Genomic DNA, 72,089 nt, shown 5'->3' with positions numbered 1-72,089 from the left:
CAGTCATAAGGTCAACAAGAACACACCAATGAAACAACTCAAGTGTACATAATTGGAAAAAAATTGCTTCACCTGACTGCAACACATACTTTTTCAGGAACAAAGATCAGCGTCAGAATTGCAAGAATTCTCGCGTCATCTGCAGCCTGAAGTATATGAAAAATTGCAAACTTTTTTTGTGACGAGAGTTGTGCGGACGTTGACTCAATTTAGAATTGCTGCAACTCTGACAAAGAGGAATTTGTACCTTGAGAGTAAGATCTAAGCAACGAAGCAGAACAACAGAAAGGCACAATATTTTTGACTACTTGAAATATACTTTCATACACCTTGTTGTATTTAACACAATGCAGTATACTGCCAATCAGGTGCCATCCACCAGTGTTGATAAACTTAATCTACTTATTTGCCCAATTGCTCCAACGTTATAAGTATTCATTCCAACTACGCTACGTGCTGTTATTATTGACAGCGTTGGAATTTCGCATCTATCTACCATCTACATCCCCACCTGCCTCTCCAACACATCTACATACGTTTCTACAACATAAACCAACCTGCAACCAGGCCAGTTTAAATTGCAGGTCGCAACACGGTCCCAGATTAGATGTGAACGCCGGAGCAATTTAAAGGAAGAAGCTTGGAGAGCAAAATATGAATGACTGAAGAAATTGTGTGAGTTGGTAAATTGATGGAATGCAAGGTGAAAGTTCTTTGAAATAAACTGTATGGATGGACTGCAAAACTAAGTTTTTGACTGTATCACAGTACATGTGACAATAATAAGCAATTTAGAATTCCAAAAACAATTGTGCAAAAGGGCGACTAGAGAATTAGTTTGAAGGAAATGTGACGAAATGGGATATCCTCGGCAGTAATTCTTCTGAATTCTAAAAGCCGGACATAAATATATAACTGCAAGGAAATTTCATTATGATGACAATAAAGCATCTCTGGCTGCACAGTCAGTGCCGCTGCTATCTCTTTGATGGCATCAACACGAACAGGATGAACATGGAGCTGGATTGTAAATAATTAGGTCAGTATATTGCTTCACTTGGCAAGTGACTCGGACTGTTCCAGGTACTGGGTGCACTGAGAAGAGCACAAGAACTGTTGATTTATGTGCAGACAACAGAGAAGGGAAGACACATATTGATACTGAAAAATGTGGTAAATGCGAAGTATATTGAAATCATGAGAACATGCTCTCTTAGAGGAAGTTCGTTAGCTCAGCTCAGAGCTGCTGGAGCTCAGAGAAATGGGAACCTAACCCTTGCGGGTAAAGTGTATACAACCAAGCACAGAAACTGACGCGTAGGTATTAGATAAGTCAGTAAATTTGAGGCAGAGGGCCATGCGAGCAAGTTTTACACATTCTCAATTTTAAGACACTTAAGATACATATTTCAACAGTTTCACCCAAATGGGAACTGATAGAATATTCCGTATTTCCCCACATTTTTCCGCCTTTGATCTCCACCCACTGTGTTGATGATGTCTCATTGATGGAGTCGACTCGAGAACACTGCAGAAAAATGTGGAATCCATATGAGTAGAAAGAAATGTTGTCTCATGCGACCGATGGCCAGTATATTACCTGGCCCTGAAATCACGTCAGAACCAGAAGAACCCTTGTGTCATCGAAAAGGACCTGAGAACAGAATACCAGTCCAAAAGAGTGCGAAGATGAAAGATGTAAAGTCGTTAATAGGCCTGAGAGTAAGTACTTCAGACAGACAGACCGGCAGATAGATAGATGCATAGATGGATGGATAGATGCATGTGATTATGCCCATTGAATTGATTATTTTCGCAGAACTGCAGTAGGTCTGAAACGTGCAGTCAGAATCATAGATATCTATCTTTCTGTCTGTCTGTCTCTGTCTGTCTGTCTGCCTGCCTGCCTGCCTGCCTGTCTGTCTGTCTGTCTGTCTGTCTGTCTGTCTGTCTGTCTGTCTGTCTGTCTGTCTGTCTGTCTGTCTGTCTGTCTGTCTGTCTGTCTATCTATCTATCTATCTATCTATCTATCTATCTATCTATCTATCTATCTATCTATCTATCTATCTATCTATCTATCTATCTATCTATCTATCTATCTATCTATCTATCTATCTATCTATCTATCTATCTACCTATCTATCTACCTACCTACCTACCTACCTACCTGCCTGCCTGCCTGCCTGCCTGCCTGTCTGACTGTCTGTCTGTCTGTCTGTCTGTCTGTCTGTCTGTCTGTCTGTCTGTCTGTCTATCTATCTATCTATCTATCTATCTATCTATCTATCTATCTATCTATCTATCTATCTATCTATCTATCTATCTATCTATCTATCTATCTATCTATCTATCTATCTATCTATCTATCTATCTATCTGTCTGTCTGTCTGTCTGTCTGTCTGTCTGTCTGTCTGTCTATCTATCTATCTATCTATCGATCTATCTGTCTGTCTATGTATGTATGTATGTATGTATCTATCTGTCTGTCTATGTATGTCTGTCTGCCTGTCTATCTATCTATCTATCTATCTATCTATCTATCTATCTATCTATCTATCTATCTATCTATCTATCTATCTATCTATCTATCTATCTATCTATCTATCTATCTATCTATCTATCTATCTATCTATCTATCTATCTATCTGTCTGTCTGTCTGTCTGTCTGTCTGTCTGTCTGTCTGTCTGTCTGTCTGTCTGTCTGTCTCTCTACTTATCCATCCATCGGTCTATCTGCTGCAGTTGCCGAGTTGGCGTTCGGGCATGGAATGGGCAACGATAATCAGCTGGAATGGCGACTGAAGCATTTTCACTTTTCAATTAAACTGCGAAATAAGGAGCTCAGTTGGCTGGTGCTGCACTTTGTATCCCGAAGATCTCCGCCCACTCTGCAGATCTATGTCTCACTGATATGATTTTGCAGACACTGGGAGGCTGTGAACATGAGATAGATTTTCACAACACTACACTTTATCTTTTTATCTTGCACAACGCTTTATTTTTGGACATCCTCCACAGGTGCTACAATTTATCACGGACACTTTGTAATGAAAATGGAAGAAAAGAATGGAATAAAAATGAAAGCACAGAGAATATGAACTCAGACTCTTTCCAACTGCCTTGTTGAAACAGGGAGTTATGAAAACGGAAATCAGTGGTTTTAACTCAGACAACTGTAATACAAAGAATAAGACTGCTCCCCAGAACAGAGAATTCACAGTAAAATGACCAAAAACATTTCCAGTGAAGGTCCACTCAAATCGATTTTAAATGTTTTTTTCTAGACTAATGTCACCCCTTCCAGTTATGTCAGAGCTATATTTAATACACGAAATAAAATTGGGCTATGTTTTAACTTTTCAGATGAACCATAAGAAAAGTTTGCGTTTAGCGACTTCATTTTGACAGAATAAGACTGCTGGGTGATGCATAGGGCGGAATGAAAACTTGGAAGAGAAAACCAACTGCACTAGAGCAAGTTTAAATGAAGCGATATGATTGTTTTGGATTAACTTGTTGATCGGAAACAATGTCGAAGCCACAGGATTTTTTAATATATGTTCGGAACACCGGGAATGAAATGATAATCCGGTCATGAGCAGTATGCACTGAACCACGGATGTTCCTGCTTCGTGTGGAGGGGACGACATTTTAAAATTCAGTCCCACATTACCGTCTAAATTTAACCGTGACAGAAATATACATTACACCAATGGATATTAGTTGTCCAGGAAAACTAAAAAATTCCACGGCTAATCAAAACACAATAGACTCAGAAAAAGGGGCGTGAAAGACAATTCTGCCTCCAGGGTGTGCTGTGCTATCCAGCAGTAAATTAGTGGACATTTTACTCAAATTTGCTGCCAGCTTCCCCTTTCCTTTGACTGCTTTAAGTTTTCGCTCATCCATCGACAGAGAGCAAGCTGGCATATTTGCAAGGGAACGTCAACCTCTGCCAGTTCTCCAGAAGTACTCTGAACTTACCACAAATTTCATTTGAGTAACTTGTAAAGACTGCAGAGAAAGAGGAAACAAAGAAATAAAAAAACCCACAAGATCTGATTAATTCCCTTGCAAAGTTCATGCAGATTGGTGTGATAACGGAGGCAGCGGGTTTAACTCAGACAATTGTTAATGCAAAGAAAAATACTGGGGCCCAGCACAATAACTTCACAGAAGAGAACGGCCAAAACATTTTAGAGAATGCTCAGTGCCTCGAACAGTTGATTTGTGCACATCACTTGCTCTGAAAGAAACATGCAGAAAACATGGGACAGGAGTATACAGAAAGGAATGTTGGTATAAAGGCAGCAGTTGATTCGTGTGTTGCAAGATCTTTGCTTCTAAACTGAGCTGTGACAAGAAAGGCCTTAAACGGAAACGTGGTTTTAGCTCAGAGGCATATCACCAGTGATGGACAGGAGCAGGAGCATGTTTCACACACTGACTGCAAAAAAAAAACAAATGTGCACATTTTGAATTTTTAACTGAAGATTTTTGGAGCAATGTCACTCCTTACAGATATGGTAGAAGTAGATCTAAAACACAAATTAAAACACAAGGGTGTGTTTTATCATTTCTGATGAAGAATAAGTGAAGTTTGCGTTCATGGACAGCAGGCTCACAGAATAATAGTTATGGGGGATGCCAAAGGCGGAAAGAGCATTTTAACGAGCAAGGGAGCAAGTTTTAATGAAGCTAAGTGATTGCTTTTAGTGAATGTGTAGATCAGAAGCTATGCCGAGGTCGAAGGAAAATGTTTTGTTTATTCCAAGCGCAGGGAATGTAATTGAATGGAGGACTGTGTACCAAACTACGGATGTCCCGACATCGTGTGGAGGAGACCAGATTTTAAATTTCAATGCCACACAACAGACTGATTTTATCCGTGACAGAGATAGACATTGCACCAATGGATACTGATTTGCTCTGAAAACGAGTATTTTCCATTAAATTTCCATAACTCTTCAGAACATAATATAATAAGAAATAGGCGTGTGAAAAGATTATTCTGTCTCCAGGGACTGCTTTGCTATTCAGCAGTAAATTAGTGGATATTCTACTCAACATTGCTGCCATATTCCCCTATCCTTTGACTTATTTAATGTTTTGTTCATCGATCGGCCGAGAGGATGTTGACTTCATCACTCAATATTACATGCATATTTTCAAGGAAACATTAACCTTGGCAAAGTCTGAACTTCTCACAAATTTAATTTGTGTAAAATGCAATGACAGCAGAGAAGTAAGAGGAACCAGCTATAAATACAACAAAAGCTGATGAATTCTGTTGCAAAGCGCATGCAGAGATGTGTGATAATGGAAGGCAGAGGTTTCAACCAAGACAAATGTTAATACAGAGAAGAAGACTGTGCCCCAGCACAAAGACTTCACAGAGTAAAGAAACAACCAAAAATATCCAGAGAATGTCCACAATGCCTCCACTGTCTCTTAGTTTCTGCATAAAAACTTTGGACATGTTTCCAATGGGGGGGGGGGTGTGGGTGATGGCGTGGGTGGTTGCCCGCATGGTCACTGTCTTCCTGTTACCAATGCTTATTGTTTACAATTGGACATAAATTCGGAAAGAGAAAGTGATATATTCCCGGAAATTTCCAGTAGCTTCCACATTTCAGTCATGGTTATTGCAGCGCTAATTAATAGTGGGATGACCCAACAGTGTGCGAAGGAAACAAGGTTTTAAATTCCGGTGCCAAATGACAGACTGAATTCAATCGCGACAGAAATTTACATTGAATCATGGATAATGGTTAATGGATAATGATTTACCCGGAAAAAAGAGTATTTTCCATTAAATTTCAATAATTATTCAGGAATTAATAGAACAAGAAACTGGAACGTGAATGGATTATTCAGTCTCTCGGGCATGCTGTTTTATTCAGCAGCAAATTAGCGGATATTCTGCTCAAAGTTGTTGTTCTCTCCCCCTCTACTTTGACTCCTTTGCCGTTTTGCTTATCTATCGACAGAGGGGAAGTTGCCTCAATAACTCAACATCACATGTATATTTTCAGTGAAACATCAACTTTTGCAAAGTCTCCACAAATTCTCTGAACATATCACAAACTGAATTTGAGTCATATAGAAACACAGCAGAGAACAGAGGAGACAAAAATAAGTAATGAACTCCACTGCAGGGTGTTTGCAGAGAGGTGTGACAACGGAAGGCAGCGGTTTGTGCTTGCACAAGCGCCATCTCAGAGCAGGTGCGTTTGGCAATGGCAGAAAGAACTGACAGAACCAAACAAACATAAAATATGTACATCAAGAGAAAAGACACTGGTAATTTCCAGCAGTCCTCCAAATCTGCTGAAAATTCTTATAGGCCGAGGTATTGACGGGAGAGATATTGGCCGCAGTGGCCGTTATCTTTCTTTTGCGAAATCTCACACTTCAGCATTCAGTAAAACATTTCGAATGCATTGAATGATTGAGCCATCCCTGCAGTCTGGCGTTAACACTCCAAAGATTCACCGTGGCTGAGTAACGACATTTCCCAAATTACCCACCTCTTTTATGGCGACCCATTGTTTTAAAATCTAGACACAGAAGGAGCAACCGCCCCGTTATTACTTTTCCCAGACCTGTAAATAATATGCATGCTTTTTCTTTGATAACATAAACAATGATGACAACTTACGCGGCCTATTCGATATCTCCCTGTATACAATGTGAAGACGAGGTTGGAAAATCGCAACAGGTGACGCATTGTCCCGCTAATTATGAATGGGACCATAGGGTTCAGAAAGTAGAATCAGGTTGGGTGCAAGGATAAAGGCAGGACATATTGGCAGGAATTGCTGTACAGTTCGGGACAGTACCAGTAATGTAGGACACAGTGGAAATATGTTAATTAGAGATGTATGCAAGGTGCAATCGGATGGCGATTGTAACCTGCGTGCAGGCAGGGAACCCAAAAGTGCAGGAGTCCCATTTCAAAGGAAGTCATGGAGTATGAAGGACATGCATTACTTGCTCAGAGTGTTGTCCAAGTGAAAAATGAAGGGCTTACTTTAGAACCAGATTGGTCTAATGACCAAAGTCCTGACTGGTGTGCTGCCAGATCAAATGTCCAGTGTGATCACAATATAATAGAGGGTTATGTGAATAACGTGGCTCATTCAGTTGCATGTAAATCAGGGACTGAAATGTGAAGGAAGGTTGAGGGGATGCTATAGATTGTATAAGTTGACATGGCAACAGGATGAGGAACTGAGAGGAGAATCAGGAGGGATAGAAAAAAAGCTGGAAATCAATGTTGGAAATTCACTACTTGATATGTGTCCGAGAACACTAACGCAGGCAACTGGGCATGTCAGAGTATAAATAAAATAGAATTAGCAGCTCCATGTTACATATATAATATGTACGTGCGGGCCGGAAAGTTGATGAAACATGTGAACGTGAAGACAGTTGAGTTCGAAGAGACAGGTCACTCAACAATTTGAGACCGGTCGGCCATTTTGTAAGATTCTGAATGCTCGCTCCATCAACTCGACAATCATGAACAAGTGATGTTTGCTTCCATCAACTACAGATTTGATAAGGACTTTGAATAACTGATGGCCAAGCACTTGTCGCAGTCTGAAAATCGGACATGGGCCTGTTTGTTGCAACTATTCAGTTTTTTAAAATCTCATTTCTCAGATATTTACTCCACTGGTCACACTAAAGTACTCGAAAAGCATGATTGTTCATGAACAGGTCCCTGATGACTCTCACCAAACCTTAAGGCACATAAAGTGTCCATTTTGTGCCCTTGGAAATATGCTCAGGATAGGCAAAAGGAGGTGTCCTGTTCCAGTTCCTTTTCAATTTGTGCACGTTGACAGAAATCGGCCTGCTCCTATCCTCAGAATCTGATTTGCTTTGTCAGTATTGGGTCTTGAAATGAATGGGACGTTTACGGCGGGTAATGTGACAGTAAAACCTGTGTTAAAGTGCTGAGTGAAGAGCAGAATTGTCAGCTGCCGCACAGTGTTTCATGAAGGACAATTTTCTCCGCCCACCTCGATCTCAGTGTCGTGTTCAACAGCAGAAAGCAGGACAAGTGGACTTAGTTTCTCAGGAAGCAATGCTGCCTGAATAGTATCAGTGGAAAGGTTTAGGTCTGGAAATATTACAAGCGTCCGGTCACGGCGACAAGGAAGAAGCTTAACTTGAAATGGTACAAAGAACAAACATGAAGAAAATATAAAAGAAAACCGATTATGTCTGACTCCAACGTTCAAACAATCTGTCAAAAGGCACTCTTTTGAGTGGGAGGAGCTAACTTGAAGAAAGCAGAAATTTGATCACAATGCAAATATCTATCTGAGACAAAATAATCGAAAGCATTATACTCACAGTCTGTCTTAATCATTGCTTTGCCTACCCAGTATTTCTACAGCTCTATGTTTAAAGAAATGCGAACATCAGGAGTAACCTTGTCCCACGCTACTACCCAATGTCCAAGTGCAGTTGATGAACAGGGCTGAGTAGGGCTATTTAGTTCCTTAAAGAAATTGACTGCCACGTGTGCTGTGTGTGTTCTGTTTGCTGTGTCAATACACGGCGCATGTTCCTTACTCACAATATGCCAGGACTTCTGACAGGCAGAAAGTGGGAGAGCGAGAGGGAGTAGGGAAGAGAGAGAGAGAGTGAGAGAGAGAGAGAGAGAGAGAGAGAGAGAGAGAGAGAGAGAGAGAGAGAGAGAGAGAGAGAGAGAGAGAGAGAGAGAGAGAGAGAGAGAGAGAGAGAGGGAGAGAGAGAGAGAGAGTGAGAGAGAGAGAGAGAGAGAGAATTATCAGGAGATATAGAGACAGAAAGGGAGCGAGAAAGGAGAGATAGTGAGGGAAGAACGGACGGGGACAGATATAGAAAAGAGTGAGGGAGAAAGAGAGAGGGGAGGGGCTGCTGTGAATCATAAAGCAAGGCACAGGTTTGCCTCTCTGCTGCGACTTCCTTATCTCATACGTGACCCTAGACAGCAAGATCTCTCAGCGGAACATTGTTTCAGCTCAGAGGCACCCCTCCACTGATGTGGAGACTTTTCACCCAGTGCTTGTCGACTTTGTGGGGAGAGTAGAGACTGTGGGTGGATTGAAAAACCGTCTCACAACGGTGCTCGAGGAGACCACTCAGATTCGGAAGATGAATGTCCTAGTTTGGGAAACAGCATGGGTGAGGGGATGGGTCCTGTTCATTTCAGTCACGCGTGGGTCCAAATTGTTGTCCTGTCGGGTTCTCTGGGTAAAGCCAGGACCTCTGTCTGGCGAGGAGATTAAACACGAATGACAAGATTCCATTTATTTCCTTTCACCTCCGTCTCAGTGATAAAGGATGGTGATGTAGATCCTGCTGAATGATTATGCAATGTTCTGGTCTAAATTTGAAGGAGAAACAGAAATTTAAACATTTCCGGATTTGGCAGGTCGTGCATCGTCAAAAAGCTAAATTTCCAAATGTGGTCTAAAGATGTGTGTGAGAGAATAGCATTCCACTCATGATAAACAGGCACTGATAATTGGGAAAGTTGGGACTGCTCCATTGGGACGAGATTCAGTTGATTCAGAAAGCAAAATAAAATTCAGGTAATTTCCGGAAATACAAACTGAAAACAATCTGAAGAGAAAAGTAAGGAAGTCCGCAAACGTGAAGCATTTGAAGCAGTATCAGGGTTTCCTTATTCGCAGATATGTTTTTTGGGTCACATTCCATTAACTGCAAACCTTTCCCATATTCTCGCACTCCCTGCCACACTGGATCCAATTTACACACACTAATTGACATATCAGCCCTCAACTCTTTGGCAGCAAATCAGACCTTATTGTGAAGTACAGGAGGTCACAAAGAGAAGGGTCAAACTCCACACAGACTGCACCAGAGGTCAGAACTGAACGCTGGACAAAGTAGCCGTGAGGCTGCACCTCTACCAGCTGGGCCACTGTGTGTTCCCAGCCTTCTGATTTCTCCGCTGTCCTGCTGGATTCAGTTCCAAGTTGAATCAAACAGCTGCAAAAGGTGGTTAAACTTTGCAAAACAGAAAGGCATCAGAATGTGGACAGGGAAGGTGCGTCTAATGTCAAACAAGTCTTCAGATGTGCTGAAAAGCAGCAAAGGTCTATTTCGCGCACGCGCAAAACCGTCATGGAAGGGACATGTGCAGCTTGCTCTCTGCGTGTTTTTTTCTGACATTGAGCATGGTTACAGGAATGCCTCTGCTTCTTAAACAGGAAGCAAAATTGGAGTTCCTGCGAATGAATGACAGGAATTGCGTCTATAATACGTTTGGGTTGAAGATTAAAATAACGAATACAAATTGCAAATATTTCACTGGCTTGACAAAAGGACTCCAGTCTCCTCCCACTCTTCAGATTTATCTCAGTGATGTGCTCAACTGCAGCAGAGAGAAAATGAGGAAGTACTCTCAAAAGACATCCTCATCTCTCAGTGTTGCCTGAAGATTTTCAGCAAAAAGTTTTTCGTTGTAGAGGTATTTTGTGCTCATTCACCTCTATCATAATGTTCAGTTTAAATGCAAGAGCCGTCAGTAAATACGAAAGAAACCAACATAAAAGTGGAAACTGACTACTTCTGAAAGGACGTTGAAGCAGCTGCGTGTCACAAAGGAAAGGTGCGGTTTCTACCAAGATGAGCGTTAATTCAGAGAAAGAGGAACTTCTCCCCACAAGGCACGAATTCAAACAGAACAAAACAGCTAAAAATAGAGGTAAGCTCTCCACGGACCGTGGGAAACATTTTCTCCCCTTAGTATTGTGTGCTGTGTGAGCTCAACACGTGCATATTTTCTGACATGAAAATGTACTGGATAATACATAGTGTGGAGAATTTTCACAGTGTAATGTGAACCAAGAAAATGACTATTGATTTTCTTTTCGCCACAAAAGAATCCTTAGTAATTTAAGTTGTTGTGATAAGCAGTAATTTCCATTCAGTTCAGTAACTTAAAGAAAGAAAAAAAATCAACACATGCATGACTAACAGAAGCTATTACTAAAGTAACTAAATCTTTCTGTATTGCAGAATATCTGCAGACAGATTGACAATATCCCTCGACGAAGCAGCAGATGCACAGTTTCATAAATTCCATATTTCGATCACTGATCAATCTATTGTTTGCCTCTTTGCGCTGAATTATGATCTATATCACGGAGAACTCCGTCCCACTCACGCTGACGAGTGCGGTGAGTTGCACGAACTAAATAATTGAAATTTAAAATTATCTCACGACTCACCAAATAGCAGAAACAAAGCGGCCGTATTCATGTTTTACTGCGTGCTGCTTGGGCACATCACTGGTCTGTGGGGAAGAGCAACTAAGGCTGCTGTTCTAACCAGGAAGTTTTAAGAGAACGATTGCAAAAGGGGAGGGCGAAATGTCACGTGACTCTGCCACACATGCTACGGTACTGAGGTTATGATAAGATATGTTCAGCCGGTGTGCGCTTCAGTTGGTGAATCTTTGAACACTAAAAACGATTACCAAAGAAGGAGATTGAAACAACCACAACACTGTCAATAGTTACAGATCCATTGTCTCTGAGACTCACGTCAGGGTGAGGAACGGCAGAGCTGGGAAATATTCCTGTTTGTACATTGTAGGCACTGAGTTTTACAGGAAAACTTTCAAGTTCAATGTGCTGCACTACAAGACATTTTAGCGACGGTGTGCAATGCAATCCTCAGGAAAGGCCTCAATGCTTGATTAGTCATTTATCTACCTCGAAAATAAATTAGTCATTTCACCTCGTGAGTGTAATGGATTTAACTGTCAAAAAGCCATCCCTTACAGAGAGAGTCTGGCAATAGAGCTGAGGACATCCAGACGTCCAAGATATTTATGCATGGACAAAACGTTTCATTGGTGTTAATAAAAATATAAAATTAAGTAACGTTGATGTTTGATAGACAGAAGTCCGGTCTGATGCTGGCGATTTGAGGAATGATCTGTAAATCCTTCAGTTCTTGTACAATTTTTACCAAAGAACATAGAATATACAAGTCCATCCCTTTCCGTCCGCTGTAAATAACACAGTGCCACAAGGTCGATCCGAACAAATACCTTTATTAGCAGTGCACCGCTAGGAGAATTCTCTTCAGCACTCACTAAGAGTCGCTTCCCGAGTTCTCTCCGTACAAAGGGCAGACAGACATTTATACAGGAATTGTCACGCACATCCCTTGCAAACGGCGCCGCGAGTCTCGGTCAAGCTATAGAGATCCCGAGACAGCTATTGTCTTAGTATAATTGAGTTATAATCAAGGTTTTCAAAGGCAGGTATCACCCTTCATTGTTCAGACCAAGTCTTCACGTCGATGTTAATTACACTCAGTATCGCCACCGTCTGACATATCGGAATGGTTGGTTACCCGAAACAAAGGCATTTAACATACTTAACATTCTAACCTAACCAGTGGGTCAGCAGCTTGCTAGTCCTTGCTAAAGAAATATAAATGCATATATATATATATATATATATATATATATATATATATATATATATATATATATATATATATATATATATATATATATATATATATATATATATATATATATATATATGTGTGTGTGTGTGTGTGTGTATAAATATATATATATCTTTATATAAGCTGCTGACCCACTGGTTAGGTTAGAATGTTAAGTATGTTAAATGCCTTTGTTTCGGGTAACCAACCATTCCGATATGTCAGACGGTGGCGATACTGAGTGTAATTAACATCGACGTTTGCCAGTTATAGGTATGGTTGCAATTCTTAACCCTTCACTTCCTCAAGAGCATAGAGGAAAGAGCAAAGGATATTGGTCAAATCACACAAGGACTTAGAACACAGAACAGTAGAGCCCAGGAGCTGGCGATTCGGTCCACTATGGCTCTATGCCAATCTAAACAAATCCAATTTGCCTTCATAAGGTCCATCTTCCTACATTCTCTACCTGTTCACATGTTTGACCAAATGTTCCTCAAACGTTGCTGTCGTATCTGCGACCATACTTCCTGGCAGCCGTTTCCATTCAACGACAATTTTCACTCTCTCTCTCTCCTTATCTCGTTCTGTTCTCTGTAAATCTCATTTAAACTCTCCCTCACCTGACCCTTACACCCAACACCATTGCGATTGAGGGTCAACGACTCAGTCCATCTCACCTATCTATGCCGCTTAAAATTTGCACCTTCCAATAATGGGTCGTCTCTCAGTCTCCTACACTCCAGCGAATACAATCCAAATGTGGCAAACATCTAATTAATAGCTACACTCTGGAGCAAAGACACTGTCCTGTTGAAACTCGTCTGCCCCTTCTCCAAAGCCTCCACCGCTTCCAGTAATGCGGTGACCATAACTGCACGCAATACTCCAAGTCAGACCAAAACAACATTTTATCCAGCAACAAGATGATATGGCAACTCTTATACTCAATGTCCCGCACGCTGAAGGCAAGCATAACGTACACCTTCTTTCCCACCCGATTCACTTGTTTTGCCAGTGTCAGGAAGCGAGAGAGTTGCACCCGAAATCGCTCGGTACATCACGGCTCCTGAAGTTCCTTTTACTGTATTGTTTCTTCTTGCATTGGACCGCCCGAAACGCACCAATTCATACTTGCACGAATTCTATGCCCTCTGCCATTCCTCCGCCCAAATGTCCAACTGCTCGCTATCCTGCCGTATCCTGACTCATAGTAGAGTCAGAGTAATCGAGCATGGAGACATTCCCTTCGGTCAAACTCGTCCATGCGGACGAGATCCACATCTCAGCCGGACCCACTTGCCCGCATTTGACAGATTTCCCGCGGTGCCGTTCATATCCATGGGCCTGTTCAAGTGTTCTTTAAATGTTGTTATTGGGCATGACCCAAACACTTCCGCTGGCATCTCGTTCCATCCATGCAGCGACCTCCGCGTGAAGAAGTTGACGCGTTTAAATCTTTCCCCGCTCACATTAAATTATATAATCTAGGTTTTTTTATTCCCTTTCTCTGGGGAGCAAAAAGACTGCGCATTCTCCCTAACAATCGTGACTTTAAACACCACAATACGGTCATCTCCCAGTCTCCTACGCTCAAAGAAATAAACTCCCAGCCTGCCCAACCTCTCCCGATAACTCAGGCCGTCGATGCGATTCCATCTTCCTACCAGACGAGCCTTCTATTCCGGGCTTCTCCAAGGCCTTGCTGAAGTCCATCCAGACAACATCCTCAGCCCCTTATCAATCCTCTTGCTTTTCTCTTTAACGTCTCCAACATATTTGTCAGACTCGGCTTTCCACGCAGAAAGCCCCGTTGACTATTCCTTATCAGGCTTTGTCCACGGAAATGCTGGTAGATACTGTCCTTCAGAATCCCCTTCATTAACTTATATCAGCCTCTGCTAACTACAGATTCTTCGCTTGTCCTCGCTGCCCTTCCTGAATAACACAAGAGCGTTAGCAACCCTGCAAACTTCCGGAACCTCATCCGGGGCTAAACGGTGCAAATATCTTTGCACAGACCTCGGCAATTTCCGACCAAGATTCCCACAGGGTCCAGGGATGCATTTCGTCAGGCCCTTGGGATTTAATCACGTTATTGTACTTTAGGACTGCGAAAAGCTCGTCTGTGGTAATTCGTATGTGCTCCAATATTTCACAACTCGTTTGCCTCGATTCCTTTTTACCGGGATCTTAGAAAACACTGATGAGATTTATTCTTTTCTTGGACACATTTAACAAATTCCACCCTGCCCAATCCCTTTGCACTTCGGGTGACCCAGTCAACATCAGGGAAATTAAACTCTCCCACTGCTACCATTCTATTATGTTTACAGCACTCTGAGATCTCCCTTCATATCTGTTCCTCGATTTCCCAATGACGAATCCAGGCCTACAATGAAGCCCCTTGGAAGTCATCATCCACTTCCTGTTTCTATGTTCTTTTCAATTATCCTCACCGAAGATAACCCAAGAATATCCTCCCTTTGCATTGTTGCTTTGTCCTTGTTCATCAAAATGCCAACCACCCTTTCTTACCTGTACCTCTGTCACGCCTGTAGCATCTGTGCTCTGGAATACTGAGCTACTAGCTCTGTTCTTCTCTCAGCCATTTTTCACTGATGGTGATAATGTCTCAGTCCCCTGAGATAATCCACTCTCTGAGTTCTTCCGACTTAACTGTTAAGCCTGTTGCACTGAAATAAATGCGGTGTAAACCATCGGTCTTTCCTCTCTCGTTACCGGGCTCCTGGCTGTCCTGTCCACTAACCTTGCCCTCATTGCCAACAGTGTTTGCTCCCAAATTCTCAAGTGCCTCAACCTTGTTAACCAGCAAATCGCCCTCCGAGGATATTGGTCCCCAGTCCAGTTCGGGTGCAAATCGTCCTTCCTGTGCCGATCACCCTTGACCCAGAATAGATTCCAATTATCCGAAAACCCAAATCCCTGCTCGCTGCGCCAGCTCCTCGGCCACGCATTGGTCTGGCTTGTGCTTCTATTTCTTCCCTCAGTAACCCGTGGCAGTGGGAGTAATCTACAGATAACGGCCCTTCAGTTCCTGCTCGTTGACCTCTTCCTTCACTCCCTTTCCTCACTCTGCAGGACCACATTCTTTTTCCAACCCATGTCGTTGTTAACCTAATATCGAGTCTCCTCTCACTCTTGCTTTGTCTGAATCTACCCTTCCCGGCTGAGCTTTCGAGCTGATCGCGGTGCCACAGACCTGACTGCTGCTGCTCGGCTCTGGAAGGTTATCCCTCCAGAATTTTCCAAAGGGCTCGGCCTTTTTCCGAGGCAATGGCCACAGGGGAACACTGCGTGCTCTGGCAACTGCCTTTTCCTTTTTCTGGTGGACATCCACGTACATGTAGCCTGCACCACAGCTGCCGACCTCAGTATAAGACAGATCTAGGATGATCGCACAACCCAGATGGTCCTGCGTGGCGTCCAATTCCAGCTCCAGTTCGTTGAGGCGGTAATTTAGGAGATGCAGCTGAGCCCACATCCCACCTGTCCAATCACAAGGGAAACAGGAAGGTTTTCTGATCTCCCACATCCTGCAGGAGCGCACACTACAGTCCTCACTGCCATATAGCTTCATTTTTATTGGGTGGGGCACGTCACAATTAGCCAATCAGAAATGCCGTGCTCCGAAAAAAAAGCTGGACTTTCCCCACTGCTGCTCCTGTCTGCTCAGCTTCCTGGTTGGAATGTAACCACAAAGAAACGAACAGCACCTTACCTGGCTGTAAGAAAACAGCTTCAAGAATGTTGGGGTATCGCTTATGACTATCAATGCGAGTGCAGATATTCTTCAATATGTGGAACTCTGGAAATTTTGGAGGTCGTAAGCTGAGCTCTGAGAAGCTCCAGCACTGTGAATGTGAGGCACTTCCTTGTGACCCGCTGTGCTGATGAAAATACCACCCCTCAGCCATCAAAATAAAGTTCAATATCCGTGGATATTTCATTTCAATGTGATTTGTATTTGTCCAGGATATGTAAGAACTCTCATGATTTGAAGAATACGCCTGTTGTCCATTGGGAACAGTGAAGCGAGTACACATATGTGGCTTGGAAGATACCTTTGTGTGACATCCTTGATGTGGCTGAGAGAGAAAAATGCATTCGCAAATAGGGCCAGTAGGTGGCGTCTACAAGGTAGAAACCTGTGAACAACGAAAGAAATGGGAAATAACGCTGGACGTTCTTCGACAGGAGTTGTTCAAGTGTTCAGACCTCGAAAGCAGCGTGGGTGTACCGAACAATGTTAATATGCAGCTAATAAGCATGCAAGATATCCAGCAAACTGATGATTATGGTTAAGGAGAAAATATGTGAGATAAAATGACGCAAGCAGAAGGGAGAGTCAATTTACATTTTTTTCATAAAACCGACATGTCTGCTGTTATATGCAATGATGGAAAGAATACTTGGAGACCCAGCAATTGGATGGTAAGAGGATATCCGGGAAAAGCAAAAACGTCATTGAGATCCAAATTTATAATCGAGCTGCTAATATTTTTCAATAAAAACAATGAAAATCTGTTTGTTTTCAGAAATTTAAAAAGCAGCAGTGGTTTTGTGAAAAGAAGAATAAACACGGGACACAGCAAAAATTGCCTGTATATGTCTAGTAAATGTGGTCAAGGACTCATGAATTGAATTAAGAAAACACGAAGATGATGGTTGCACTGAGATGTCATAAAAATATTAATGTCTGAAAAAGATCAGAGATCTTGGTCTACGGGAAAAGTGACCCGACTTGTGGCGTCCGAGAACTTTTGTATTAAGTAATTGAAATTGATGGAGCCTTGTGGTTCGAATTTTGAATTCTGGAACACATTTCTTTCCTTCCTATTTTGATTGAAGGAGCTAGCAATCAACACAGAATAAGAAACATGCGTTCAAAGAAAATAGATTTGATCAATCCTGATGGAGGAGGATAGGTCCAGATCCGTTATGCAACCTGAACCCAGGAGTGTACCAGCAGAGTGAATATATATTAAAGCAATTCTATGCAAAAAGAAGGATAATGACAATTCCTGACAATAGAAGCAATGCAAAAAACCCAAAGTTGTGATGGAGGATATAAAGCAGCAGTCATTTTAGGATTGTTCCTATCTGAGCTGACTTTCGAACTTGCAGCAGGGCAGGATATGTATTTCGTTTTCTCCTTTCGCCAAGGAATGTGAACATCACCGGCAAAGCCGATATTTGCTTTGCAAACCTTACTGACCCTCAAGTGAACGAATACTGCAGTTAAAAATGGAATGAAGAACATTGCAGAATGCATTTCAATAATAGGGAAGTTTTATTTTCGATGTGATTGGTCCTCAGGACTTTTGCAGGGACAGAAAGCACTAATCCTAACACTAATCCTAACCCCAAAGCACCCAGACAAAATTTGGAGGGAAACACATACTGAGACCAAAAAGTGATCAATTTAACATGATGTATGAAACTGTGAGACCAAACGATGTTCTGTGTATTATGCTCGTGACCAGCAGGTGGGACGCATCGATTAGGAAGAGGTAAAGTTGATAAAAACTGGAAGCAGTCTTCGACAGGAGCTATTGAGGGGTACAGTATTGTTTTAAAATCAGTGAACCTCTCTTTCAATATTTAGAATCCTTAAGTCTGAAATTGCCATGGCGTCGTCACCATTCGTGTCTCTGGATCAACCGTCTGGCACTCAGTCCAGTAATGATCCAGAGCGGTTTATTTCCTGTTTGAACCTTGACATTCCCAATGGCCTGTGCAGCAGTAATCCAACAAGTGGCAACCAGTCACCATAATCGACTTCACTCCCATTAATGCTCTCCTGTCTTCAAAGGAATTACCTCAAATGCGTGGCAACTGCAGAGCAATCGGATCAGTCTTCATTAGAGTAATATTATATTAGGACACAGCGAACGTAGAGTTGCAATGTTTTCTGCGCCGTCAGATATGGAAAACCAGAACTGGTTGAGAAGCCGGCTTCTTTCATTGTGGTTCAAATGATTACTGAAATAAAATCGTAGGAATAATAAACAATTCAATCGTTCCGACCGAGACGGTGGAGGAGGCATGTTGTTAACTCTTGTAGAAATTCCAGGAATTATTGGTGAACGATGGCCCATTATTCCGTCTTGCAACTAGAGCTGGCAAATATATCCTTTTCTTGGAGAGGAGGCGACTGATTGGAGAACTGACAGAAGGTATACTAAGTTATTTTGGGAATAAATAGCGAAGAAATGTTGGAGAATGTGAAACATTTATCTGCAGCAAATTTGCTTCCTGTAGAGGACAATGGTTTAGGGTAAAGTGTAAGATTTTCAGGCCAACTAAAATAGATATTGGTTTCATCCCGATGGTACAGTTGCGTGCAGCTCCGCTCGCCCCATATAGGAAGGATGTGGAGGCTTCGGACAGGGTGGAGAAGACATTTGCAGGAGGCTGCCTGGATTAGAGGGTATTATCGATACGGAGTGGTCGGACAATGTTGGGTTGTTTTCTCCGGAGCTTGGGAGGCCTATGGGAGTTCTGATATTTTGCATAATTATGAGAGGCATCGATTAGGGTAGACAGGCAGAATCTTATTTTTTGCCTCAGGGTAGAAATATCGAATACTGGAGGGAATAGCTTTAATGTGAGTGGGGGGAGTTTAAACGGGATGTGCTGAGCAATTCTTTCATACAGGGAGGGGTAACTGGCTGGAATGCTTTGCCAGAGGTGGCGGTGGAATCAGATCGTGGCTTTCAAAATGCTTTCGGACAGACACATAAATATCCAAGGAATTGAGCGATATGGATCATGGGCAGGAAGAAGACATTGGTTTAATTTGGCAGCATGCACAACACAGATATCGTTGGCTGACGGGAGTATTGCTGTGCTGCACTGTTCGATGCTTTATAACAATAGAAATCTGGAATGCATTCCCTCGGTCGGTGGAAGAGCCAGGTACACTCTCAGCGTTCAGTAAATATCCGAAGTTAAATCGCCAAGGGCAAGAAAGCCACGGACCAATGATGGTAAATGCATGGGTGGCATGGGCATCGAGAGCTGAAAGACCCGTCTCTCTGTTGCATGATTGCTCTTCAATGTCTGTGGAAACAGGTACTTCCCAGTAACTACACCGACACCACCACGTGAGAAGAGACCTTTACAGATCCGCAAACTACTTTATTCTTTAATATGCAACCTTTCACAATAGAACGTCCATAAATCATAGATAGGTACAGAAAGAAGATTTGTCACTTCAAATAAACTGGAGGGATTTTGTTTAATAAACGTGCCCTAAGTGTAATACGGTGTGCGGCAAAAAATGAGTCAGTTCCCAGTGGTTTTGGAAAGTTACTCTGTTAACAAGAATTATTTATAATGTTCTTAGAAGTTGAGTCATAGACCAAAAAAGGAAGTCCCGACATGCGAATGCCGGACTTACGAACGTCCGTACTTACGAACCGACCTTCGTGGTCCCGGGGACAAGTGCGCATGTGCGGCCGGGGCTATCTGCGTCCGCGATCCTCGGGCCAAGTGCGCATGCGCGGACACTGTTCCGAGTTACACACAAAATCAGGTTACGAACAGTCTCAAAAACGGAACCCGTTCGTAACCCGGGGACTCCCTGTACATCTCAATTTCGTTGTCGCTTTGTTACATCAAATTGTAAAGAATAGATTTTTCAGCGTTCTCGTCTGTAAAGTGCTGGTGTTCAGTGCGTTACGCGTTTGCAGGCATCGCTGAAGTTAACATGCGGATAAAGCGAGCGATCAGGAAGGCAAACAGTATGTGGCAGAAGGTATGAGATTTAACGGAAGGATCCTGTGACGGTCATGTTGGAACATTGACTATTGCTCGGGGATCTGGAATCCTGACAAAAGGAAAGATCTACCCGTGATGGAGCATGCCAAACAATCGTTTCATCAGGACTGAATTTCTGGGCTGCACTAGCAGATATAAAGAAGTCTAGGCCTCAGTGGGGATCAAGGTGCGCGTTTTAAAGGTCTTGGCAGGTTATATGCAAAATAATATTTGCATTGAAGCGAGAAGCTGGATGCACGACCTCACAAGAACGGGTTAGCTGTTTAGCACAGGCGTGGAAATACATTTCTTCAATAAAGGTAGCTAATGTTTGTTCTGCTGCAACCAGGAAGGCAGCTGAGGCTCAGTTGCTGAGTATACCAGAATCGATATATCATTGGAAAGTAGTACAATTCAGGACGTATGGGGTTAGGACAAGAAAGTGGTGCTCATGGAGAATATCAACCGTTTATGGCTTTAAAGGCTCCGGGACATGTCTGGCCTCTTCCTAACCCGCGTTGTGTTTTAGTTTAATGGATGAGGAGACGCGTTTATGCTTTGGCACTTTCAACTTGGAAGGAATAACGGGTGAAGAGAATACGTTTGCTGAAAGCGAGGAACATCAGTTACATCATTGAATTGCGGGTAGGAATCGAAGGGCCGAGGAGCCTCCACTTGTTCCTACTTGCAGCGTTCCATGTTAAGCAGCGACACAGAGAGAAGATCCCCGGTGAACTAATGAATAGAAGAGGAAGTCATCATCTGGGAGACTCATGTCAGAGCAGATAGATCGGTCTTGTTGCTGTGACTGAAGAGAAATATGGGAGGGGGTGATGAGGATTTGCTCACTTCACCTCTTCCAGCGTTCATTTCAAGCACGAAATATCACTGGATGAGTTGAAGCAAGCTGAGACTGCTTCGTTCGGCCCCGACTATACTTGTGAGACGGAGAGTTCGGATGCGCAAAGGACTGTAAAACTTCTAGGTCTTCACTGCCGAATACACCGTGTCATTTGGGTCGTTCATTTGGGATGTTTCTTGCCGGCCCTGATGTGAACGATTGGAATAGTTAGTCATTCGATGGTCTCTCAATCTACCAAGAGCCGTACAGAAATTTATCGGCAGGTCAGTCTGTGCAATAAGAGTAGAAAACGAAAGAGTCCCGGTGGAACATCTGTATTGGGCCTATTTGTAGGCTGTTGTCTGAACACGAACGATTACTGGTGAGTACAATATAGCCAGCATTATGTTGTTCTGCTAATATTAAGGAGGTATTGGCCCCTTTCACGTGAATCTGGGAGTTCGCTGCAACTGCTGAATGATCCCACACTAACCGTGCACAAACTCTCCATGACAAACGTCCCAACGATTAACCCCAAGGGCATCGGACAAGCTAACATTGGTTGCCTGGTGAACGACGCCGAGAGAAGTATTACAGCCTTAACTGTTTCAGTCGCGCAAAGCATAGAATTGTCTTTTTACGTAAAGATCCCCACGATTTTCCGCAACTTATGGGCAGCGAAATTATAACTGGCGGGAATTGTCTGCAAATCCCCGAATGCAAAAGTTCGGGCAGGAAACAGCGATTATCCCAAACCCAGAGGTGTCACAGCCTGACAGGTTACAGAAGCATTGTTCCTAAGGGGGTGACTTATTTATCCGGTTAAAACCAAAAAATAACCATTTAACTCCTGTCCCCACCTGAACACTCATTCCTTTTAGTCCTTCAGGATTTACTGGATTGAGATAAAACCTGAATATTCTCCTGAAGACCAGGAAGGTCTCTTGGCAAGAGTGGCAATGGACAGATAATATTTGGACCTTTTTTTTCTGACAGCGAACCATTGAGTTATAAAATTTCATGGAAGACTCATTTTTAACTCACTTTGCGTTTCTTCGGGAGAGGTTTCATCTTTAGGTCGGCATCTGTGGTACAAATAAGAAGAATGCATCGATCACTAACAGCATTTTAATACTTCCACGACAAAGACAAGACTCTCAGAGAGCAAGTTTTATTTGGTCATGATGTTCTGCTTCGATTGTCAACGACTAAACATCGGTTTTCTATATTTTCAGCTGGGCTGAATGAAAACCATCGCCGTCCATCAAGTTGGTCTGGTTCACAGAGTTATCCTCATCAGTCTCTATGATTTCAGGTAACTCTTCTTCACATATTCTCGACTTCACCCACCACTGCACCACCTCGGCAAACTCCACCCTTCAGTTAGACTCCAGGGTAAATTCAAATGTGCGCCTCATGCCCCAAAAGGCACATATTTGGTATGTGGGTGGAAACCAGAACGCCTTGGGAAACGTAGGTTGAAACAGAGAGAACGTGCAAAATCTACGCAGAGAGAACCGGAGTTCAGGATGGAAAACAGACAGCTGAAGTTCTGATGTGGAGGCCTAACCACTACTTCCCGTGACAGCATAACTTTCTGACTGGGTTTGATGCAATTCGGTGTGACCTTGTTCAGGGGAGATAGCCTTCAGTTGAAGATTACAAGTAGCATTGTTTCTGCGCGCCTGATATTCCGCGACCTGGATTGGTAATATTTGTATCGCCATTTGTACTCCTGTTTTCTAATTGCAAAAGCCATTCTTTTATTACACATGGTTAGTTTAATAGGCCACATCCTTTCTATATCTATCTTAAATTGCACATGATCCTATTTCATTGTGTGCATTCCCTCCCCGTGCTGCGGTTTCCTCCGACATCCCAAGGAGCTGTTGCACCTGACTTCCCGAATTTTCATTCCCGTTTAAGTGGGAAGTTGGATCACACTTGGAGTATTGTGTTCAGTTCTAGTCGCCTCATCATAGCAAGGATGTGGAAGCTTTAGGGAGGGTGCAGAGGAGGTTTACCAGGAATCATCAGTAGGATTAAATGTCAGCACAGCATCGTAGGCCGAAGGGCCTTGCTGTGCTGTAATGTTCAATGTTCTATGGATTGGAGACCATGTCTTATGAGGAAAGGTTGAGTGCGCGAGGGCTTTTCTCTTTGGAGAGAAGGAGAATGAGAGGTGACTTAATAGAGGTGTACAAGATGAGAAGAGGCATAGATCGAGTGGACAGTCAGATACTTTTTCTTCCCCTGGACGAAAATGGCTAACACGAGGGGGAATAATTTTAAGGTGATTGGAGGAAGGTATAAGGGGGATGTCAGGGGTAAGTTTTTTACATAGGGAGTTGTGGGTGCGTGGAACGCGCTGCCGGAATAGCTTTTGTGGGCAGATACATCAGGGACTTTTAAGAGATTCTTAGGCAGGCACGTGGATGATACGAAATGGAGGGCTATGTGGGAGGGACGGGTTAGATAGATATTACAGTAGGATTAAATGTCAGCACAACATCGTGGGCCTAAGGGCCTTGCTGTGTTGTAATATTCAATGTTCTATGTTCTAGTCCACAGGGAATTAGTGACATAAAGGAGAAATAATTCGTGGCAGGGAGATTAAAAAGAAAAGGTTGGATGGAACTGATGGGACTGATCGGTTGGGATCTGGCATGGGGAATAATGGACTCCTTCCGTTTTGCAGTAAGTACGGGGTGAAATTAGCTGGGCGAAGATGATGCTTTACAAATCTCGTCTCTTCATTTGCACATCATATTGTAATACTCATGTAGAAATGGGAAAATTAATCTGCAAATGCAGTGAATATGAAATCTAAGATGCTGGAACCACTCAGTAAGTTGGCAGCATCTGTGGAAAGAGAAACAGATTCAAAGTTTTAGCTCAGATCCCAATCCCCAGATGCTTCAGTAACGGGCTGAGTATTTCTGGGACTTTCTGAAAAGCTCATTTCTCGAACACGATGCAGCATTGCATCCAAATTTCACCAAGAGGCTAACAGAGTGACGTGCACAACGGCTAACGTCTGCAGGGTTTTGGATCGATATCGTGGACCTGATTTGAGGATCTGGTGTTGAATGCAACTCACAGCAGATTCACAGACGGCGGCTGTACAGAAAAGACGTATTCAATGAGTAAATCCGTATTCCTTCTGATGTTTGAAACAAGTGAAACACAGACAATAACCGGTCTGAATTTCTATAAGAAAAGCGAAATTACACTTACAGACGACGTTGTCATGAGTTTGCACCTCTGGAGGCGGATCGACCCTTGAAACAACAGAAGTCAACATTTTAGTCATCTTTCTTATCTGACAAAGGGTGCAAGGCGTTGAAGTTTTCTGGTAACAGGTTTCAGGTTAGTATACTGCATATTACGCAGGAATAGGTGGGTGTGATTTTTAAGGATGCCCAATGTATTGAAAGCGACATGAGCTGATCAGTGAATATTCGAAGAAAGGCAAATGACATAAACTGCAGAAAATGTGAAGCAATGAACCTTAGTCGAACAAAATAAAATAAAAAAATACTTTTTTTTCAAATCATGTAAGATTTAAGGTTATTTCTGTTCAGTGGGCCCGGGATGTTAACGAGTCATGAAATGTTTATGAATACGTACTGCAAGCAGTTCGTAATACAAAGATGCCTATTGTTTGCACACAGTTCTGCTGAAAATATGCACTCACCTCATTTCCCCACGGCTTCGGATCTTCCCTGTGACCGATGCAAATGTAAAACAGAAGTTAAGAGGAAAATAAATGCGTTGTATGCACATTAGGAAGCATCTTAAATAATCCAGTATTTATGCCCCTTACCGCAAATAAATCTGGCATAAATCCAAGTGTTTCAGGAAAATGGGAGACTTAGATTAACCAATAGGAAGGTGAAAACGATGGGTTAAGACGAGGGGTGCATTGCTGAGCCCGGAAACCGGAATAACAGAAACCGGAAGACACCAGGACACTCAGCGTGGCAGGCAGCATCTGCGGAGAGAGAATCAGTTCCACTTCTGTTTCCAGAAGAAGGGTTATTTTACTCAACCCAGGAAAGTGTGAAAAGTTTTCCATAGTTTCATAGAAAATACATACAGCTCATCGAGTGTATGTCGACCATTCAGCACCTATTGCTAGCAATACTAAATATTTTACCACATTCCCTCTCACTCTCCTGGATTCTACCGCATCATCTACACTTCAGGGACAATGTATAGTAACCAACTGTCTCAATGAATTTCACATCTGAGGAATGTAGGAGGAAACAGGACCATTTGAACGAACCCCGCTTGGTCACAATCAGAAAGCGCAGACCCCACGCAAACATCACCGGAAGTAATCGAACGTGGGATTTATGGGGCAGCAATCTGCCAGCTGCAGCCTTGTTCATTTTGCTTCATGTTATCGTTTGCCATTTTCCAAGATTACATTACCGAAGGCAACATTTTATTTCGTGAAGAATAGTCATCTGGCTAACGGGACTGCTGTACGCCACCTCTGCAAAATTCATACTGAGAGGTATCCGGAGTTGGGGCAACTTCCGCTTCCGTTTTTTATTCTAAACACCTGCAAAATGTTCTTCAGATATTAACTTTGATGCTTTCTCTGTACAAGCCTAATATCTTGTTAATTTTGCCAGAAAATAACCACCCCTTACTGGTGGATTGTTCGTGGGCAGAGGTGAACAAAGCGTGCACCCAGTTGCGGTCCCATGGATTTCTTCCGCATGCGCTAACTAACCTTTTTTCCAAAGGTAGACGACCAGCAGAGAACTCATTATGACCAGAGTTAAAACAGCTAAAGGTATAATCCAGGAAAGACCAGAGTTAGCTAAAAGAGAAAGAATGCACAGAATATTTCCAGGTTAGCCTGTGCTGTTAATGCTTTCAGTTAGACTTTCTATCCGATGGAGCACAAGAGATGAGCCAAAAATAACAACATTGATCGCTATCACCGAATTCAAGGTGTTGCGCTGGATCAACCTTCAGTGCAGGGCTTCAACTACAGATCGTAAGATCGAAATTAAATCCTGAAATATTCCTTATGTGAGGACAAGCGTTTGTTCCGGACCCTGTTGTGTGTCAATGTCAACAAAGTAAGAAGTCATCGTATGAAAATACAAATGCGTCCAGTTCTGTCTGCTTTGGGCTTTCGCCAGAGAGAGTATCGGAGAAATGCTCACTAACAATTTACAGAATTTTAGATTGCCGCAAAAAATCCCAATCAAAATGTCATCATTGTACTAACACTGGGCACTGGGCTTTCAGTATGCTTCTGTGGCACACACAGGGTCCGGTGACACAAACAGAAAGAAAACGAAATGTTAATTCAAAGATTGCGGGTTATTTGTGGCATTTGAAAGTAAATCGGACAGAGAAAGCGAGACATTGAGAGAGAGCCATAGAGTGCGAGGGAGATACAGAACCACAGAGAGAGCGACAGAGGCAGAGACAAAGAATGTGAGCATGTTTACAGTTAAATATTAAAATGACGTCAGAAAAAAATTTAAATGTCAAATACTGTATAAAGGTGACTCTTTATTTGCCACTTTGTTGGCTTTTAATATATTTTCAAAGCAGTTACCTGTCATACTCTTTTGTGAGCTTTAACTCAGTTTTCCACCTGGAAGTGTTCAAGCTGAATTAGGACAATGTCTGAAGGTGAAACCATCCAGCCAAGGATCTTGCTGCTCAGCGCAGTCCTACCAATTCGTTATCTATCTTGAGACACTTGAGTAACGGGACACTTTCTCCCTGTATCCAAGCTGTCAAGACCAGTGAGTATGTCCTGCGTTTTAAAGCGAGCACCTCTCGCTCTTCTAACTTCTGTAGATAGCAGACCAGTCTCCTCAACGTCAGCACGTCGGGGCGGGGTGGGAGGGAGGGGGAAACCCGGGCGACAACTACTGAGGAATCGACCTGTGAACATTCGCTGGCTCGCTTCATCAGCTGAACTGACACTCTCAGAGCAGATATTGCCTAAAGTTGAAGGGTCCTTAGTCTGAACCCTTTGATTCCACAGATGCTGCCTGAGTTCCTCTGTGTTAGCACGGTTTTTAGTTTTTATTTCAGTCTCCGTAGCAGGCTTTCCCCCTAATGGTCATGCATCTGAGCGATTTCTTCCCATCTCCGCCCACGCCAAACGATTCAATTAAAGCCATTGGTGATTTGGGTTCGTTTTCGCAAGAATAGTGGATACAGCTATTCATCTCAAAATCTCGTAGTTACGGCGGATGGGTGCTGATAGCATCGAAAAGCGGAAAAGAATGCATTGGAAAATTTTGAGAGAAGTGGTCTGATAGGGATGGAGAGTCACAGGCATCCAGCACAGAAAGAAGCCGCTCGGCTCCCCATGCCGGCCATCAATTACCCATCCAGAGCATTCGTTTCGCTTCAGCAAACTTGCTCGGTAGCCTTCCAGGTCTCAGCGATTCAAGTGTTCATGCAGCTATTTGTTAACCATTGTGAGAGTCATTGCCTCCATCTCATCTTAATTCTCTGCACTCTGGCTTTAGACCTCTCTCCATAGATGAAATGTTTCTTACGTTCTGCCCCATCTCTGCTCCTTATAATTTTGTACACTTGACCTATCTGCCAGATTCCTCTGCTGGAGGAAAACCGCCCATTTCGGTTTTCCGCATTACTGAAATACTCCATCTGGGATAACATCCTGTCAATCTCCTTTCTGACTTCTCCAATAGTTTTGCGACCAGAATTACATTTAATACTCCACCTGCAGACAAACCAGTGTTGTTCCTACTTGCACCATAACCTCCAGTCTCTCAGGTTATATTCCCACTGGTTTGCTCTGCTAAATTTTAGTCCTTCCAATATTCATATTGCAGGTATTCAATGATCCGGTGGCCATTATTGCGGATGTGAAAGTGTTATTGTTTTTCAGCCTCTTTAGTTTGAAACTGAAATGTAACTGAAAGAAACTGCGAAGTGGGCTCACAGAACAGGAAAACAGAACACGGAGAAATAAAATCTCATCAGATGTGGAAGCCTCTGTGGTTGGAGAAACAGTATCTGGGACTTCGTCAAGAACAGAAAGAAAAACAATATTGTTCACATGGAATTGACAAAAATCTTGGAACAGAAGTTCATACAGTCAGTTACAGAGTCATGGAGCCATAGAGCCCTGTAGCATGGATATCGGCGCTTCGGCCCTAATTTGCGTGCCGACCAATTTTCCCTGACTGAGTTCGTTCCATTTGCCTGCATATCCATCGAAACCTATCCTATCCACTTGATAGCCCAGAAGCCTATCAAAGGTTGAAATATTATCCGCACCTACCACTTTCTCTGGCATCTCTTTGCATGTACCCGCTACCCTCCGTTTGATAAAAAATCTTGACCCTCATCCCCTTTAAATCTTTCTCCTCTCACATTTAACCCGTACCTTTTAGTTCTGGACTCTCCTACACTGGGGAAAAGACTGTGTATGTGCACCTTATCTGTGCTGCTCATGATGTTATAAACATCTCGAAGTTACCCCTCAGCCTCTAAAGCACCAGGGAAAAGTTCCGAGCCTATCCAGTCTCTCCTTATAACCTAAGCCCTCCTGACCCGGAGCCATCTTCATAAACCTTTTTTGCACCCTCTCCAGTTTAGTGACATCCTTCCTGTAGCAGGGTGAGCAGAACTGCACGCATTACCGCAGATGCGGCCTTGTCAAGTCTCGCCTGGCGGAAACATCACGTCCCAACTACTGACCTCACTACGCTGGCCGATGAAGGCAGTCGTTCCAAACACCCTCTTCACAACTCTGTTTTTCTATGTCTCCACGAGGGCCCTGGAAATTTCTTCCCCAGTTTCCCACTATGTCCGATGATACACTTGATCAAGTCCCGACGATTTATCTACCTTTATACGTTCTGAGACCTCAACCACGTTCTACTGTAATGTGAACTGTCTTCATCACTATTAACCTACCCGAGTCCGCTTGCATCCATATATTTCTCTGCAGGAAGTGGAGACGACTAATATCTGTTAAGGACCTCGCCCATCTCCTGTGCTTCCACGCGTCGGTGACAGCGTTGATCTTTCAGGGGACGCTACTCAGTCCTTCGTTACTACTTTGCTCTTAATGTACTTATAGACCTCTCATTGGCTTATCTGCCAAATACATGTCATTTCCTATTTTGTCGCGTAATTTCCCTATTAAGCGTTCTCCTGCATCCCATAGAGTCCTTAGAGGACCCACTTTATCCCAGCTATCCATACCTCACACGGCTACTTCATTTTCTTCAACTGAACCTCAATGTCTCTTGTCATCCAGGATTCCCTACACCTGCCAGCCCATGACCCACAAACAGGCTCCACCAATCAACTGTTTTTCAGACGTTCCTGTCTAATTCCTTCCAAGGTGACCTTGTCTCAATTTAGGACATTAAATTGTGGACCACTCCTGTTCGTTTCCAGATCTATTTTTAAACTAATAGAATTGTGGTTAATGATCCCCAAATGCTCCCGCATTGACACTTCAGACACTTGCTCTGCCTCATTGTCCAAGAGGAGGTACAGTTTTGCCCCCTGTTCAAGTGAGACAAATGGTCCGAGCTTGGCTTGGGCATCTTAGTCGACATGGACCAGTTGGGCAGAAGGGCCTTTTTCCGTGCTGCATCGCTCTATGGCTCTATTGCCGGATACTACTGGGGGCCTGTAGTACAATCCCATCAAAGCTACCACCCACTTCTTATTTAGACAATGAGACATAGGAGCAGAATTAGGCCATTCGGCCCTTCGAGTCTGCTCCGCCATTTGATCGAGGCTGATTTATTTTTCCCTCTCAGCCCCATTATCCTGCCTTCTCCCCGCAACATTTGATGCCCTTAATAATCCAGAACCTCTCTCCCTCAGCTTTAAATATACCTCTCCACGTCCACTCTATATATGCCCTTCAATATCCGGTTGGTTTCAATTGGATACTCCCTCATCGTTCTAAACTCCAGCGAGTTCAGGTCCAGAGCCATCAAACACTGCTAACACGTCATCCCAATCATTCCCGGGATCATTCTCATAAACTTCCTCGGGAGCCTCTCCAATGCCAGCACATCCTTACTTCGATATGGGGCACAAACCTGCTCACAATACTCCAGATGTGGTCTGACCAACGCCGTATAAAGCCTCAGCATTACATCCTTGTTTTTATATTCTCGTCCTCTTGAAATGAAGTATTTCTCAGTTCCACCCATATCGCTTCACTGGCCTCACAGAGGCGGCCAGAGTTCTTAAATTAGATTGATTTCAGCGCAACAAAACAAGTTGCACACAATGGGTAACTGATGCAATATTGTGCAAACTCCGCCATGGCACAGCTGCATGACTGGAAATTTTACTCACCTGTTACAGACAAATGTACAGAATCACTCTGCGCCGACTTTAGCTGCCTTCCGCCCTCAGTAGCTTCGTAACCACAGGTGTAGTTTCCGCTATTGTAGCCATATGTAGCTCTGATGGTGAATGTGACTGAATTGGTCTGTGCCGTCGCGGACTGGACAACCGAGTAGTTTGATCCCCATTGCCTGTAGAGGTAGAACGTCGTGTCTGCCCTCTGCCGTGGACTTGTACAGTTGAAGGTAACGTGTTCCCCTTGACGAACCTCATTGGAATACACTGTTATACTTGGTCTGGGCAGATCTGTAAATCAAAGGGAGACATAGAGACGGTTGGAGCAGTCTGAGCACATTGCTACTTCTTAAACTCCATCATTAGATGTGCGGGCAGGGCAATATTTCAGTAACACAATCAACTCAGACACGTGGTGCGACGTGTGGCAAAGAACAGCAAAGGGCAGCAGGGCAGTTAACCTCTGGGGGATGGTCGCTGATGGGATTGAACACACGCACTGTGAGGACTGGATTTTAATCTTCAGCAGTGATTGTAGTCAATTCGAATAACTGATACAATCTAAAAAAAATAGTGCAACGTCAGAGAGAGCAATTCTGGATACTTCCCAGGGCGGATTAGAATAAATATTAATTTTTTTCCTCAACAACACCACATGGTTAACATAAATTGACGATGAAAGAAACTATCAAACTCATTCATGAGTCTCCATATATTTCAGCGATAGTATTTTTCACAATTCAGCGTTGAACACTTTGGGAAAAGGTGGGATGGAATGCAAACGTCGGAGAGCTTATACATGGGAGACAATATGCTAAAGAGAAATAAGTCGAACAATAGGATTACACTGATTAAAAGTACGGAATATCAAAACATGTAACGTAAAGCTACATTGCTGTCAGAAAAATGTCGTCATTTGGTTGTGGTTGAGATGAGCCAGTCTTCTGGAAAAAGTTCTGCATTGGTAAATAGTCAATATTGAATCACATCTGTTTTAACACGCCATGATTTGGTCGTTGCAACCCTTTGTACCATGCTGTAGAATTAGGAAAGAGGTCTGTACTCAAAGTGTCGAACATCTTTGTTATTCTCTACTCCCTGGGAACGTTGAGGCTCAGTCATTGATTATGTGCGGAACAGAGAAATGTGCATTGTTATTTGTAACAATTATTAAAGGATTTGGCGATAAAGTAGGAAATGGTGTTTTAATTAACAGGGATGGGGTACTACGGTAGATAAATCTCCAGGGCATGTCCTGGTGCATTCTCGGACCTCATGGGAAGCTGGAGAAGAAATTGCAGAGGCCTTTGCAGAGATTTCTTCTTCATCTTTGGCCACCGGTGAGGATCCGCCGGACTGGAGAGTGGGGAATGTGGTGTCATTGTGTAAAAAGGGCAGCAAAAACAAGCCAGGAAACTACAGGCCGGTGAGTCTCGCATCGGTGGTGGGTAAAATGCTAAAGGGGTTACCGAGGGACAGGATTTATCAACATTTGAAGATTCAGGGTCTGATTCGGGACAGGCAGCACGGCTTTGAGTGTGGAAAGTCGTGTCCATCAAACGTCTTGGAGTTCTTCGAGGAGGTACCGAAGAGGGTGGGTGAGGGAGGGGCAATAGATGTTGCCTTGACGGACTTTATAAAGGCGTTTGACAAGGTCCCTCACGGCAGGCTTGTCGGGAATTTTTGACTGCATGATAAACAAGGGGAGATTCATAATTTGCTTCGTGGAGGAAAGAAACGGGTGATGGTCGAGGGTTGTTGCTTGGACTTCAGGCGTCCTCCCAGACGTGTACCACAGGGGTCGGTGCTGAGGACATTTGCTGTTTCCTAAATACTGAAAGTGAGATGTCTTAACTGACGGAAGAACAATGAGACGGTTTGAACGTCTCATACGATATAGTTCGATGTGATAATAATCTGGTGGTAGCCTGATGAGAAATCACACACACTTCACACTATGAAACCCTGTCTCGTCAACACAAGCAACCAAATTAAATGGACGCAACTATGGAAAATATGCAGAAGCTCTGACTGGCTGATGAGTTGGAGATGAGTCGGCCTATGAAATGGGTGTCACCGAGTGGTGAATACTGCAAGCACCTCGAGCCAGATGCAATGACATAATAAGTGCCTTTCAGATGTTGTTAACCAAACCGAATTTCATTGCGGCATAAAAATATAATCTAATTTGTGGGAAAAGTGATTGGTTATTGCGGCTGGTCGCTGTACTAACCATTGAAACTATGACGGAAGTGTTCAAGACTATCTGTTCCTGCGAGTCTTTCAACAGCACCGAAAAGCTTGACCCACTGCAATTCTCCTATCGTCGGAACAGGTCTACAGTGGATGTCATCTCCCTGGCCCTGCACTCATCTCTGGACAGTGAAGACACCTACGTTAGACTTTATTAAATACATTGACTACAGCTCCGCCTTCAATGCCATAACTGCAAGCAAAGTCATCACCAGACCCCGAGACCTGGTTCTGAACACTTACCTCTGCAACTGGATGCTTGACTTTCTGACCAACAGACTGCAATCAGTGACGGTAGGCAGCAACACCTACAGCACGATTATTCTCAACACTGGTGCCCCACAATGCTGCGTTCACAGCCCCTAATATACTCACTATATTCTCATGTCTGCGTGGCCAGATTCTGCTCCACCTTCATCTGCAAGTTTGAAGATGATACCACCGCAGCGGGCCGTGTCTCAAATATCGATATGTCGGAGTATCGGAAGGAGGTAGAAAGCTTCGTGACATGGTATCATGACAACAACCTTTCTCGCAATGTCAGCAAAACGAAAGAGCTGGTCATTGACTTTAGGAAAGGGCGCGGTGCACATGCTCCTTTCGACATCAATGGTGCTGAGTTTGGGAGGGTTGAGATCTTCAAGTTTCCAGGAGTGAACATCACCAATGGCCTGTCCTGGTCCAACCACGGGACGCCACGGCCAAGAAAGCTCACCGGCGCCTCTGCTTCCTCAGGAGGCATAAATTTGGCATGTCCCCTTTAAACCTCACCGACTTCCATCGAGCACCATATAGAGCATCCTGTCTGGACGCACCACCTTACTGTAGACCTGCACTGCACTTACACCGTAGCTGTGACACTTTATTCTGCTTTCTGCTTTGTTTTCACCTTGTACTACCTCAATATAATGAATTGATCTGTACCAACAATATGCAAGACAAGTTTTTCACTCTATCTCGGTACAAGTGACAATAATAAGCCAATGCCAGGACCGAAACCAAAGATATTCTGATGGCCTGCTTGACTGCTGAGATGGCGATGAGATAGACCTCTGAAGTGAATTGAGTGACACGGATTCGTGAATAGAGAAACCCTCTGCGGCACGATTTAATGTCAAACGAAATGCCTTCTGGACTTCGTATCGTGCTTTTATTCTGACGACGCCATTTGTTATGTTTGTAAATTGGATCTAGCCGGGAAGGAGTCCTGTCACTATTCAAGTAACTGTCACTGTCTCGCCTTTCAAAGATATCCCTGTCCTTTCGCCAAATGATATGACAGAACATAGAAATTTACTGCACAGTACAGGCCCTTCGGCCCAAAATGTTGTGCCTACATATCATCCTACTCTAAGATCTATCTAACCCTTCCCTCCCACATAGCCCCCCATTTCTCTATCATTCATGTGTCTATCTAAGAGTCTTTTAAATATACCTAATGTATCTGCTCCCACCACCTCTGCCGGCAGTGCGTTCCACGCACCCACCACTCTCTGTGTAAAAAACTTACCCCTGACATCCCCCTTATACCTTCCTCCAATCACCTTAAAATTATGTCCCCTCGTGTTAGCCATTTTCGTCCTGGGAAAAAGTCTCTGACTGTCCACTCGATCCATGCCTCGTATCATCATGTACACCTCTATCAAATCACCCCTCATTCTCCTTCGCTCCAAAAACAAAAGCCCCAGCTCTCTCCTCCTGCACTCACAAGATATGCTCTCCAATCCAGGCAGTATACTGGTAAATCTACTTTTCACCGTCTTTAAAGCTTCCACATCCTTCCTCGAAGAAGGCCAGCAGAAACGAACAATGTTGCAAGTGTTGTCTCCCCAGATTTTGTAGAGCTGCAACATTAACTCGCAACACTGGAGCTCAATAACCCGACTAATGAAGGCCAACACACCATAAACCTCTTAAAAACCCTACCGACTTGCGCGGCAACCTTGAGGGAACGATGACGCGGACCCCAAGATCCCGATGTTCCTCCACACTGCTAAGAGTCCTGCTATGAGCCTTGTGTTCTTCCTCCCAGTTCATTAAAGCTCTTGATTTTTTAATAAAACTTAAAATAATTAAAACGTACAAAAAAACTGATGAAATTATGATGCAGCAAAATAACTAACTCTATCCTCTTGTTTCACGTCTGGTCGTCTTCAATGGAATAGACCAAATTTTGCCTGTCCCAATGAATCCCCCACCTCTGGTTTATTTCGATGTAACTCACATTTTGACGCTGGATTGCTAAACGGCATAAAATGTTGCTAGTTCAGGAACTTGCATTAACCTCAGCTTGCTTGGGAGTCCGAAACATGCAAAGGTCCGCATTGAGAGCTCCTCTCAACCGGAGCTAAACCGAACAAAGACGAAACGAGTTTAGAAGAGCGACTGACGCAGTGTAATTATCGTTCTGCCTCATGGCCCTTATTCACCCTTATTTTACAGCCCTTGTGTGCAAAACGTGTCTGAAGCAACACGCTATCTGGGGGAGCTCGAAGAGCCTAGCTCTGGACGTCTGAAGGAAAAGATGTGAAGAAGATTTCTTCATCTTTTGACTGACTTTTTCTTCAATATATTTTCAAGCAAAGCGAGGAAATCAATAATATAGAAATATCTTGGTTAAGCAGGAAGTGAAACTTACCCACGATCGTTATCTTCACGCTTTCACTCGGCTGTGAAGTAAGCTCTCTTCCTGACCTGTTCAGTGTATAAGTGCAGAAGTAATCTTCTGACCCAGGACTCGTGTCCGAGATGGTAAACACGACAGAGTATGGCGACGAAATATCCTCCCTGCGTTTAATTTGCACATGTTGTCCCACAGTAGAGAGCTCAACACTACTGACTGAAGATGAATGGAATGTTTCGCAAGTGAGAGCAACCTTTTCGTCTCTCGGATATATTTTATCCTTACGGTCAGCTAACAGTTTTGGCTTCCCAGGAGGATCTGGAAGAACGGAAAGGAAATCTGAACAGATGATGAAGAAATGGTCATTCACACATGGCTAATTTGTGACACTGATGGGTTTAAAAAGATTGGAAGATTTAAACAGTTTCTGTTTCATTGAAGAAAGCTAAACTCGAATTCCAAATGCACCAAATACATACTTATGACGAATTACACTTCTCTTTAATTTTCCTGTTAATGCGAACCTCACCTGTGCTGAGAAACAAAATATGACATCTGTGGCATTAAAACTGCTTCCAATTATTAATGAAAAACTGAAATATTCAAGAGCACTCCTCTTTTACTTTGATTCTATGCCTTGAAACATTTAAAAGCTATTAGTTCAATACAAAAAGAATATAAGGATCTCGCCTGGGCAGATCTGGAACAAAATTGTGACAAAAATTGGGCATGTTAAGGTTGACCATTATATCTCACAGTGCTGCTCTTCACTCAAGGCAATTGAGATGCACATTCAGTTGCGAGAATTCATTTTCAGCTGTTAGCGTTTGCACTGCAAGTTCACCTTTTAAATATTATGATAAACTGCGGTTCATTTGGGACTTTGCATTCAAGCATGGTTACATGCAAGTCGAGAAATAAGACAAAAAACTCTACGTGAGATATCTGAATTTTCACGTGGATCTGGCGTCATTTCTACGCAGAATCATTCCAGCTTCGACTGAACCGAAGGAGAGTGGACGGTGGTGTAAAGAGCAACTAACACGGTGTATTATTTGCTCCGTGCAACTACACGTCTCTCTTCGCTCACTTTTATTGTCTACCTTGTGAGTGCAAAAGTGTCTGCAATATCAAGGTACTCAGGAAGGATGAACAGACATGCGCCTGTTGGAGCGGAAAACGATGCTGGTGGAGACGGGTACGATACAGGCGTTTAGGGGTCTGTTTGATAGGCATGTGAATGTTCAGGAAATGGGGGCATATAGACGTGGTGTAGGCAGAAGGGATTAGTTGAGTTGGGCATTTGATGACTAAGTTAATGAGTTCTGCAGAACATTATGGTCTGAAGGGCCTGTTACGGCGCTGTACTGTTCCATATTTGATGAAAAACGGGATAGAAAAGTTAGGGATTTTACTTACAGTAAAAGCCACGTTTGGTAAGAAAGGTTCGTGTATAACATATACAGATTGTAAGGTAAGAAAGTTAACGTGTCGTTCAGCGATAAATGTGGGACAAACAGAGGAGAAGACGTCGACTCGAAACGCCCCTGTACCTCCGAGACTATCCCAGCACTCCCACGTTCTACAGAAATCTCTGATTTTGATCCGTCGCGAAGGCACAAATTCTCCGTCTAACTCCAGATTTCTCTTCGCTCGCCCCTACATTATACTTCCTGAACGAAAAAGAGTCTGCAATAATCAGCTGCTCAGGAGAGCATGAAGGGACATGCGCCTGATAATAGGATGCATTGTGCGATACCCCGTTATGTTCAATGAAATCGCAGAAAGACTTGGTGAAGAACTGAATAAAAATCCGGTTGTTTTAAATTTTCGCTGGTCTTCTGAGTGACATCTTTCCATCTGGAGCTTGGCACAAAGCTCGGGCATCAAATTATACAGGAATATCTTAAAGCTGCAGAAATTGAAACTTACCCACAACCGTAATCCTCACTGTTTTACTCGGTGCTGAGGATACCACTCTGCCAGACACCGTCCGTGCATGAACGCAATAGTAATCTTCTGATCCAGCGCTGTTGAACGTGATGGTGAACGTGGCATCATAGGACGAGGACGTGCATTTCTTACTTTCTGTTGGTACATGTTGTCCGAATCTATACAGATCAACACTGCAATCGGAGTAGAGATACCATGTCCTGCAGGTGAAACGGGCGGCTTCGTCTGTCACATATGTTTTGTCGTTACGGTCAGCTGATAGCTCCGGTTTCTCAGGACGGTCTACATGGACAGAAAGAGATTTACACTGATTACGAACGGAGCATCAGGACGGAAATCTCACGTCTATACATTGAAACAATATGAAAAACATACCTTTCTGGAACGTGGGCCAAAGTAAATGACTAATTCATGACAATGATTATTTTGCAGAGATTGTCAAGTTTCACTCTTCCATGAAAGGAAACGTGTCATGCAGCTACCTGATTAGCTGCTTCTCGCTGAAAGTGAAATGATGTGTGCATTTTCACGGGATCGGACATAGAATCATAAACACGCCGTCATAGCTGTTGTTAACATCGGTGGAACCCTTCAGCTCTGGGACAGCCGAATAATAGCAACCGTATACAGTTCCACATTGCCCCATTTAGTCTTTGCCGCTACAGGCCACGATTCTCTTGTACACATGCAGATAATTCTTGAATGTGATATGTTGTACAAGACGTTGGTGAGGCCGCATTTGATTTGGAATAATGTGTTCAGATTTGGTCACCCTGCTGTTGGAAAGATGCCATTACTCTGGAAAGAGTGCAGAGGTTTAGGAGGATGCTGCCTGGATTCGGTGGACTGATCGAAGGAACGAGGTTGATCAGACTGGGACGTTACTCCTTGGATCGTAAGAGAATGTTGTTTGAGCTCAAAGAGGTCTATGATATTACTGAGGAGCAAATATCGGGTGAAAGCGCACAGTATGTTTTCCAAGGTTAGGGAATCAAGAACTAGAGGGCATACGTTTAAGGTGAGAGGGGAGAGATTTAATAGGAACCTGAGGGGCATTTTTATTTTACCAAGAGAAATGTCAGTATTTAGAATGAGCTGCAAGAGGAAGTGGTTGAGGCAGTTACATTAACAGCATGTATAAGATACTTGGACAAGGACACAGAGAAGAAAAAGGCTGAGAGGGATGTGGGCCAAAGCCGGGCAAATGGGTCTACATTAAATGGGAACTTGGTTGGCATGCACCAGTTGGGCCAGAGGGACTGTTTCCGTCAGATATGAACCTACACCCCTGGAACTAATTCGAGCTCGTTCAATTTTACCTGCAGTACGGCAACCAGACATGTGCACTGTACACCAAGTAAGGCCCATTAAACTCCTTCTCATCGGAAACATGACATCCCAAGTCTTGTTCGGCCGCTGAAGGCAAGCATGCTGGACAGCCTCTTCTCCACCCCGTCTACCTGTGTTGCCAACTTCAGGGAACTATGAACTTGCATCCAATTGTCTGTTTAATAAAACGTCCTAAGGCCCGACCATTCATTATGTATGCCGACCCTGGGTTAACTTAGCAAAATGCATCAGTTCGCACATGTCACATTTAAAATCCACCTGCCTCTGACCTGCCCACTTTTCGAGTTGGCCGACGTGCTGTTGTAATCTCAGCCAGATTTCATTACTGCACCAACATATGTGGTGCTATTTGCAAACTGACGAACAGTGCCATTGATGTTCTCATTAAAAGCAAGAATATGCATCAGAAACAACAGGGGACCAGGTGTGTGCTCTTTCATATTGCACCCGATGACAATAACGTTAGAGATAGAACCGGTAAAGCGTTTTCAGCATTTTGCATGAATGTTGTCCGTCAGCATTCCATTCGTTTATTCTCCTACCAAGCGTGGGTATCAAGAGGAACAGGATTCTCTCAGATAGATACAGGTAAAGGCCCTTACCCACCACAGTTATGCACACGTCTTCACTTTGCGCCATGTCTGCACCATAAAAACACAAGTAACAGACTGTTCTAATCAGCATGACCGTGAGGAGAAACTTGACAGATTTTGTAGATGAGCTGTTTTCCTGGGGTGTTACTTGCAATTTGGTGGTGCCGCGGTACAATGAAAACCCACTGGATGAACGTGGAATATCGCCTTCACAAGTAAAAGTGATCGATTCTCCTTTCACATAAACTTTGTCCGGACGGTCATGGGATATTCGCAGTTCAACGAGAGCTGCAAGGACAGAACGTACATTTTTTTTCGATGGAGTACGAATCGGCTCGTGAAAAATCTTACGTTCTTTCAGTTGAAAGTAAAAGACTGCGTCAAAATTTGTGGACATGTCGACTGGATAATTAGCGACAAAGATTCCTGATTTCCCACCGGCAGAATTACTCACATTCTGTTTCAGTGTTGAAAATGTACCAGAGTACGACGTGGCTACCTGCTCAGCGTGTTCACTTTTCCCACTGGACTGTGCACAATTTCACCGCTATGTTGGACGCCCTCAAATAAATTCTTTGTAAAATTACATTTTTGCCTTGAACACGGTTAATGCCTCGACTAATAAAGTCAAGCATAGCAAATGCTACTTATAATATAACATTTGCTAGGCTATATTAGCTGAACCTGCAGAACACCACTCGTCACCCACCTCCAGCTAGAAATTTTACATCGACCACTGCACTCTTATCTTCCATGGACAAGCCAATTCTGAATCTAAAAGGCCAATTCACAGTGGATCCAATGCATCTATATCTTCTGGATGAGCTTACCATGAGGGACATTATCAAACGCCTTACTGAAGTCCATGTGAACCACATCCACGGCTCTACCTTCATCAATCACTCTCCTCACTTCCTCAAAAACTCAATCAAGTTAGCAGGACATAATGTGCCTCACACAAAGCCATGATGACTGTCCACAATCAGGCAACGGTTTTCCAAATTGTCATGAATCCTGTCCCCAAGAATCCTCTCCAGTAACTTCCCTGTCTCTGACTTGAGACTGACCGGTCTCTAGTTTCCAGAATTGTCCCTGTTTTCCCTTTATGAACAATGTAAGAACATCAGCTGCTCGCTCGTCCTCCGGCCAACATTCCATCATCAAACCAGTTTAGTAACCAGTTGGCTAACTCACCCTGGATAACATGTGTTCTCACCTTCCCGACCGGCCGAACCATGCAGCACCTTGCTGAAAGTCTCGCTAAAGTCCATGTTAACAAAGTCTGCTGCCCTGCCTTCGTCAAGCCTCTTGGTCTCCCCTTCAAAATACTCAAACTGATTAGCGAGACGAATGGTGCAGTCCATGTTGTTCACACAACGCAAAATGCATCACGTCACCATCCACTGTCTTAAATGCCATTTCCCATTTTATTGCAAGATTGACCTGAACATCAATGCCTTCCTTCACGTTTAAGCTGCATAATCAACGCTGTCATTTGTCTATAGTCTCTAAACTGCTTTTATCATGCTCTTACGTTAGTCTGAATAGTAACAAAAGCAGAGAGCGAGTTCTGAGCCTTGTAGAATCCAACTGATTGCACGTAAGAACATAAGAACATGAAAATCGGAGCAGGAATAGGTCATCTGGCCCGTCGAGCTCCACCAGCTCCACCGACCGAAATGTCTCCAAAACCATTAAATTCGCTGCTCTGTAATAATCTGTTTAACTCTATCCTTAGCATCTTTAGCGATGTCGCCTTTTTTTCCTTCCGTGGGAGAGAATTCCATAGATTCACTGTTCTCTGGGAAAAGCAGGTCCCCCTCATCTCCCTCCTGAATCTACTCCCAGAATCTTTATACACTGTCCCCTGGTTCTAGTCTCACCGACGAGTGGAAACAACCTCGATCTGTCCTATCCATAATTTTATATATTTCTGTGAGATCCCCTTTCATTGTTCCTAATCCCCACGAGTATTGTCTCAAGCGACTCAATCTTTCCTCACAGACTAACCCCTCATCTCACGGAATCAACCTGGTGAATCTCCTCTGCATCCTCTCCAAATCCAGTCTATCTTTTCTCCATTAAGAAGAGAAGACGGCATGCATTACTCCGGCTGCGGCCTCATCAGTACTCTGTACAGTTGCAGCATAACCTCCCAGCGCTTAAATTCAATCCCTCCAGCAATGCAGCTCAACCCGTTGCACATGCCGTTGCACATGCAAACCAGCCTCTTGCTATTCATGTCTAAGAACTCCCAAGTTCCTCTGCACAACAGCATGCTGCAATCTTCCAACATTTAAATAATAATCTAACCTTCTATTTTGGTTTCCAAAGTGGATAACCTCGCATTTCCCAACTTTGTGCTCCATCTTCCAGACCCGTATCCACGGAATTTGCAGATCTGTATCTCCCTACGGACTCTCTGCATGTTCTGCACAATTTACTTTTTCACTCAATTCAGTGTCATCAGCACATTCAGATACGCTACACGTAGTCTCCTCTCCCAAATCTTCAATGTATATTGTGAACAGTTGCGGGCCTAGCACGGAGCCCTGCGGCACTCCGGTCACCACTGATTGGCAACCAGAGAAACACCCATTTATCCCAACTCTCTGCCTTCTGTTGGTTAATCAATTCCCTGCATGCCCATACATTACCCACAACGTCGTGTAACCTTATCTCATGGATGTCTTTTGTACGGCACTTTATCGAACGCCTTTGGAAATCCAAGGACACAACTTCCACCTGTTTCTATCTGTCCACTGTACTCGCCATTTATCCTTAATGATGCCTTCAAGCCATCACCCGACTACAGGCGTTAATATAACTGCTGTGCAGTTATCAGCGTTTTACCTACATACCTTTTTCAAACAGTGGCGTGACATTCCCTGCCTTCCAATCCGCCGGGATCTACCCTGAGTCCAGAGAATTTTGGTACAGTCTCAAAAACGCTTTTACTGTAACTTCCGTCATTTCTTTCAGTACCCTGGGATGCCTCCCATCAGGACCAGGGGCATCATCCAACCACTGGTTTGCTCAGCACTACATCTTCAGTGATACCGACTGTATAGGAGTCCTCACCTCCCATCGTATCCATAATATCTCTCTTTGGCATGTTAGATGTGCCCTCCACCGTGAAGACCGACACAAAATAGCTGTTCAAAGCCTCGGCCATTTCTGCATTTCCCAATATCAATTCCCCGTTCCAAGAGACCTACTATCACTTCATCCACCCTTTTCCGCTTTATCTAATAATGAAAACTGATTCAATCTGATGTGTACTTTGTGCTAGTTGACTTTCATAACATATCTTTTCTGTCCGCATTTCTGGCTCAGTTGTTCTTTGTTGCTTCGGAAAGTTTTCCCAGTCCTCCAGACCCCACTACACGAGGTGACTTTGTAAGGATGAGCTTTCAAATTTGATACCTTTCTTTCTTTCCTTGGTTATTCAAGGCTGGCTCTCCCCACCCTTACTGTCCTTGCTTTTAATTGTAGCAACAGGACCACCCGCCAGCCATTCTCCCGTGATTCGGCCATGAGCCGATGTTATATTCGATTTGCCACTAACTTTCTATGCATCAAACTGATACACCAAATTGTCTTATTCTACTTTGCCAACAAAGGATGCTTAATCTGTGCAGATACCATGCATATTTACAGATTTATCGTCCTTACTCTTTCGCTCAAGAAGAGAAGGATAATCATGAATTGAAAGAAATGAATGAATAGTCGGTATTTTGCTTACTGTTGGCCGTTGCATCAGTGGTATCAGTTTAAGAGAACAAATGCTAACAACAATATATTTTAATTTCATCAAATAACGAAGCAACGCAATTTCAGGGCAACTGTGTTCAAAGGTATTATCTTCGGGACAACAAGAAGCAAAGTTTGTCGCTCACCTTGAGTTTCGCTCGTCTGAACCGTCACGGTCACTGAAAAGGGAAAGTAAGAATTAATAAGATAAACTACAACAGCAACATGTTTCAGACAATCATTCAATGTCACTTCGCGGGAGGACACTCGGCCCATTGTGCCCGGGTACTCCTTTTGTCAGTTCTCTCCCGTGAATTACTGAGTCCCCCAGAACACATCTTCAGCCCCAGCCTGCTCTTCACGTATCGCCTTGAAATCTGTGACGGCCGTGGTTCTAAACACATTCTCGTGGACATTGCACATTTATATCGAACAGGATCATGTCAGAAACAGGAGCAGCAGTTGGTCAAGCATAACCTTTCTCTGACACTCCATAATGAAATGACTCGACGTGTATCTCAATTACACCTTGTGCCAGCTCCCCACATCCAGAGTTCCCTGGTTCTAGTAATCTGCAAACACAATGAACGAAAGTAGAAGACGGCTGAAAACAGAAAAAGCCCAGTTTGGTCACGACCAGATGCACCCCTCGCCTGGGTACAGATTATGTAACAAGACGAGAAAGCATTAAGAAAACAAACATTCCTGTCAATTTCGGCCTTCGCCCAAGGTTTCAATGAAAATTGAATCATTCCTCAGACGGAGCAGTTAGTCCTGGTGTTATGGAGTCTAAAACTGGACGGCAAAGGTTGTGTATGAGAGGGCAAACATTAAAAAGTGACCTGAGGGCCTATTTTTCACACAGAGCCGGGTGGAGAGGTGGAATTAACTTCCAGAGGAAGCATCAGAGGCGGGTACAATTACAATGTGACAATCTGGGATGCACGGCCGAACAGAAGTGTAGAACCTGTGTGGCAATTAGACGAGAAGGAAACTAATTAAGCAACTGAAAAGAAAACTTTGCGAAGCCAGAAATGGAAGGGTGTTCAGAGGAGGATTAAAACTGTTGTCTGAAATGTTTTGTCATGTTATCTGCGTTGTTTTACAGTAAATAATTCAGAGAATGTCTTCACTTCCTGATGGAAAATCGGATCAATTGGTAAGGTGGTATTTGTAATGCAGAAATGATGCTGGGAGATGATTGTTCATTTCCAGCGATGTTAAAGGGTTGCACTGATTTTACTGCAGTCTTCATGATTTTTTTTCCTTTCTCTCAGACAAATAACATCAAGGCCTGGCTAAACTTCCGGGAACAAAATATCCTCGCGTCCATGTGTCAGCTTTAATTGCACTACCAGCTGAAATGTGGAGTTTGGGGGAGAGTTTGAACAAACTGTCAATGAATTCGCAGGCTGACGTTTATGGAGATGGAAGACTGCATTTGTTTAAACCTTTATTCAAAAAGTTTGAGTCAGATTTTTATAAATTTGGAGGGCATTGGACATTCTGGCTGATAGGACAACACGAACACAAGGATGAAAGATTTGCATTGTTAAAAAAGGGAATAGAAAGTTGCATCACATGGTTCGTAACCTGTTTTCGAGATGGTGAGCTCAATGATACAAGTACAAAAAATTACGCAAAACCCACAGAAGGCAGGGAAGAAGCACAGACGCACTAAAATACATGACAAATCGTAAAGTTCTTTAATAGACCACGAGGGTGCGTTGTTTCAGCGGAATTTCGCTGCCTCAGCTCAGAACTGCAGAGGTCATGAAAAAGAGGAATTTGAACTTGTAATTAAGCGTAACAACAAAACGACGCAACCATATTTATTAATACAAATATAAATTTAGATGATGCAAAGTGGTGTTCTGACCATCAGAAACTAATTGTTAATGTCAATAACGTGACCTACGTGTTTCCCCATTTTCTCCAAACTGCCTCAGCGAATCATATTTCTACTTATTCTACATGAAGCCACTTTGATGGTGTCGGAATTTTGTATCGATCTGCCAATCAGCACACCCACCTACTTCCCTACCTATCAACCACCTCACCAGGCAGTTCAACTTGCAAGGCACAAGACATGCTTAGGTCTTGTTGTCACATGTCGAAGTCACAGCTGGTGAGGGGGCAGGGCTTGGAGAGAACAGGTATGCGTTCAAACAGATTGACTGTCAAGTCGTAAATTGAAGGAATACGAGATGGTAGTTCGAAGACGCTGAAATATATATTCCAAAGAGTGAGTGGAAATTTCAGTTAATTTGAGGAATTAGAGCATTATGAGTTCTTCAGACCATAAATGACGTAGATCAAAATGTCTCTGATGTGGAGTTACATTTTGATACTCAAGGAGCAGCTTTGGCTCCACGCACAGTATTGCTGCTGTCGCATTAATTGTATCGACTGCAAACAGAACAAAGAAGACGAGCAGAAATAATTAGGACAACACATTGCTTCACTTCACTGATAACTGGTCATTTCCAGGGATTTAGATCACTGTCAGAAGTACAAACATTCTGGCATCATCAAAAGGTAAGAGGAAAGAGAAAAGGCATATTGAGAATAAAGTGGATGAAAATATGCCAGCTATTTTTAACTTTGAGGATTTGAGCTCAGAGCAGACGTCCGTTGTCTCAGTTCACAGTTACGTCAGCTCTGACCAATAGGAATTAAACACTTGAGAGCATGATCTCTGAATCCAAGTACACAAAACAGAAAAATTCAACATAATAAATGTCTACTCATTCAGGGAAGAGCGGCATTCTCAATATCGAAGATTAATTATTAATTTTAAGACACATGAGACAATTTCCCCAATTCCCCAAAAAGAGCAGAGATCCCTCTTTCTCTGTCTGTCTGTCTCTCTATCCCCCTCTCCCCTCCCCACCTCTCTCTCTCTCCCCCTCTCCGCCCTCTCTCTCTCCCCTCTCTCTTTCACCTCCCGACCTCTCTCTCGTTCTCTCACTCTCTCATATTTGTCTATCTATCGAACTATTACATATCCGTCTCAATTCTCTCATTGGCGGTCTGACATGGAATTGGCCAGGGAGTAATCAGTTGCGGCAGTGACACCAACAGTTTTGCTCTTCAGATAAAGAAACAAGTAATCTGCTCAGTTCTCTGATGCTGCACTCCCTTCCCTAATGGACATGAGTCTCCGCCCAGTCTGCAGTTCTATGTGTTCTTGCGCAGACAGAACAGAAGAGGGAGTAAGATACAGTTCCTGAAGAAAATGCCATGTCAAGATTTTAAGTAGGATCATTTAGTTTACTTCCATCAGCGACATCCTTTCAGTGAATTCGAAGAAACCTGAGGCGATATATGTGTACTATCAGAAACATATTATTAGTGTTAATACACTTCAGATACACACTTCCCCAATACCAGAAATATATTTCTACATTATTTCAAGCTAACATAGATAATGTTGGAATTTTGCTTCTCTAGACCAGCTGCACACCTACCTACCTAGTAACATATCCACTTTCCAACGTACCAAACATCCAAACAGGCAGGTTCAACTTGCTTGTCACAAGACATGCTCAGATCTGCATGGACCATGTGAGCGCCGGAGCAGCTGAGAGAAAAGTTAAACGTTTCAACAGATTGACAGTGCGGTGGTAAAATGATGGAATGCAAGGTGAGAGTTTTGTGAAATGTTTCTGTCAACCGGCGAGAAGAAGATTAGATTTGAGGAAATTGTGTGTATTTGCGAACTCCGAGCAGATGGTCTTACAAATTATAAACATTGCAAATAAAAGTTCAACTTATAGGAAGTTTCAGTTTGAAGTCACCGATCAGTTTAGCTCCACGCTCAGGGTTCCTGCTATCCCATTGATGGGATCAAATTCACTTCACTTTGCTTCACTTAACTGATAACCAGTTCTTCCCAAGGAACTGAGCGCACTGATAGAAGTAAAAGAACAATTGCGTTATTTTGCAGGGAACAGGGAAGAAAACACACATACTAATGCTGAAGTACATAATAAAGCGCAGCCTATTTTTAACCATGAGAACATGCTCTTAGAGCGGAAGTCTTTTGTCTCAGTTCAGACCAGCTTCAGCTCTGACAAACAGGGACTTAACCCTGAAGAGTAAGAACTTGAAACTAAGCACAAAACAGAAATGTGCAACTCATTAAATTTGTTCAAATGTACTTGTCAGATAATTCACTATTTAAATGACAGGGACGAATTGGCATCAACTTCCCATTGGTTCATTTTAAGACACGTTCGAAACATTTCACCAATTTCTCCAAAACGAAGAGCTACAGAATCTTTTCCTCTTCTCTGCATGGTGCCCCATTACTCTCCACCACTGTGTTGATGCTTTCTCATTCATGGAGTCTGCAGCAACTGAAACAGACAAAAAGATACATAGACAGGCAGATAGATAGACAGATAAATTGTTATAGATACACAGAGATGCAGACGGATAGATAAGTAGATAGACTGATAGACTGACAGACAGAAAGATAGATAAATAGATAGATAGATGTATAGATAGATAGATATATAGATAGATATATTACTTATGATTATGTCCAGTGAAATGATTACTGTTCTGAGAACTGCAGTAGTTCTGAACTGTGAAAGCAAACCTTCGTTTTGAACTACTTACTCTCATGTCTATTAATAAGTTTGCATTTTTGATGTTTGTACTTATTCGTTCTGGTATTCGTGTCTTAATTCCCTGTCGATGAAACAGGGATTCCTGTGGTTGTGGCGTGAATTGAGCACCCGGAAATGTACCTGAAATCGGTCAAATGAGACAATATTTCTTTCTATTCATTTAGATTCCACAATTTTCTGCAGTTTGCTCCATTAATGAGACGTGGTCAACCTCGTGGGTGGAGATCAACGGCGGAAAAATGTGGGGCAATAGGGAATATCCTATCAGTACCTATTTGGGTAAAATTGTTGGAATATGTATCTTAAGTGTCTTAAAATTGAGAATGTGTAAAACTTGCTGGCATGGCCCTCTGCCTCAAATTTAGTGACTTAACTAATACCTACATGTACGTTTCTGTGCTTGGTTGTTTGCACTTTACCCTCAAGGTTTAAGTTCCTACTTATCCGCGCTGAAGCAGCTCTGAGCTGAGGCAACAAACCTCCTCGCTTAGAGCATCTTCTCATGGTTTAAATACACTTCGTATTTCTCACATTCTTCAGTATCAATGTGTGTCTTCTCTTCCCTGTTGTCTACAGATGAATCAACAGCTCTCGTTCTCATTTCAGTGAACTCAGTACCTGTGGAAGTAGCATTTACTTGCCAAGTGAAGCAGTATAATGAGCTAATTATTTACAATCCAGTTCCATGTTCAGAAATATACATTGCAACATTGGATATTGGTTTGCCCGGAAAACAAATGTTTTCCATGAAATTTTCATAATTATTCCGAATATAATACATGGCAAAGGAATTCATGGATTATGAAGGACGTGGATTACTTGCTCAGAATACTGTCCAAGTGAGCAATGAAGGGCTTGCTTCAGACACACTTTGGTCCAATGACAAAAGTCCTGATTGATGTGCTGCTCGATCAAATGTCCAAAGCGATCACAATATACTGCAGGTTTGTGTTAATACCGTGAGTTATTCAGTTACATGTAAAACCAGGGACTGAAATGAGAACGAAGGCTGATAGAATGCCATAGATTGTATAAGCTGACATGGGAACATGATGAGGCGCTGAGAGGGGAATCAGGAGGGAGAGAAACAAAGCTGGAAGTCAACGTTGGATATTCACTAATTAATAAATGTCGAAGAACACTAACGCAGGCAGCTTGGTATGTCAGAGTATAAATAAAATAGAATAAACAGGTGCATGTTACATATATAATATGCATGTCCGGTCCGGAAAACTGATGAAACATGTGAACGTGAAGACATTTGCGTTCGAAGAGAGAGGTCACTCAACAACTTGAGACTGATCGGCCATTTTATAAGATTCTGGCTGCTCACTCCATCAACTCGACAATCATGAACATGTTATTTTTGGTCCCATCAACTATACATTTGTTAAGGACTTTGAATAATTGATGGCTAAACACTTCCTGCAGTCTGAAAATCGGACATGGGCCTGTATGTTGCAACACTTCAGTTTTCTTCTCTTATTTCTCAGTTATATACTCCACTCGTCACATTAGAGAACTCGAAGAGCATGATTGATCTTGCACAGATCCCTGATCACTCTGCCCAAACCTTCAGGCACAGTAAGTGTCCATTTTATGCCCTTGGAAATATGCTCAGGATTGGCAAAAGGAGGTGTCCTGTTGCAGTTCCCATTCGATTTGTGCCCGTTGACACAAATCGGTCTGCTCCTATCCTCAGAATCTGATTTGCTGTGTCGGTGTTCGGTCATGGAATGAATGGGGGGCTCACGCGGGTGATGTGACTGGAAAACTTGTGTTAAAGAGCTGAGTGAAGAACAGAATTGTCAGCTGCCGCACTGTGTTTCATGAAGGACAGTTGTCTCCGCCCACCTCTATCTTAGTGTCATATTCACCAGCAGAAAGCAGAACAAGTGGACTGAGTTTCTCAGGACGCAATGCTGCCTGAATATTTTCAGTAGGTTAGTTTAGGTCTGGGAATTTTACAAGCGCCCGCCCACGACGACAAGGAAGAAGCTTAACTTGAAGTGGAACGAAGAACAAACATGAAGAAAATATAAAAGAAAACCGATTACATCTGATTCCAAAGTTCAAACAGATCTGTCAACAGGAAAAGCAACTGTTTTGAGTGGGAGGAGCTAATTAAAAGAAAGCAGTAATTTGATCTCAATTGAAAGAACTATCTGAGATGAAATAACCAGAAGTATTATATTCACAGTCCGTCTTAATCATTTCTTGTCACACCCAGTATTTCTCCAGCTGTTAAATATAAAGAAATGCCGAAACAGGGAGTACCCTTGTCCCGCCCTCCTATCCAACGTCCAACTGCAGTTGATGACCATGTCTGTGTTCTGATATTTACTTCCTCAAAGCAATTAACTGCTGTGTGACAGCAAGGCGCATGTTCCATGACTTTTCACAGGGATATTGGGGGTGAGCGAGAGGGAGGAGGGGGAGAGAGGGGGAGAGAGAGGGAGAGAGAGATTGACAGAGACGGAGAGTGAGTGACAGCGAGAGAGAGAGGGAGAATGAGAGAGAGAGAGAGAGAGGGAGAGAGAACGTGAGGGAGGAAGGGACGGGGACAAAGAGAGAGAGAGATGGAGAGAGAGCTTCAGCGAAGAAGGAACGGAACAGTGAGATAGAGAAGAGAGAGAGAGCGAGAGAGGAGCGGGCGGATATGGAGCATGAAGCAAGTTACCGTTGTTTCTTAAGTCTTGAGATGTGATGAAAAGCAGCAAAGGTGAATTTCGCAATGCGCAAAACCGTCATGGTAGGGACATCTGCAGCTTGCAGGCTGCATCTTTTTCTTCTGACATGGGGCTCCGTTATAGGAATGCCTCTGCTTCTAAAACAGGAAGCAAAATTGTTGTTGCGAAGGTGACCTTAATGACAAGAATTGTGTCTGTAAACCTTTTGGGTGAAACGTGGAAATAACGAACGTAAATGGCAAATGTTTCACTGTCTTTTCCAAAGAACTCCAATCTCCGCCCACCCTGCAGATTTATCTCAGTGATGTGCTCAACGGCAGCAGAGAAAATGAGGAAGTGCTCTCAAAAGACATTCCCATCTCTCAGTATTGCCTGAAGTTTATCAGCAGGAGATTTTCGTTCTGCAGGCTTTATGTATGCCCGTCCTCGTGTATCATGATATTCGGTTTAAATGGAAAAGCGGTCAGTAAATAAGAAAGTAAAGAAAATATAAGTGGCGATTGACTACTTCTCAAAGAACGTTAAAGCAGCTGGGTGTCACAACGGAATGGTGCGGTTTCAACAGAGAGAAACGTTAATTTAGAGGAAGTTCTCCCCACAAGGCATGAATGCAAACCGAACAAAACAGCTAAAAATAGAGCTAAGATCTCCACCAACTGTGCGAAACATTTTCTCTCTTTGGTATTGTGTGCTGTGTGAGCTCAATAGGTGCACATTTGCTGCATCAAAATTCACTGGACAATACATTGTGTGGAGAATTTTAACAGTGCATTTGTGAACCAAGAAAATGACTATTGATTTTGATTTCGCCATATAAGATTCCTCAGCAATTTAAGCTGTTGTGAAAAGCAGTAATTTCCATTCAGATCAGCAACTTAAAGAAAGGGCAAAAATCAGCACATGCATGACCAGCGGCAGCTATCACGAAAGTAACTAAATCTTTCAATATTGCAGAATATCTGCAGACATCTTCACAATATCCCGCAACAAAGCAGCAGATGACGGTTTCATAAATTGTATATTTCGATCACTGAAAAATCTATTGTTTGCCTCTTTGCGCTGAATTATTATCGATCACACGGAGCATTTAGCCTCACTCATGCTGACGACTGCGGTCAGTTGCATGAACTGAACAAATCATTTTGAATATAAAATTGTTTCACCACTCACCAAATAGCAGAAACAAAGCGGCGGTATTCATGGTCTACTGCTTGCTGCTTGGACACATCATTGGTCTGTGGGGAAGAGCAACTGAGACTTTGTTGGTCCCAGGCTGTTTTAAGAGAATGATTGCGAAAGGGGAGCGTAAGATGTCACTTGACTCTGCTACACATGCTACATTACTGAGGTTATTATAAGATGAAATGGAATAGGTTCAGCCGCTGTGCGCTTCAGCAGGTGAATCTTTGAACACTGTAAAGGATTACCAAAGAAGGAGATTGAAAAAGTCTGGAAACACTTCACAACGCTGTCAATAGTTACTGATCTGTTCCGGACGAGGTTACTATTGGTGAATGTCCTTTTAAGATAGAGCGTAGTGCAATGTGTGTGTGTGTGTGTGTGTGTGTGTGTGTGTGTTGGCGTGGTAACGACAACAGAATATAAAGGACGTAATAACGTTTATGAAGCAGTCAGTCCGAGTCAGTCAGAGAAGTTTGAGAGAGAGAGAGAGAGAGAGAGAGAGAGAGAGAGAGAGAGAGAGAGAGAGGGAGAGCAGCCTGCTAGTCTATGTTGGATTCGGATTTCGTAATTACTCTCCATTCTCTCTCGACATCTACGTCTTATCTTCAGTCAATGGTGGTTGTTGAAGGAGAAGCCTTTGCTCACGTTTCACCTCAAGGTTGCTGAACTGAACTTTGAAAACTATTCCTGGACTTGGAGTTTGGGAGTTTACCACACACACACTACGAGTTTAGTTTTTGGGGTTAATGTTTAAGATTTAACATCTTTACTTCTAACATTCTAACATTTTTACTTTTATTTTTCTTATTATCGTAAGTAGTGATTAATAAAGTAGTTTTTAACACTTATACATGACTCGGTGTGTTTCTTTTGTTGCTGGTTCGTAACAGATCCATTGTCTCTGAGACATGTCATGTTGAGGAACTGCAGAGCTGGGAAACATTCCGTTTTGTGCATTGTAGGCACTGAGTTTTACAGGAAAACTTTCAAGATCAATGTCCTGCACTAGAAGACATTTTAGCGACAGTGTGCTATGCAATCCTCAGGAAAGGCCTCAATGCTTTATTAGTAATTAGTCTGCCTCGAAAATAAATTAATCACTTCACTTCATGAGTGTAATGTTTTTAACTATCAAAAAGTCATCCTTCACAGAGAGATTCTGGCAACAGAGCTGAGGACATCCAGACGTCGCCGATGTTTTTGCATGGAGAGAACTTTTCATTGATTTAATAAAAATATAAAATTAAATAACGTTGATGTTTGAAAGACGGAAGTCCGATCTGATGCTGTTGGTTTGAAAACTGATCTGTAAATCCTTCAGTTCTCGTGCAATTTATACCATAGAACATCGAATATAGAGCTCAGATCAGAGAACAAAGATATTGGTCCCCAGTCCAGTTCGGGTGCAAATCGTCCCTCCTGTGCTGATCACCCCTGCCCCAGAATACGTCCCAATTATCCAAAAACCGGAATCCCTGCTCGCTGCGCCAGCCCCTCAACCAGATGTAGGTCTGGCTTGTGCTTCCATTTATTCTCTCATTAACACCTGGCAATGGGAGTAATCCAGACATAACGGCCCTTCAGTTCCTGCTCGTTCACCTCTTCCCTCACTCCCTCTCCTCAATCTGCAGGACATTCGTTTTCCAACCCATGTCGTTGTTAGCCATATGCAAACGACCTCTGGCTGCTCAGACTTGCCCTTCAGAATGTTCTGCAGACGCTCAGGGACATCCTTGATCCTGGCACCCAGGAGGCAACATGTCATACTGACGTCTTTTTGCGGGCACAGAATCTCCTGCTTGTTGCCCGAAAGGTCGAGTTTCCTGTCACTATCTCTTTGTCTGATTCCACCCTTCCCGGTTGAACATTCGAGCTGGTCGCTGTGCTACACAGCTGGAAGCTGATGCAAGGCACTGAAAGATTATCCCTCCAGAAGAATCTAAACAGCTCTGCCTGTTACCGAGGGGAATGGCCACAGGGGAAACCTACACTCACTGCAAACTGTCTTTACCTCTCCCTGGTGGTTATCCAGGTAGATGCGGCCTGAATCACAGCTGACAACTCTTACCAAGGATAATCTTAGCATACAGATGGTCCTGAGTGCGTCTAAGCCCAGCTCCAGTTCGTCGACACAGTGGTTCAGGATCTCCAATTTAGCGCCCCTCCCAGATCTGCATTCACAACGGAACCTAGAGGGTTCCCTGATCTCCCACATCCTGCAGGAGCTCAACACCACTGTCCGGACTGCCACCCAGCCTTCTTTTTATTGGCTGTTGCAAGTCTTAATTAGCCAATCAGAAATACTTTCCCGGCCGTGTTCCAATAAAAAATACTGGGCTTTCCCCACTGCTGCTCCTCTCTGCTCAGTTTCCTGGCTGGAAACTAACCGCAGAGAGAAGAACATCTCCCTACCTGGCTGTTGGCTAATAGTTTCAAGAATGTTGGGGAATTGCTTATGAGAAACAATGCGAGTGCAGATATGTTTCAATGTGTAGGAATCTGGAAATGTTGGAGGTGTAAGCTGAGCTCTGCGCAGCTCCAGCACGGTATATGTGAGGCACTTACATCTCCAACCTCTGTGCTGATGAAAAATATCACCCTTCAGCCTTCAAAGTAAAGCGCAATATCGGTAGATATTTCATTTCAAGGTGACCTGTAGTTGTCCAGGATGCACACGAACTCTCATGATTTGAAGAATGCGTGCGTTGTCTGTTACAAACTTTGAAGAGAATACATATATGCGGCTTGGAAGATGTGTTTGTATTGCATCCTTGATCTGGCAGGAAGAGAAAATTGCATTAGCATATAGGGCCAGTAGGCGGCGCCTGCAAGGCAGAAACCTGTAAACAACGAAAGATTGGGAAATAATGCTGGACAGGAGTTGCTGAAATATTCAGCCATTTTCTAAATCAGCGTGGGTGTATTGAACGATGTTAATATGCAGTTAATCAGCATGCAAAATCACAGCAGACTGAGGGTGGTGGTCACAGAGAAAGACGTGACAGTGAAATTAAACGACGTAAGCATCAGGGGTAGTTTATCAACATTTATTTCATGAAACCGACAAGTCCACTGTGATGGAAAGAATACTTGGATACATACCATCTGGCCCGGAAGAGGATATGGGGAAAGGCTAACACCTCATTTGGATCCAAACTTTTAATCAAGCAGCTGATTGTTTGGGGGAGAAAACTATGAAAATGCAAGGAAGCTGACGTGTTTGCTTCCAGAAATTCGAAAAGCAGCAGTGGTTTTGTGAAAAGAATAAACATGAGACACCGTCACAAGTCCCTGCATAAATATTATAAATGTGGTCAAGTCCTCATGCATTGAATTAAATAAAACACGAAGATGACAGCTGCACTGAGGTCATAAAAGTCGTAATGCCTGAAAACGGTCAGAGATCTTGGTCTGCGGGAGAAGTTACCCGTCCTAGAACTCGCGTATCAAATGATTCACAGTTTGAAACTGACAGAGCATATTTGGGCCGAATTATGAATTCCAGAAGACATTACTTTCCTGATTATTTTAATTGAATGCATTTTTTAAATTCACTAATTGCTTTAGTCGTATTATTTATTAAACTGCTTATTTTAAATGAAGACATTACTTTCCTGGCATTCAACAGCAGAACAAGAAACAGGCATTCAAAGAGATCGGAATGGATGAAACGAGATGGAGAAGGGGAGGTCCAGATCCGTTGTGGAACACAGACCCAGGAGTGGACCAGCAGAGTGAATGCGGATTACATCAATGCTATGCAATGAAAAGCAGAAAGATAATTCCTGATGAGAGAAGCAATGAAGCAAACACAAAGTTGTGTTCGAGGATACGAAGCGGCAGTTATTTTAAGATTGTTCCAATCTGAGCTCACTTTCCTAATTGCAGCAGTGCAGGATATTTCTTTTCTTTTCCCCCTCTCCTCAGGAGGCGTGGACATCACCGGCAATGTCCATATTTACTTTGCAACCCCTATTACCCTCTACTGAACGGGTACCCCAGTTAAAAATAGAATGCATAACATTGCAGATTTCATTTCAATGAAAGGGAAGTTTTACGATACATGTGACTGGTCCTCGGGACTTTTGAAGGAACAGGACGGAATAACCCTATTCCTAACCCGTAAACATCCAGATGTAATACAGAGGGAAGCACACATACTGCTACTGAAAAGGATCGATTTCACATTACAGATGAAGCTGTGAGACTGAACGATTTTCTGTGCATTGGACTGGTGGCCAGCAGGTGGAGCCACCGACTAGAAAGAGGGACAGTTGATAAAAACTGGAAGCAGTGTCCCACAGGAACCATCGAGGGGTCCGATATTGTTTCAAAATCAGAGAACCTCCCTTTCAATATTTAGTAACTTCTTGTCTGCAACTGCTACGGCGTGGTCGCCATTCATGTCTCTGGATCAACAGTTTGGAGCTCAGTCCAGCAATGGTCCAGAGCAGTTTATTTCTTGTTTGAACCTTGCTATTCCCAGTGGACTGTGCAGCGGTACTCCAGGCCGTTTCAAAAAGAAAGACAAAGATAGCCAATTCAGAAAACAAAATAGATGATAAAAGTATCTGTTTGGGAGATGGGAATAAGGTTTTACTATATTTATTTGCAGTCTGGTCTGTTCTGTCTCAATATCTCTTTAATGTTGTCTTTTACCAGTACGTTTTAAAGGAGAACCAGATATATCGGGGGAAAAGAAAATATTCAAGACGATCAGAAGTATTAGGGCAGTTCGATTAACGTAACTGTTCAGGAAAACACTCATCGTCTAAACTGCATTGTACTATTTTACGAAATCCATGATAGTGTTGCTGAACCTGTTTGAGATCAGCTGTGATGAAGTCAATGCCTTTGCTTCACTTGCTCGAGTTAGAAAACTGACAGACTCAGACAAACGATGCCAATACTTGAAGGGTGTCGAAGAATTTCAAGAAACGTCAGGCGGGTGCTTGAAAACGCAACTTTAAAGAATATTGTTGAAATACTGATATGAAAGAGCGAGTGAAACTGTGTTTGAGCTTGGGTGATATTGACCATCATTGATGGCCTCGGTGCGGGATTGTGAAACAAACGAATCATCAGATGTGATTGTGCCATCGCCAATTAACTGGACTCTGACAACTTGCACTCGTTTTGCAATCATACTCTATTTAACTTGTACACACGGCGTGGAGTCCTGCCCCTGTCACCGAACTATTCCAAAGATAAAACAAAGGGTTGGCTTTTAAGAAGATGTTGACCAACTGAATCTTTGGTTATCTTAGAATCCTTTATTTGCATACATAAAATAGCAATCACTTCCCCGCAAGTTATGGAAGCAAACATCACACCGTCTGTAGAAAGCTGTAGATGAAAAGAGGCTGGCTTCTACAACAGGATAACGATCCCAAAGACACTTCAAAATCCACAATGGACTACCTCAAGAAGCAGAAGCTGAAGGTTTTGACATGGACCGCACAGTCTCCCGACCTGAAAATTATCGAAAATCTGTGGATAGACATCAAAAAGGCAGTGCATGCAAGACGGCCCAAGAATCTCACAGAACTGGAAGCCTTTTGCAAGGACCAAAGGGCAAAAATCCCCCAAACAAGAATTGGAAGACTCTTAGCTGCTACAGAGAGCGTTCACAAGCTGTGATACTTGCAAAGGGGGTGTTACTAAGTACTGATCATGCAGGGTGCGCAAACGTTTGCTTCGGGTCCTTTTCCTTTCTTGTTATTTCGAAACAGTAAAGATGGAAATAAAAACGTAATCTTGCTTAAAATATTAAAGAAATGTGTCATCTTTAACTGTATGCCGTTTCTAAATCTGGTCATCTTTTACTCGCTTAGCTATTCACCGGAACAGAAATTTTGACCAGGAGTGCGCAAACCTTTGCATTCCACTGAACTGATTTTAACACGCTGCTAACTCAACCAATTAGGAAGACATACAGAATGTTGCAAAGCATATGTGCCAATATGCAAATCCATGTAATTATATCTTGCTGCAATTATGCGAGACCATTGAGAATTAACATTGGGTCCTGTCTCTCCCGGGAGGGAGGGGAAGAACTTGAGATGGATGGACCGCAGAAAGTTGACAGGATTGATTTCTGGTGTTGGATTATTTTGTGATAAAATATTCTGCTGAATGCAGGTGATCACTTTGCAAATTGCAAAATGCCGAAGAGTCTTCGCAAGTTAGTTGAAGGACTTTATTTCCAACGAATCTAGAAACAAGGATGATAGTCCCCGAAGGAGTTGGTCAATCATTTTGGACTGACCTGGACGAAAATTCCAACCAAAGTAGTATTTGGATTTTGAGCACCAAATATTTAGTATTCTACACCCAACAAGGCAGCTGAGGTGTAGTTGATGAGTATGTAAGGATCGATGTATGCATGTCTGTTGATATAATCCAGGGATAATGGAATTTTGCAAAAATGATGCGCTCAGGGGAACATCGGCCTTGATCTTATTGAATGGTCGAGCGTCCTCTGCGGCCTGTTTGTTTTCCTGCTCATTCTATTCTTTAATTTACTTTCATACTTTGGGATCTGAGATCAAGCTTTGCCACTTAGCTACGTGGAAGGGATCAGGATGCACGAGAATATGCTGTTGGAATGTCTGATCATCGTTGATATTGTGATTGGTGCGGCAGTTCCATTAGCCTACTCTGACGGATTGGTCTTGGTGTTGTGTGCGAAGCCCAACTTCAAGAAACGGACAGGGAATTTGCTCAGTTCACCTGGTTCAGAGCCTTTTGCAAGCACCAGATGTCGCTGCATAATGTGGAACATGGGAAAACCCTCAGGAACGTTTGCTTGTTCGGCACAGAGTATGCTGGTGTTGAGAACACATTGGATGTCTCAAAGACCTTGAAAATCTTTACGGTCTCACCACTGAATAAATCCCATCATCCTCATCGTCGACTTCAAAGGTTTCTTGCTGGACCTGATATGAAGGGTTTAATTGGTTAGTGAGTCATTTGAATATCTCTCGATCTGTTAACCGCTGAGGAGAATCGCTAAGGTTCCACTAATTAACGAGAACCAAATTGAAACGAATAGCAATTGCCTGAAGCCCAGAGAATGAATAATTCCTTCGTGAATCAGCTGTGACGCCTGTCATTTATGTTTCCTATAGGTGGCACAATCTCACACATCACTGCGTAATATTCGTGCTTGCAAAAGCTTCCCGTGGCCTGCTTTCCTGCCAACTGGCTCGATTCTGTAATTTATTACAATAGATTGGGAGCTGAGATAAAGCTTTGACACTGAGCTTGGTGGAAGGGATCAGGCTGTACGGGAATATGTTATTGGAATGCATGATCATCCATGATATTTTGAATGCTGGTGCTGTTCGAGGGGTCTACTCCTGTTCCCATTTTGCATATCCTCTGTTAAGCAACAACTAAGATTGCAGTTCCCCCAGGCTATCATTGAATCGAAGTCGACGTCAGGGCGCCTAATGTTAGGGCGGATATGTTGGCCTTCGCACTGGGTGTGAAACCAAACTTCAAGAGGGACATAGAAAAACTGTTCAGTTTACTTGGTTCCGAGTTCTTTGCAAGCACGCAATGTCGCTGCAGAATATTGAACACGGAGAAATCCGCAGGGACATTGGTTTGTTCGGCATAGTGCATGCTGGTTTTGTGGACATACTGGATACATCGAAGACCCAGAAAATCTTTACAGCTTCACCACTGAATAGACCATTCTATCCCGATCGTGAACCTGAAAGGCCCCTATCCCGGATGTGGATGGTTTAATTGGTTACTGAGTGATTTGAACATTTCTCAGTCTGTTCACAGCCGAGCACAATATCGAAGGTTCCCCTGATTAACGAGAGCCAAATTAGAACTCAGATCAATTCCCTGTGTCACAGAGAATGTATAATTCTCTCATGGATCAGCTGTTATGCCTATCGCTTATATTTCCTATAGGTGGCACTACCTCTGACGTCACACCACAAGAATCGTTACAGCGTCACTTGTTCAATCTGTGATCACAAAAATGTCTCCCACTGAATAGGGCTCGCTCTTCTCTCTTTGCATTTAACAGACTGAATAATAAACAAACTGTGTATTTCTCCTGAATTCTTGCCATGTCTGTTGGCCACCCGAGAGCTGACAGTCTATGTTTATTTATTCTCTGGGAGCAGACATCTTAGATATAAATTGCAATGAAAGCATCATTTTAAACGTACATTTCGTCTCTTCGGTTGATGTTTCATCTTGTGATCAGCACCTGCAAGACACAAGCAGAGGATTTCATTGTTTCAACATTTCCCAGACGATGGTTTGACCCTCCACCAGACAGGTTCTATTTCTCCCTCATGTTCAGTATTTGGGATCAATGACAGAATTCGCGTATTTCCATGTTTTCATCCGGATAGAACGAAGATATTTCGGCCCATCCACTTAATTCTGCTCCACAGAGTCATCCTATTCCGCTTCTCATTTCCACTGTGACCTCAGGTTTCCAATTTGGCAACACATCCCCTCCTCAACTCCGCACATTCTACCGTGCACCTGCAGACGCTAGGCCGTCACAGTGCGTAAACAACGCCTCAACCGGCACCTCGATGGGATGTGGGAGGGAACCCGAACCCTGGAGAAACCCAGGCAGCCACAAGGACAACCTGCAAAGTCCACACAAACAACATGAGGATAGAACCCGTCTGTGAAGCCCTGAAGTTGTGCGCTGACCACTATGTCACCGTGACGGAACAACTTGCTCACTTGGCTTGATGAAAGTCACTGCTCCCCGGTCCAGACCAGACACACTTCAGGTGAAGAATCTATGTAAACTTGCTACGACCTGCCTGATGATCTGCGAATGCTCACATTGGTATCGCCAATAAAACCCCATATCCGCATTGAATAACCAATCCTACGATAACATTTGCTCAGCTTCATGCCACCTCCATTCCACATTCATTCAAAAACCAAAGAACTGGTCATTGACTTCAGGAAACGTGGAGGTGCTCACGCTCCTGTTTACTTCAAATGATGGTGAGGTCGAAGGCGTTGAAAGTTTCATATTCCGAGGTGTAGACATCACCAATCGCCTGTTCATGTACAAAGCATGTAGACAACATCGCCAAGAAATCCGACCAGTGCCTCTACATCCACAGGAGTCTAAAGAAATTCGACCTGTCCCCTTTGACCGTCACTACCTTTTATTGATGCATCACAAGAAGCATCCTATCCGGATGCATCACGCCTTGGTACGGCAACTGCTCTGCCCGGGACCGCAGGAAACAGCAGAGAGTTGTCAGAGCAGTTCAGCACATCACGGAAACCAGCCTCCCCTCCATGGATTCTGTCTGCACTTGCCTCTACCTCGGTAAACAAACAAGATATTCAAATACCCGACCCACCAAGGACATTCCATCTTCTCTCCCTCCCGTCGGGCAGACTATACACAAGCCTGGAAGCATGTAACAGCAGGGTTAAGGATAGCTTCTATTCCGCTGTTATGTGACTATTGCACGGAACTCTTTTACCTGAAGATATACTCTTGAGCTCACAATCTACCTCGTCATTGCCTTACCCCTTATGGGCTGCCTGCACTTGCACCTTCTCTTTAACTGTGACACAACATTCTGCGTTCTGTAACTGTTATTCATTTGCTCGAAGTCGATGTACTGATCTGATGAACTGATCTGCGTGGAAGGAACGCAAGGCAAAGCTTTTTTTCCCACTGTACCTCGGTACACGTGAGAATAATAAACTCATTTCCCAATATTTGTCCGAATTTAATCATCGACCTTCTGACTGCTTGCATTTCCTCCCGGTGCTTTGGTTTCGAGCCATTTGAAACTGAAGCAGCAGCAATGTGCGCAGGAGATGACAAGAAGTCAACAAAGGTGGAAACTGGCGGGAGCAGTTAAAGACGGGCGGGTATCGTTGACCAGACGCTGAATATTGAACGAGCGCACGAAGAATATCCACAGGCCAAAGGACAGTTATTCCGAAAGTCACTGGTTTTCTGGCGCTGGGAATTATGACGGGAAGACATGGAAAAGAAGGAGTTGAGGCAGCGAACAACAAAGGTAAAAAGAGTGAAGGAATCGATGAGAAGATTCTCATAAAGGAAAGCTGCAGAAATTCCTGGCATTTGGCACTCACTTAGTCAAAGTATTGACACTGCATTTGATGGATTTGGTCAACTTAATGGATACAGGGCAGTGAGTTAAAGCAGAGGTTGAGCTCTGAGACGGTTTTCCAAAATGAGTGGCTGCGGAGCCGGGTGTAGATAAGTCAGAAAAGAGGCAGATAGGGTTGAGATTATTTTCGGTTTGTATCAAGCGCTTCTTCCGGTTGAGTAAGCGCACACCTTTCACGATATATTTCCACAATGTTGGGAACAAATGGAAGACAGACGTTAACTCTTCGACTTTGTTGATTAGTCCCTGCTAAATTACATTGCCCAAGGCGGTTCTTGGTGTTTTTTCCTGGCAGGGAAAAGAGTCCTTTCGGCTCATCGAGTCCGTGCTATTGTTAAGCTCTCATTAATGCCAATCCTGATTTACTCTCCCCACGTCCCAATCTACTTTTATCTATTTTCTGTCAGACATCGACACACGATTGATAATTTATCCCGATCAATTAAGCCAGTGTGTATGTCTGTGGAATGTGGGGGCAATCCAGCCCACCCGGTAGAAACTCACGTGGTCCCGAGAAGAACGTGTGCCCTCCACGCAAATAGTAGCCGAAGTCAGAAGCGAACAAGAGGAGCCGAGAGACAGCATTCTACTAGCTGCGTCACTGTTCCTTTTTTGGACTGTCTTCCACCATTTTACAGGATTATATTTTAAGACATTATGATTGATGGAAGGAACTTGCCGATTTAAAGTCAATGCTTCTGATTAACGCTGCAAAATTACCGCTGTGGTGTGCGCGGGAGAATGGGAAGCTACCGTTCCTTTATCATCCTAAATAACAGCAAATTCTTCTTCAATATCAACCTCCTGTACTTCTTCTCTTCATATACAATGTATGAACAATTTTTGCCTGAAATAAAGTGCGCATTCCAGGTACGCAGTTAGAAAGAAAGGCGTACAATAAGTGTGCTATCAGTTACGTTATGTGGGGGTTCCCCACGCAAGGATTAACTTACTTTTTAAACCGCAGTAGAGTCCCGAGGCAGCAAGCATTAGGATCAGGTTCACGACAGCTAAAGCTGGAATCCACGTGTATTCAGCTGAACATGGAGAAATCGGACAAAATATTGCCAAATTAAAGGTTTCATTCAGATGCCTGTTGCAAGAATGGAGAGATAGAGAAACGGGGAGACGGGGGAGACGGGGGAGACGGGGGAGAGAGGGAGAGATGGAGAGATGGAGAGATGGAGAGATGGAGAGATGGAGGGAGAAATGGAGGAATGGAGATAGATAGATCTTTAGAGTTTGTTACAGCTAAGGTTTCAAGTTGAGTAACATAGAAAATACGCCTGTCACATCGGAGAAAAGCCAATATATAATTCTGTATTGTTTGATACATTCAGCAACGTGGTATTACATAATATCTCATCGCATTTGTAGTTTATAATCGTTTTATGGTTTTATTTGCGATGTTTTAAACGCGTTTAATCGCCTTTTTAACATATTTTTCTGTCGTAATGTTTTGTCAGGTTGAACTGCATTTGACACCTGGAATGGTTCAGGACGGACCAGGAGAATGTTTGGAGGACAAACTGCTCCTCCAGGACCTTTCTCCTCGGCGCAGTCCTAACTGTTCGATATTTATTTTGAGACACTTGTGTAATGGGGAATAATCTCCCTTATCCAACCTGTCAAGATTCGGAAGTAGTTTCTGCGTTTTAAAGAAAGCATCTTTCACTGTTCCAAACTGTATACAGTACAGAGCTAGTCGCTTAATGTCGGCTCATTAGGCAGAGATCCAAGCGGGGAATTGATCTGGTGAACCATCGGTGCACTCGCTATATCGCCTCTATTAACCCATTGAGAGCAGAGAAAGCTTCAGGTTGAAGGGTCACCAGCCTGAAAAGTTCACCGTTTTATTCTTTCCATGCATTCTTTCCGACCTGCTCTGAGCTGCTTTCATTTTCTGCTTTCATATCAGAATTACTTCAGATTCTTCAAAAAACCTATGCCGGTGGTGTTCACTGACGCTCGCCATGAAACAGAGGAGTTCACCGTCTGCGAAAGCAGTTGTTGACTTCCAAGAGATTCTCAGATAGCCACATGGATGATAGATAAAAGGAGGGCTATGTGGGAGGGAAGGGTTATATATTTGTGGGATTAAATGCCGGTACCACATCGTGGGCCGAAGGGCCTGTACTGTGCTGCATTGTTCTATGTTATATGTTAAATAAAACATCTACGTAAGTGTTTGCTGCAGGCAAAATGACATATGATGTAATATGAAACGTCAAGGTGTTATCAAAAGTTACAAATTGTCTCACCCTGTTTTGAACCTTATATCTTGACTCACATCAATTTAGCCCTTAACTGTAAAACTGTTTTCTCTCTCTCTCTCTATCTCTCTCTCTCTTTCGCTCTCGCTCGCTCTCCCTGTTCTTTATGTCCCTTTACTTCTAACTGTAAAAAACATACGGACATGTGACATTTAAATAACACAAGAAGCATCCGGGCGAAACTCCTGCGCAGACACAATGAATATTTCAGGATTTCCTTATCATCCTACAACCTCTGGGAGAATCACAGCACTTCTGAGAATCCTGGCCTCAGTCTCCAAATCATTCATTCACTTTGCTTAATCAATATGCGCTCTGGCTTTAGACTTATCTCTTTTGGTGAAATGTTTTTATTTTCACATTGGTGAAAACCAGTCCAGTCCCTGCACCATCCTCGTAAATTTATGTTTATATTCTCCATTTCCTATGACCGGGCGACCAGAACTGTACGCATTCCTCCATGTTCGGTCTGAACAAGGATTTGCACAAATGTAACATGACGTCTCAACTCCTGTATTCGATATTGTGACCGATGAAGGTCAGCGTGCCAAACGTCTTCTTCAACACCCTGCCTACCTGTGTCGCGACTCTCCTGGAACTATCTACCAGTACCCCTGGGTCTCTCTGTTCTGCAGCACTCCCCGACCCTACCACCTACCCTGGTTGGTCTTACAAAATGCAACAGTTCGCATTAGTCACAATTAAACTCCGCCTGCCATTCCTCGGCCGAGTTGATCACGATCCCGTTGTAACCCGAGATAACTGTCTTCACTCTCCACGATACCACACATTTTACTGTCATCCGCCTGTTACTAACCATTCAGCCTGCATTCCCATCCAAATCATTAACAGAAATGACGAACAGCAGCAGACCCAGCACAGATGCGCTGGTCACAGGCTTCCAGTCTTAAAGAAAACAAGCCACGACACAACACTGTGTCTCCTTGCATCAGCCCAATTTTGTATCTGATTAACCAGCTCTCCCTGGGTCCCACCACTATGCAGACGATGTCTGTAGCACTTCCCTTACTTATCATCTCAATAACTTCTTCAAAAAACTGAAGCAAATTCGTGAGCCACGATTTCCCACTCAGGAAGCAATTCCGACTCTCCTTAAGTTGTCCTTGACTTTCCAAAGATAGGAAGATCCTCTCTCTCAGAAAACCCCAATAACCCACCCATCACTCTCTTTAGGCTCACCGCCCTGTAATCGCATGGCTTATCCTTGCAGCATCTCTTGAATAAAAGCACAGCGTTAGCCACCCACGAGGCTACTAGAACCTCACTGGTGGCTACAGATGATGCAAATAACTTCGCAAGGGGCTCTGCATTTTCTCCCTCGCATCCCACAATGTCGCAGCATACGGTTGATCAAGTCACGGTGATTTATCTACCTCCAGCACCTGTCCTGCTGTAAGGCGCACGCTATTCAGGACACCACTGTTAACTTTCCTGAGTTCCCTCGCATCCGTGTGTTTCTCCGCAGTAAATGCAGACAAGAACTCACTCATCTCCTCTGGCTCCACACGCAGGAGAACTAGTAGATATTTCAGGGCCACTATTCTCTCCCTCGTTACTATTTTGCTTTCAATCTACTCATATAATCTGTTCTTATTGTCATTTACCTGATCTGCCAAAGCTATCTCATGTCCCATTTTGCCCTGTGACTTTCCTCAAGCGTACCCCTATGTCCCGTATACTCCTTCGGGGATTCACCTCATACCAGCTCTCCATACCTGACAAATTTCTCCTACATTTTTCTTCACCGGATCTATTGTCATCCAGGTTTCCCTACTCCTTCCAGCGTTGCCCTTCCATTCTAACAGGAACATGCTCTCCCTAAACTCTCCGTGTCCCACGTTTGAAAGCCTTCCATTTGCTAAACCGTCCGTTGCCTCTGAACAGCCTCTCCCAATCAGCTTTTTAAAATTCCTGTCAAATTGGGACTTCCAACGTTATCTTGTCCCAATTTTGAACATTAACTTGCGGTCCAGTTCGATCCTTACCCTTGACGAGTTTTAAACTGAAAGAATCATGGTCACCTGTCCCAAACCGCTCCTATACTGATACTGCAGTCAATTGCTCTGTCTTATTTCCCAAGAGTAGATCGAGTTTTGCTCCTTCCGGTGGGGCCATTCACATGATGATTGATTTTTCCCCCTGAACGCACAAAACAAATTATTCCACATAAAAGTTCTTAACACCATGGCAATTCCAGGTGATGTTTTGGAAGTTAAAATCCCCTCTTGTTATAACTATTATTCTTAAAGCTATCTGCGACTTTCCAAGGTATTGGTTCCTCTATTTCCAGCTGAATATCGGGGTACAATAGTAGAACCCCAGAAGAATTATCATCCCCTTGTTATTTCTCAGTTGCACCGATATTGCCTCACAGGCCTCAGTGAGAGACAGCTAGTGTTGTTCAATTGTATTGGCTTTGATTGGTAGTGGAACGAAACAAGTTGCACACTAATAGAATTTTAAACCAATATAATTGTGTTTAATGATCCTAAAATGATCCCGCACGGACACTTCAGACACCTCCTTTGCCTCATTACCCAATACGAGGTAGAATTTTGTCATCTTTTCTTCTCAGGCAAATGGAACGAGCTTCGATTGGGCATCTTGGTCGGCATGGACCATTTGGCCCGAATGGCCTGTTTCTGTGCTGTATCACTCTATGACTCTGTTGCCCTCAACTACTGGGAGCCCATCAAATTTACCACAATTTAGACCATGAGAAAGAGGAGCAGAATGAGGCAATTCGGCCCTTCGACACTGCTCCGCCATTAAATCGTGGCTCATTTATTTTTCCCTCTCAATCTCATTCTCCTGTCCTCTCTCCGCAACATTTGACGCCCTTAATAATCAAGGACATATCACCCTCCGCTTTAAATGTATCTCTCCACGTCCACTCTGTACAGACCTTTGAATGTTCGGTAGTTTTCAATGGAATCCCCTTCTCTCTTCGAAACTCCAGCGAGTACAGTCCGAGGACCGTCAAAAGCTCCACATACGTTTACCCTGAAGCTCCTGGGATCATTTTAGTAAACGTCCTCTGGACCCTCTTCATTGACAGCACATCCTTCCCCTTGGATACGGAGCCCAAAACTGCTCACAATGCTCCAAATATGGTCTGAACAACGCCTCATAAAACATCAGCATTACATTCCTGCTTTTATATCCCAGTCCTCTTAAAATGAATTATTTCTCAGTTCCACCCATATTGTTTCACTGGCCTCACAGAGGCGGCAAGTGTTCTTGAATTATGTTGTTCTCAGTGCAACGGAACAAGTTTCACACAATGGGTAACTGATGCAATTTTGTGCAAATTACGCCATTGCGCAGCTGCATGACTGGGAACTTTACTCACCTGTTACAGACATATATACAGAATCACTCGGCGGCGACGTTATCCGCCTTCCGTTCTCAATAACGTCGTAACCACAGGTGTAGTTTCCTCTCTTGTCCCCATTTATATCACTGATGGTGAACGTGACTGAATTGGTCTGTGCGGTCGCGGACTGGACAACCGAGTAGTTTGATCCCCAGTGCCTGTAGAGGAAGAATGTCCTGTCTGCGCTCTGCCGTGGACTAGTACAGTTGAAGGTAACGTTTTCCCCCTGACGAACTTCTTTGGAATCCACTGTTATACTTGGTCTGGGAAAATCTGCAAATCAAAGGCGGACAACGAGACGGTTGGAACAGTCTGAAGCAAATTGCTAATTCTTAAACCCCAGCATTAGATGTGAGATCAGGGCAACATTTCAGTAACACAATCAACTCAGACACGTGGTTGGAACTGCGGAGAAAATAGCAAAGGGCAGGAGGGGCGTTAACCTCTGTGGGCATGGTCGCTGATGGGATTGAACACACGCAGTGTGAGGATTGGATTGTAATCTGCAACAATGATTGGAGTCAATTCGAACAACATATTGAATTCAAAAAAATAGTGCAGCGTCAGAGAGAACAAATCTGGGCATTTCCCAGGACAGGTGGGGAGAAATGTTCGAACGTTTCCTCAGGTAACACCGCAGGGTTAACAGAAAACGACGATGAATTAAACTACGAAACTCTTCCATGCGTCTCCATATATTTCAGCAATAGTATTTTATACAATACAGCATTGCACACTTGAAGAAAGAGCGGGACGGCATGTAAACATCGGAGAGCTAATCCATAGGAGAAAATGAGAAATAAATCGGAGGATAGGATTAAGCTGATTAAATGTACGGAATATCAAAACATGAAAACTGAAGTTGCACTGCTGTCAGAGAAAAGTCATCACTTGGTTACAGTTTGATCGTAAATCCATGAAGAGTTGAGATCAGCCAGTCCTCTGGTATAGTTCTGCATTGATAAATCATCAATGTTGAATCACATATGTTTTAATGACCATGAGTTGGTCGTTGCGACCTTCTGTGTCATTCAGTGGAATTATGCCTCATTTCATATCTCAGTGCGATATTCCTCCTCTCTTCCTACACTGATTGCTCCATTTATAGTGCCGACAAATGCGTTCAGCTTTTTTATTACTAAGTTGTTAAATTAACGTGGAATTCTCTGGAAGGGAGCTCCACAGATTAATTGTCCTCTGAGTGAAGAAATTGTGCTCGTAGTCCAAACAGAAATATGCTGCTTTACAAGAATGATTGGAAACCTCAGAGGGATTATATCTACAGTAGTATGAAACATTTGGTCTCCTTAATTTAAAAGAAAAAAAATCATTGTTGTAGAGATGGAAGACAGTCGCCAGGTTTGCCATGTATGGCGGATCAGTTAGACTAGTCTATTCCTTCCAGATGGAAGACTGAGGTGTGAACCTTTGGAAACGTACCAAATCGCTTTTGCACTGGTAAAGGTAGATGGGTGAAGCATGCTTCTCAACCAAAGAGCTTCGGGACGCAGATGATCAGAAGCCCTAACAAAAGGAATACCGTTCAGGACTGGGATTAGGAAACAGGTCTGCACTCAAAATGTGGCAAATCTGTGTTATTCTCGATTCTCCGGGAACGTTGAGGCTCAGTCATTAACTGTGTTCAGAAGAGAGAAATGTTCATTGTTATTTATTACAATTATCCAGGTATTTGGCGTTAAATTAAGAAAATGGTTTGTAAAGCAGCAGGGAGTAGGAGTTACGGGGGATAAATCTACAGGGCATGTCCCAGTGCATTCTCGGACCTCATGGGAAACTACAGAAGAAATTTCAAAGGCCTTTGCAGAGATTTTTGCTTCATGTCTGGCCACTAGTGATGTTCCTGAGGAATGGAGAGTGGTGAATGTTGTGCCATTGTTTAAGAAGTGCAATAGAAACAAGCCAGAAAACTACAGGCCGGTGAGTCTGGAATAGGTTGCGGGTAAATGCTGCAGGAGTTACTGAGGGACAGGATTTATCAAGATTTGGAGAGTCAGCGTGTGATTCGGGAGAGTGGTCACGGCTTTGTGCGTGGTAAGTTGCGGCTGACAGATGTCTTGGAGTTCTTCGAAGAGGTAACAAAGGGGGAGATTGAGGATTGGGTGCATAATTGGCTCAGTAGAACGAAGCAGAGAGTGATATCGAAGGTTGTTTCTTGTATTGGAGGCCTGTATCCAGTCGTGTGCCACAGGGGTCGGTGCTGGGACATTCGTTGTTTCTAATTTATATAAAGGATACGGATGAGAATGTGCAAGGCATTGCTCGTAAATTTGCAGATTATGCTAACATAGGTGGTGTTGTAGACAGGGGAGAAAGTTATGAAAACTTTAAGGGGATATGGATCTGCCAGCACTGTGCGCTGAGGATTGGCAAATAGATTTCCATCCAGATAATTCTGAAGTATTGCATTCTGGGAGATCAAGCCGGGGTAGCAATTGTCTCGTGAATGGTAGGGCCATGGGGAGTGTTATGGAACAGAGGGAACTGGGAGTTCGTTGAAAGTCCCTCCACAGATAGATAGGATGCTGAAGAGCGCTTTTGGCAAGCTGGATTTCATCAGTCAGGGCATTGAGTGCATGAGTTGGGAAGTCATGTTGCAGTTATATGAGACGTTGGCGAGGCCGCACTTGGAGCATTGTGTACAGTTTCGGTCGCCCTGCTGTGGGAAATATGTTATTAAGCAGAAAAGATTTACCAAGCTGTTGCCTGGTCCTGGGGGCCCCTGTTACACGGAGCTGTTCCGAACCTCTGTGTGTAATGGTGGGGGGGGGGGGGAGGAACGACCTCGTTGGGCCGAAGAACCCGCTCCCATTCAGTATGACTCTATGAATCTTTGACTCTGCGGCTCGAAGGAGGGGTCAGCCAGCGCGGGCTCGGGGGATCGATTGGCCTTGAGGAAATGTTAACCACACTCTGGGAGAATGGGGAAGTTCAGTCATACATCCCTATTCAGCGTCAGGCAGATTAGTTACTCCCGCCACATGTTCCTTCTCTGTGAACATGAATATTAGATATCATACGAGTGTACCCAAGATAGCGAAGGGTAACTTCTATAACTGTGGGAAAGGTGATAATGTCGGTTTGGCTGGAGTGCTGGTGATGAGTGCGGTGTGTGAAGTGAGGGCTAACCATCGGGGACGGAATGTGATAACTACCAAGTCTTGTGTTACCAACGGAAGATAATTTCTTTCTTGGCTCGGTACAACTTAAATAGTGGAACGAGTGACTGCATATCTCTGTTGAGCGATTCGTTGGCAACAACTGCCAGGACTAATTGTTACTGTGGTCCTTTCAACAGCAGGGCAAGTGACATCTTCCCGTCAGGAGTAAACAGCCGGTGATCAAAGCGAGAATTTCAATGGCTTTCGACATGCATGGAAGTAATCACGTTTCGACCTGACTCAACGGCTATTGACAGCGTCACAGAGTCACTTCGCTTGGATATTACTGGCCGAGATTTAACCAGGGCTATGTAGTCACATCGATATTGTCCTTTCTGGCCGTTCTCTGTGACGGTGAAAGTGCCAGTGTTGCCCGTTGTGGTGATTTGATTCTTGTAAAGTCGTTGATTATCTTTGTAAAAGTTGATACAGTCAGGATTCAAGCCGTTCACTGTACAAGTAAGGGTCACTCTTTCGCCTTTCAAATACACCCCAGTCGGTTGGTCAAATGATATCGTTGGCGTTATGTCCACGTCTATGATAAAAATTAATTGGATATACATTGGAGGCGTGTAGAAACGCAACATAGATATTTCTGCCGTGCACAGAGTGCTAAGTCACTACTCTCTTGCAATACAAATGTCTTCCTCGACTATCAGTGCCCCTCCAAAACTTGGCGTCGAAAAGAACATGAATTTTTCCCCAAATACTGAAAGTGAAATTTATTAATGGAAGGAACGTCTCATACGATATGGTTTCATACAGAAACTTAGAAAACCTGCGGCACAGTTCAGGCCCTTCAGCCCACAAAGCTGTACCGAACATATCTCTACGTTAGAAATACAGCCCTATATTTTTCTAAGCTCCATGTACCTATCCAAAAGTCTCTTCAAAGACCCTATCGAATCCGCCTCCACCACCGTTGCCAGCAGCCCGTTCCACGCACTCACCATTCCCTGAGTAAAAGACTTACCCCTGACATCTGCTCTGTACCTACTCGCCAGCACCTTAAGCCTATGTCCTCTTGTGGAAACCATCTCAGCCCTGCGAAAAAGCCTCCGACTATCCACACGATCAATGACTCTCATCATCTTAAATATCTCTATCAGGGCACCGCTCATCCTCCGTTGCTCCAAGGAGAAAAGACCGAGTTCACTCAACCTGCTTTCATAAGGCATGCTCCCCAATCCAGGCAACATCCTTGTAAATCTCCTCTGCACACTTTCTATGGCTTCCACATCCTTCCTGCAGTGAGGTGACTAGAGCACAATTCTCCAAGTGGGGTATGAGAAATCACGCATACTTCACAGTATGAAACACTGGCTCATGAACACAAGCAACCAAACGAAATGGGCGCAACTGGAGAAAATACACAGGAGGTCAGACTAGCTGATGAGTTGGAGATGAGGTCGTCGTATGTAATGGGTGTCACCGAGTTGTGAATACAGCAAGCGGCTCGACCCAGATGCAAAATCAGAAGTAATGGCTTTCAGATGCTTTTAGCCAACGGCAGTTTCGTTGCGGCTAAAACAAAAAAAGAAATCAACCTTGTGGGGAAAGTGATAGGTTATTGCCGC

At 43.4% G+C, this 72,089-nt stretch overlaps 1 protein-coding gene across 8 annotated transcripts; it reads right to left on the bottom strand.

Moving 5' to 3' along the window:
• Nucleotides 1–19,650: 19,650 nt before the first annotated feature.
• Nucleotides 19,651–51,811, bottom strand: LOC127566464 (uncharacterized). Of its 8 annotated transcripts, XM_052008892.1 has the most exons (13): nt 51,495–51,557; nt 50,315–50,461; nt 46,472–47,358; nt 43,144–43,176; nt 39,254–39,532; nt 37,281–37,583; nt 35,364–35,666; nt 30,467–30,763; nt 25,863–25,952; nt 24,816–24,843; nt 24,356–24,399; nt 22,163–22,203; nt 19,651–21,408 (listed from the first exon to the last, which is right to left on the bottom strand). In XM_052008892.1, the coding sequence occupies exons 3-13, from the start codon at nt 46,479–46,481 to the stop codon at nt 21,259–21,261; spliced, it is 1,578 nt and encodes a 525-aa protein (XP_051864852.1). In that variant the 5' UTR covers nt 46,482–47,358; nt 50,315–50,461; nt 51,495–51,557; the 3' UTR covers nt 19,651–21,258. The 8 variants fall into 8 exon arrangements, with proteins under 8 accessions (XP_051864852.1, XP_051864851.1, XP_051864853.1 ...); XM_052008891.1 differs by lacking the exons at nt 46,472–47,358; nt 50,315–50,461 and having other exon boundaries at nt 51,495–51,811; XM_052008893.1 differs by lacking the exons at nt 46,472–47,358; nt 50,315–50,461 and having other exon boundaries at nt 19,651–21,324; nt 51,495–51,790.
• Between the last annotated feature and the right edge of the window lie 20,278 nt (nt 51,812–72,089).

This window comes from Pristis pectinata, chromosome 41 (assembly GCF_009764475.1).
Source record: "Pristis pectinata isolate sPriPec2 chromosome 41, sPriPec2.1.pri, whole genome shotgun sequence".
NCBI lineage: Eukaryota > Metazoa > Chordata > Chondrichthyes > Rhinopristiformes > Pristidae > Pristis > Pristis pectinata.
The sequence above is the reverse complement of the archived record's forward strand: the minus strand, read 5'-3'. Positions and strand labels throughout refer to the sequence as shown.

Coding starts and splice junctions, on each gene's coding strand:
- LOC127566464 (XM_052008891.1), bottom strand. CDS start 51,525: ATGAATACCGCCGCTTTGTTTCTGCTATTTG. Junction 35,667..37,280: donor AGTGAGGATTACGGTTGTGG/GTAAGTTTCAAT, acceptor CCGTTCTTCCAG/ATCCTCCTGGGAAGCCAAAA. Junction 25,953..30,466: donor TGTACATTTGTCTGTAACAG/GTGAGTAAAATT, acceptor TTTCTCTTTTAG/CTAACTCTGGTCTTTCCTGG.